At 37.8% G+C, this 67,173-nt stretch overlaps 1 protein-coding gene and 1 pseudogene across 1 annotated transcript; one reads left to right on the forward strand and one right to left on the reverse strand.

Annotated features, from left to right (window-relative positions):
• The first annotated feature begins 686 nt into the window (after window positions 1–686).
• LOC122749210 (phospholipid scramblase 1-like) lies at window positions 687–55,385 on the forward strand. The gene is made up of 8 exons (XM_043995446.1): window positions 687–842; window positions 21,649–21,676; window positions 34,337–34,503; window positions 37,214–37,256; window positions 41,444–41,664; window positions 44,549–44,710; window positions 51,074–51,235; window positions 53,991–55,385. Exons 2-8 carry the CDS (start codon window positions 21,664–21,666, stop codon window positions 54,024–54,026), a joined length of 804 nt encoding a protein of 267 aa, XP_043851381.1. The 5' UTR covers window positions 687–842; window positions 21,649–21,663; the 3' UTR covers window positions 54,027–55,385.
• Window positions 55,386–63,841: 8,456 nt separating this feature from the next.
• LOC122747126 lies at window positions 63,842–64,225 on the reverse strand (annotated as a pseudogene).
• Window positions 64,226–67,173: the final 2,948 nt, after the last annotated feature.

The following is a 67,173-nucleotide window of genomic DNA, read 5'->3' on the forward strand; positions in this document are numbered from 1 at the left end:
GCAGTAAAACTTGGGAAACTGAGTCACTGAGTCTTGTCATTCTTTGGGACGCCTCAGGATCAATCTGATCAATCAAACCCACCCCCACATCATTTCTATTACCTATCTTCTTCAGAATCTAGCTCCAACCCACTTTCCTTCAATAATATTCAACGACTTCAGAAAGCCTGCTGACATCTATCATTTCCTCCTATTTATATAAATCTCTACAATTCACAGGCAAAAATACAAGTTTCCCTCTTCTCTCCATTAGAATGTGTTTCCTGTACAGTTAGGAAAGTTGTGTAAATATGCAAGCACTCTCCCATTCCCCTCTTCATGATGACCATCAATTGATGTCTCAACAGTGAACCTTCTCCTACACTTAGGAAGGAAGGAATTTGAGACCTCTCTTATTCCAGCCCCATGATTTTATGTAACAAAAAAGCAGAAGGAAGAAGCAGAAAAAGAGCGGATCCGGGTTTACTCAAGGACCTTCCCCTAGAGGTGTTGCAAAGGCGGAGTCCCTGGGTTAACAACCTCTGGGGGCCCAATCGAGTTTCTTTCGATTTCCTCTTGTGATGAGCTTTTGATTGCACAATTCTGTGGTCATAGCAGAGGACTAGTCAGGTGCTTAATTCCTCATTCTAGTAAGGGTATTGGGTAAAACACAGTATCTGGATCCACACGGAGACCTGAGTGGAAAACACCATATGGTTTTATATAAAGGACACTCCCCTTTTTGTTATTAATTTGTAGGGAGAGAGACAGAGGAGGGAGAAGCTGGGAGAGAGTCAGCAGGGCGGATTAGAAGCGGAGTGACCCGGAAGCCCCGGTATTCAGGGAGAAGGGAAGAAAAGAGGGTGAGTGGAGTGTGCTGGCTGCTCGGCTTTATACTAGACCCTTGTCGGATGCCAGGGCTCGGTTGGAGGTGGGAAGGGGATGTTGTCCCTGTGGGAGTTTGGGGCGCAGAGGGGAGGGGATGGATTTGGGGAGTGGGGGAAGAGAAGAGGGAGGAGAGCAGCGGAAGAGGTGGTGGGTGGGTTGGGAGTGGGCAACTGTCCGAAGGGTACCAGCCATGAATTCCGGTGGGTTTTGGTGGCAAGGGTGCCAGAGAAGCATGAGAACAATTGTACTTGGGCAGAAAACGAGCAGGATCAAGAAAAAGAAACCGAAAGTTTCCCGTAGCGGGTTGGCAGCAAAGAGCTCGGGGTGAACAGTTGGCTAGCAACTTGTTGCTGCCTCCTCCCGAAATCACTGGGTCCCCGAATTGAATGAATGTCAGAGCGGAGGACATCTCATCCAAGTCATACAGCAGATAGAAACTCCAGCCTGTATCCAAGAAGTGCTGACCAAAGGCTGGACCGTGCGGAGATTAATTAAACCTGGCCTTGGAGAAGAGAGACGCTACCTCCCAACCTCCGGACACAGCCCAACACATTCGCTTATCTCTGAAAGTTGTGAAGTATTTTCTTTTGTTGTTGTAGTTAGGTCGTCTTTTAGTGGGTTTTCCAACTCTTTGTGACCCCATTTGAGATTTTCTTGGCAAAGATACGAGAGTGATCTGCCAGCACCTCGAGCTAATTTGACCGAAAAGGAAACTGAGGCAAGCAGGGTTAAATGACTTGCCTAGGGTCACCCAGCTAGTAAGCGTCTGAAGTCAAATTTGATCTCAGGAATATGAGTTTCCAGGCCAGGCACTGCACAAGTTTTTTTCTTTTTTTACCTCCCCCCCTTACCTAGAGCTAAAATCTGCCACTCCATCTTCCAGTCAATTAACAACAATTTATTAAAACATTCACTTTGTTAAAACACCTAATTTTTTTGTTTTTTGTTTTTTAGTGAGGCAATCGGGGTTAAGTGACTTGCCCAGGGTCACACAGCTAGTAAGTGTTAAGTGTCTGAGGTCGAATTTGAACTCAGGTACTGCTGACTCCAGGGCCGGTGCTCTATCCAATGCGCTACTAGCTGCCCCTAAAACACTGTATTAACAGAGAATCAAAGAAAAGCAAAAACATTCCCTGACCTAAGGAGCCCATAAGCTGCTTGGGGGGTGGGGGGGGGGGAGGCTGGCAGGGGAGAACACCATGTACATAAACATAGAAGATCTAAATGAAAAGGCTTTTGAACCTAGGGAGAGGGGAGGAGGCGGGGTGTGAAGACCTGCAGAATGTGGGACTTCAGCTGAGTCTTGAAGGCAGCCAGTGGAACTAGGAGGAAGAGCTTTTCAGAACTGGGGTTCACCCAGGAGATGGACTGATCTCATTCCTCCACTACTTCTAAATGGAACAAGTCTGATACCTCTTCCACATGAGTTTTTGCTACTTCTAGTTATGTCCAGAAATAGGAAATAAGGAAAAGTCACTTGGGATTAAACAAACAATCCCACTTTCCTATCCAAGGCAGTCAGAATGGACCTATAGATAGGAAGGAAGGAAGGAAGGAAGGAAGGAAGGAAGGAAGGAAGGAAGGAAGGAAGGAAGGAAGGAAGGAAGGAAGGAAGGAAGGAAGGAAGGAAGGAAGGAAGGAAGGAAGGAAGGAAGGAAGGAAGGAAGGAAGGAGGGAAGGAGGGAAGGAGGGAAGGAGGGAAGGAGGGAAGGAGGGAAGGAGGGAGGGAGGGAGGGAGGAAGGAAGGAAGGGAGGGTGGATTGGGTGGGTCACTGGGGAATTGGTTAGTGTGGGGGTCCTTAGGTATTCCTCTTTTAAGAATTACACCCTCTCACACACAAATCCAATTAGAATAAAATAATCTTTTATTTAAGCACTAGAGAAAGGAGACCTCAAGAGGAGTCTCAAGGGGAGATAGCTCAGAGAGGATTCCCTGAGATACCTATCTCCTCGAACAGGACAAAGGCAAAAGCTTTTACAGAGGACAGATGGTGGAGGGACAGATGGGGTGATAATCTGGCTGTGGAAAGTTCCCTTTGGGGTTAGGGGAAACTGGAATGATGGGAGGTGGTCCTGATTTATGGAGATGTCTGTCTCTTTGGTGCCACTCAGACTGCAGCCCCGCCTAATAGGCTTATCTTGCTTCCCAAGGTGTGTCTGTCCTTCAGTTTATCTAGACAGTTTAAACTTTAATCCTATCCCCATAACAAAAGGGAGGGAGGGAGGGAGGGAGGAAAGGGGAAGGAAAACAAATCATTTATTAGAAACTTTTTGTCAGCGTTGTAAGTGTGACATAAGGAATGATATGAAATACTCCCTCAAATGGCATAACATACAATCCTTGCTAGTATAGAGTTAATGTAGTCCAATTGTCCATATGCTTTCATTTATTTTTAATGATTCCTGGAAATCTTGATACACTCTCCTATTCCAAGAATAAACTATCCTGTAGTCTTGGAAATCTTATTTTGTGTCTTTCCATCAGTGATAATATGAGAAAGATTATTCATTCAATGAGACTTGCTCAATCAGAAGTAGCAGCCAAAGTATCCATAGGTAATTGGGTTTTTTTGTTGTTGTTGTTTTGTTTTGTTTTGCTTTGGGTTTTGTTTTGTTTTTAGTAGCGGGAGTTGTCTTAATGCTACTTAGGGTTTATCAGGAATATTGGGAATGAAAAAAAAGAAAATATCCACTGAAAATTAGAAGAGAGGAAAAAAAAGAAAAGTATTTTTTTCCTTCATTGGTTATAAAATGATAAAAATTTCCATATTAAATCAGTTCCCAGATCTGGAAGAGAATTTCTTTGCTTAAAACACCAACCAAAACAAAAGCAAAAATGTATTTCAGGGGAAATTACAAACCAAATTCAACTAACCAAACTGACATCATGTCTCTTTCCATAGACAATTGAGTTCAGGATTATACAATCATCATTCCAGATCTGGGAGAGGACAGCAAATTATCCAACCCCCTCACTTTACAAATGAGGGAACTGAGGCCTAGGGAGACTAAGTAACTGGTTCAGGCTTGAACAGGTCTTAAGTGTCAAAGGTTGGATTTGAACTCATATCCTCTGACTGCAGAGACATTGCTCTTTTCACTGGACCATACTCTTACAGGTTACCCTTTTCTCAGTGAGACAGCCTGGAATGCTATAAAGAGCTGAGGCCTTGAATTCTGTAGGGTCTTATGCTTCTGAATTACTTGTCCAATGCAAAACATCTGGTGGTTATGGTGAAACAATGAGTTTAGAGATCTCCAGGTGGAGGTGACCTTGGAAACTGTTATGGGCCCATAGCACCCCAGAAGTTCTCTGGGGCACATCAAAGAACCTTCTCCTTGAGAAACTAAACCAGAGGACAGACATGCCTAGAGAGATAAGTGGAACCAGATCAGACTGAGCTAGCTCCGGGACCCCCACCCTTCATTCTAGTCTCCCTCAACCCTGGGGAGATGAAATTAGGTGTTGCTGCTGCCTTTGTGTCCTGAGGAGATGGCTTGAGAAATCTGCAGCCACCTCTCACCCAACTCTTCCAGCCACTACCAGTGGGGGAGGGTCCTCCCTTACCAAGGGAACTTTCTACAGTCAGATGGTCACCCCCATCAGTCTATAAAAGTATCTGCCTATCTCCTGCTCGAGGAGATTGGTATTTCAGAGCCACCTCTGTGCCATGCCTTTCTTCCCATGAGAAGTCCAAGGATTTCTTTCATGGTTTCCCTTCCCTTCCCTTCCTCAGCCCCAAATAGAAACTACTACCTTATTCTAATTGCTTTTGTGTGCAAGAGGGTGTCATTCTTTGTTTTTTTTTTTTTTTGGGGGGGGGGTGAGGCAATTGGGGTTAAGTGACTTGCCCAGTGTCGCACAGCTAGTAAGTGTTAAGTGTCTGAGGCTGGATTTGAACTCAGGTCCTCCTGAAATCCAGGGCCAGTGCTTTATCCACTGTGCCACCTAGCTGCCCCGAGGGTGTCATTCTTTAAAGAGAAATTCCTAAGGACCCCAAACCCCTTACCTCATTTACCCCATATCAAAACCATCTAGGTCAAGAGACTAGGACAATGAAGGCCCCTGAGACACAGGTGCTAAATTTCAAAGGTGAACATGGACTCTCCAATTCCAGAGCCAGACTTGAACCCTCATTTCACTTCTTCCTTTGTGTCCTGTTTCCCAGATATGTATAATTTATATGACCCTGAGCAAGACACCTTTATTGTGCCTCAGTTTTTTCATCTGAAAGATAGGGATGATACTACTTATACCTATCTCCCCTACTTGTTTGTTTGTTTTTTTGTTTTTTTGCGGGGCAATGGGGGTTAAGTGACTTGCCCAGGGTCACACAGCTAATAAGTGTCAAGTGTCTGAGGCCAGATTTGAAGTCAGGTATTCCTGAATCCAAGGCTGGTGCTTTATCCACTGCGCCATCTAGCTGCCCCTCTCCCCTACTTGTGATAACCAAAAGAAGTATAAATTGTGAAGCTCTCTCTAATTATCAGCTCTGATTCTCCTTGAGGGCAAAGACTTTCATTTTTGTCTTTGAATACTGAGAATATTGCAGGGGCTTAAGAAAGGTTTATTGATTGATTTATTTTTGGAGGACAGGGGTAATGTTGGGAAGGTAGAATAGAGAGTATTGGGATTGAAGTTCTTAGGACCCAAGTTCAAATCTATAAACATATGCAAATGACCTAACTTTTACATGGCTCTGCCCACTCTCTAGGACATCTCTAGGAAGTTAATATTTTCTTTCTCCCTTGGAGGGACTTTCCATGCCAGATGTTTTCCACCTCTGAAGAAATTTCAGGTGCTTTATTTTCTGCTATTACCAACTAACAATGAAGCCTTTTGTTGTGAAGGTCCAGGAAGTGTTTGCTTTATCTAATATAACATGCAAATAAAGTAAAATGAATTTTAACATATCGTAAGACTAGGGATTTCCCAAAGTTATGTTACCCCTCTGAAAGGTGACAATATTTAGTGTTAGGAAGTGTCTTATTTAAAGACTGAGTACTACATCGACCCAGTTAGGGCAGAGGCAACAATAATTAAGAGCTGAAAGTGAAGGGCTCTTTTTTGCACAAAATAAAAATGAGAGGGACAGTTTGCCTTTTGTCAGTCACTTTGTGATTAGTGCATTTTATTTTTCCCCTTTTCCTTTAAAGTTTGTCGTGTGATGTACATTCAAAGCCAACCTAAGCATGGAGCAGATTCTTCAATAACAGCAATAATAATGACTAGCATGTATGTTTTTTTTTTTTTGGCAGGACAATGGGGGTTAAGTGACTTGCCCAGGGTCACACAACTAGTAAGTATCTGAGGCTGGGTTTGAACTCAGGTCCTCCTGAATCCAAGGCTGGTGCCTTATCCATTGCACCACCTAGCTGCCCCTAGCATGTATGTTTTAAGGTTTACAAAACGCTTGAATAATATTATCTCATTTGTTCCTCACAACAATTGGGGAAAGTAAGTTCTACTTTTATTGTCATTTTACAGATAAAGAGACTGAGGCAAACAGGTAAACTAACTTGCCCAGGGTCAAACAGCACACAAGTGCCCAAGTCTACATTTGAACTTGGGTCTTTCTGACTGCAGGCCCAATCCTGTATCCACTGAGCCACCTTTAATGTACCTTTATAGGTTAAAGGTCTTAAGGAAGACTTTGTAGTTTGATATTATTTATACTTTAACCTATCGCCACCTCACCCAACTTATATAGGCTCAGAATAGTTAATTTATGTGTAAAGCCTTAAAATGCTCACCTTCCTGCTCTGACTCCCTCAAAGGAAAAAGAACAAACAGTGTTCCTTTCTCTGCTGCTGCCTTTGCCAAAAAATGTTCTTTAGTTAACTTCCTTCCTGCCCCACCCCAATGTACTTGTTAATGTATCTGCTGTAGGGGGCAGGGAAGACTGAGAGGCTTCATTTAAAAAAAAAATGAGTGTTTTTTGATATATGTTGTATTTAGCACAGAATTAACAAACGGCACACTGAAAGTATTATTGCCTCTCTATTCAGGGGACCTGTTTTCAGATTAGATCCCCACTTACTAACAGTATACCCTTGCATCATCAATCAAAGATGATTAAGCACTTGCTGTGTGGTGGGCTCTAGGGGATTGAGGAAGCTAGGTGCCACGTTAGATAAATTGTTAAACTCGGAGTCAGGAAGGCTTGAGTTCAAATCCAACCTTGGATACTTAACTCTGTGACTAGCAATTCATTTAACCAATTACCTCATAAATAAACTGGGGATAATAATAACAACTACCTTCCAGGTATATTATGAGGATCAGATGAAATATTTTTAAAGTGCTTAGTATCATGCCTGGCATACAGCAGATGCTTACTAAATGTTAAACTTCTTTGTTTGGTATGATGATTAAACATGTGAGATGAGGAAGAATGACAAGTCACAGAAGACTCTTATGTTTGCAGACAAGGGTCACAATAAAGGTGATGCTTTTCAGAGAAATGGGGAAGCTCAGAAGAGGGTTGAGTTTTGTGGAAGAGAAACATACTATTTTGGACATGTTGGATTTGAGATGCATACAGGTCATATGATTCAAAATATCCAAAAGGGAGTTGGTGATGAAAGACCAAGATTGGATCCATAGATCTGGGAATTAGCAGCAGAGAAATAACTTGGCACAGAAAGTTTACAAGGTCCCAGAGAAGAGAAGGCCCAGGGCAGTGTTTTAAGGTTTTCCCACAGTTAGGGGACAAAATATGGATGAGAATCCAACAAAGAAGACTGAGTAGAGGGTGGTCAGCAGTGATGAAAGCTGCAGTCATTCAATCAGTGTGATAATTGAGAAAAAGAGTCAGCTGACTTGGGAATTGAAAATCATTGGTCAATTGGAGAGTAGTTCAATTGAGTGATGACAGCAAGAGGTTGAAAAGAAACAAATGGAGGCAATGAGTGTAGCCCTCATTTTCTAAGAGTATGGCTATGAACAGGAGCCAAGACAGAGGAAGATAATTGAAGAAAGGATACAGGCAAACAACACTATACCTTTTAAATCATGATGTTCATGTGTGATTAAGTTGATAAATAGAAAAAAAAAGTACACTAGTTTCTCTTTGCATTATTTTGAGACAACCTGTTTATAAGAGTAAATAGATTATAAAACTCTTTACTTTGTGACTAGGAGGACAGTATATATGAAATGAATCATATTTAATGGAAAGGATGTTCTAAAGATTAACCGGTTTTATAGCTGGAAGAGACCTTTGCTCTCCTTCTAGTCAATGATGTCACTTTTAGATGAAGGCATATACTTAGGACGAGGTAAAACAACTTTTTCAGATTTGGGGAAAATTAAAACAATGTTAAAGTCTTCCCTAGCTACTTCAGTTGACCTTAATGTTTGATTTTCAGAGTTTAATTGATTAGGAAAGGCATTCTTGAGTGGCAGCTAGGTGGAGAAGTGGATAGAATGCCAGGTGGGGACTCAGGAAGACCTGAGTTCAAAATAGGCCTTACATACTTACTCTGTAACTCTGGGCAAGTCACTTAACCCTGTTTGCCTCAGTTTCCTCATATGTAAAGTGAGTTGGAGAAGGAAATGGCAAACCACTCCAGTATCTTTGCCAAAAACAAAACAAAACAAAACAAAAGGAGTCATCAAGAGTTAGACACAACTGAGCAACAGAAATGGAATTCTTGACTTTCTTTTCTCTTAACTCACCTCCCATATCCAAATCATTTTCCAAAGCTTTTGGATTTAGACTTATTGATTCGACCTCCACAATAATAGTGATGATAAATCAATAAGTTGATAAGCATTTATTAAGCATCAGGTGTGCCAGGTGTGCCAGGAACTGTGCTAAGTGCTGAAGATACAAAGAAAGGTAAAAGATATTCCCTTTTCTTGACTAGCTCCCAGTCTAAGGAAGGGAGATAATACATAAATTATTATGCACAAGCAGAATATATACAAAATAAACTGGAAATATCAGAGGGAAGGAGCTAATATATTACAGGGGTTAGTGAAAAGCTTGTAGAAAGTAGGATTTTAGCAGGGTTATGAAGCAAGCCAGGGAATCCAGGAGACAGAGATAAGGAGGAAAGAGCATTCAAGAAGTGGGAGACAGTGAAAATGCCTGGAGTCTGAAGATGGAGTATCACATGAGAATAACAACAAAAGACCTAGTGTTACTGGAGCACAGGGTACTTGGGGTAGTGGTGTAAGGTGTAAGAAGACTTAAAAGTAGAAGGGGAACAAGTTAAATCCTCTATCAAATAAAGGATTTTATATTGATCTGGAGATAATTAGAGGGCCATTGGCATTTGTCAAATAAGGGGTCCACATGGTTAGATCTTTGCTTCGGAAAGATCAGTTAGACAGCTGAATAGAGGATAGGCTAGGGTGGGGAAAGGTTTGATATACAGAAACCAACCATCTATAGCAATATGCCAGGCATGCTGCGATATTTGTTGCTGGTATTTTATTTAAAATTTTTGCATCAATATTCATTAGTGAAATCGGTCTATAATTTTTTATCTCTGTTTTGGCTCTTCCTGGTTTGGGTATCAACATCATATTTGTCTCATAAAAAGAATTTGGTAGGATTCCACTTATATTTTCATGGGTTTTTTTTTGGGGGGGGGTTGCAGGGCAATGAAGGTTAAGTGACTTGCTCAGGGTCACACAGGTAGTAAGTGTCAATTGTCTGAGGCCAGATTTGAACTCAGGTCCTCCTGAATCCAGGGCTGGTGCTTTATCCACTTTGCCACTTAGCTGCCCCCCCCCTTATATTTTCAAACAATTTATATAGCATTGGAATTGATTATCCTTTAAATGTTTGGTAGAATTCACTCGTGAATCCATCTGATCCTGAGGATTTTTTCTTAGGAAGTTCATTGATGACTTGTTCAATTTCTTTTTCTAAAATTGGGTTATTTAAATATTTTATTTCTTCTTCTGATAATCTGGGTAATTTATATTTTTGTAGATATTCATCCATTCCATTTAGGTTGTCAAATTTATTGACATATAATTGGGTAAAATAGTTCCTAATAAAGGTCTTAATTTCCTTGTCATTGGTGGTGAGTTCACCCCTTTCATTTTTGATACTAATAATTTGGTTGTCTTTCCTTTTTTTTTTTTGATCAAATTAACAAATGGTGCATCTATTTTATTGGTTTTTCCATAAAACCAGCTTCTAGTTTTATTTATTCAATGTTTTTCTTACTTTCAACTTTACTAATCTCTCCTTTGATTTTCAGGATTCCCAATTTGGTGTTTAGTTGAGAATTTTTAATTTATTCATTTGCTAGGTTTTTTTTAGTTGCATGCCCAAATCATTGATCTGCTTTTTCTCCCCCTTCCCCAATATCCCCTCCCTTGTATCAGTCCCCCCTCCACCTTCTATTATCGCTGTTTTTTTTTTAAACTCTCTAATAGGATAAGATAGATTTCTATATCCAAATGAGTGTGTTTGTTGTTCTTTCTTTGAGCTGACTTTGATGAAAATAAGGTTTAATCTTTGCCCCCGGCCCCATCTTCCCCTCCATTACAATAGTTCTTTCATGCCTCTTTTATGTGTCTATGTGTGTGTCTGTGGTGGGTAGTTGGGGGGACAATTCACCCCATTCAATTTCTCCCCTCCTTTCCCCATGAAATTTCATTTTACCCTTTTATTTATTTTGTTTTCTGGAGTGTAGTTCCATCAATGTTACCTTATAATGACACCCTCTATCTGCATATGCTCCTTGTATTTTTTCTCTTTTCTTTTCTTTTCTTTATTTCTTTTTTTTTTTTGTGGGGCAGTGAGGGTTAAGTGACTTGCCCAGGGTCACACAGCTAGTAAGTGTCAAGTGTCTGAGGCTGAATTTGAATTCAGGTCCTCCTGAATCCAGGGCTGGTGCTTTATCCACTGTGCCACCTAGCTGCCCCCTCTATTTATTCCTTTATTATTATTATTATTATTATTATTATTATTATTATTTTTATTGAGGCATTTGGGGTTAAGTGACTTTCCCATGGTCACACAGCTAGTAAGCGTTAAATGTTTGAGGCCGGATTTGATCTCAGGTCCTCCTGACTCCAAGGCTGGTGCTCTATCCAATGCGCCACCTAGCTGTATTTATTCTTATAATAAAGTTAAGACTTAACAAATATTATTGTCCCTTCTATATCACCTTATGACCACATCCTTTCTCTACATATACTCCTAATTGCTCTGAGAGTTCCTCTTATAATAAAGTTTTTAAGACTTACAAATATTATCTTATATAGATATATAAACAGTTTGACCTTATTGAATTTCTTACAGTTTTTCTTTATTGTTTCTTTTTTACCTTTTTGTGTTTCTCTTGAGTCTTGTATTTGGAGGTCAAATTTTTTATTCAGCTCTGGCCTTTTAATCAGAAATGCTTGAAAATCCTCTATTTCATTAAATGTCCATTTTCCTCCTGAAAAATATATATTCAATTTTGCTGGGTAGGTGGTTCTAGGTTGTAAACCATTGCCTTCCGGTATATTATATTACAAGCCTGCAGTTTTTTAATGTGGAAGCTGCCAAATCCTGTGTAATTCTGACTGTAGCCCCATATTATTTGAATTGTTTCTTTTTGGCTGTGTTTAATATTTTTTTCTTGATCTGTGAGCTTTGAAACTTGGCTGTGATGTACCAGGGAGTTTTCATTTTGGTGTTACTGAATACAAATTTGTATTTCAAGGGCTTGGAAACAGTAGCTGTTATCCTCTTCTACAATAACAGTACTGGAAAAAAAGGCCCTAGAAGTCATTGTGGAGGGAGCAAGAGGTATTTGAAAAATTACACTGGAGTTTGTCAAATTCTTTGCTAAAATTAAGTTAAACTATGTTGTTTACAACATTTTACTATTTGATAGATTTTTTTAATCAACAATTTGATGGTCTAATTTAAAAAAAAGTAATGGTTTTCTTTTGTTAGAAGAATAGAATTCCTCTGATTGACCTTGTCAAAGAAAGTGAGGACCTTTGTTAGTGTGTTCTGTTCTTGATAGTGACATGCTGGGGACAGCTAGGTGGCGCAGTGGATAGAGCACCAGTCCTGGAGTCAGGAGGACATGAGTTCAAATCTGGCCTCAGACACTTGACACTTACTAGTTGTGTGACCTTGGGCAAGTCACTTGACCCCAATTGCCTCACCAAAAAACAAAAACAAAAAAGACAACAAAAAAAAAGACAATGCCATGCCGGCATCTCAACAATAAGTGGCTTTAGGACTTTCCAAACACTTGAAGTCAAGTTCACTGGTATACGGTTTGCAGATTCTACTACCTCTACCTTCTTTTGAAAATAGGAACATTTGACCTTTTCTGTTCTGGTTAGAAACTCTGAGGGTCTTCCCTTTCTGCACTGATTCTTTTTATAAAGGCCACATAGTCCACCTTTTGCCTCCATTCTTACCTAGGCTTTAGTTACTGAATGGTTATTGCCTCAGACATACTGAGACTTGGGGAAGACCTAGCTTAAAAAGGCCAAGGCCTCTCACTGCATTCGGTGTCATTGCCGATCATCCTGACCTATGTCTTGCCACTGGACTCTGAGGAGAGAATGAGGCTGATGACTTTGTACAGCTCTGCCTCACTTAAATCCAATTTGTTTGAAAGTCAAGACATTTCCATCCTGATGTCCTTGGTAGACATCGAGAATGAAGGATGAACAACAACAAGAACAAGGTCTTCAAGGCCTAAAGACTGACAGCTAGATTGTTCAGAGCTCTGGGTCTGGGGAAGACCTCATTCAAATCCAGCCTTAGACACTTTCTATATATAAATCCTAGATAAATTGCTTAACCTCTGCCTGCCTCAGTTTCCTTGTTTGTAAAAGAGGGAGCATAAAACAACCTATCTCATAGTTGTAAGGGCTGAGATAATATCTGTCCAATGCTTAGAATGGTGCCTGGCACAGAGTGGTCGCTTAATAATACCTAGTCCCTACCATTTTACTCTCTCCTTGCTTATCTTCGGTATCACCTCCCCATTAGCCATTTTTTCTCTATCTTTTTTCAGTACAAAGATCATTTTTTTAGGGCAATGAGGGTTAATTGACTTGCCCAGGGTCACACAGCTAGTAAGTGTCAAGTGTCTGAGAGGCTGAATTTGAACTCGGGTTCTCCTCAATCCAGGGCTGGTGCTTTATCCACTGTGTCACCTGGCTGCCCTGGATCATTCTTTTTGATAGAAAAAAACAGTAGTAAAACAACATCCTAGTGGCTTTCATCAGTTACTGTCCCTTCTGCCATAATAAATAGTTCTATTCCTCCTTTGCTGCTTCTTTGATAAAAATTTAAGCAAAGGAAAATCTGTCATCCTGTCCTTAGCTTTCCTTGTTTGCTTTAACTTATCAGCACTTCATAGAATCATGAAATGAGAGCTACAAAGGCACTTTTAGAGGCTATTTAGTTCATCCCTGACCCTTATTTTTCAAACAACACCTCTGACCTTGTACACCATTGCCACCATTATTACAAGAGCATACCTACCTCTGGTCTTCATCCTATTTCTTGCCCTTCCTTGTGTTGTTTTTTTTCTGTTGTTTTTTTTTTTCCAAAATCCATGTTGTTCAATGAGTTCCATGTGCATCCATATCCTAGTCTCTGAACAATTTCTTCCCTTCACTGCCATCAAAATTGCTTTTCCTTCTGCCTTAAGAATCTCATTCTGGAAGGCTTCTCCTTTTGCCTGGTCTTAACTTCCCCTGAAAATTTTTAATCCATGGATATTGCCTCTTTCCTCTAAACCCTTTGGAAATCTTCTTATCCAAAATCCAGAGTACATTTCAATATGTTTTTCCACTCCTGTACCGCAGATTCTAAGATGGAATGATAACATCTATTCAAGGTTCCCCACATTTCTACTTGAGCAATTAATTTATCTTTGGACCAGGATTCAATTCCTGGCTTTGCTACTGCTGACTTGTGTGATTGACTAATTTTACCTCTCTGGGCTTCAACTCATTGATCTTTAAAAATCAATGAATTGGGGTGGGGCGCAGCTAGGTGGTGCAGTGGATAAAGCTGGACCAGCCCTGGATTCAGGAGGACCTGTGTTCAAATCTGACCTCTGACACTTTATACTTACTAGCTGTGTCGATGGGCCAGTCACTTAACCCTCATTGCTCCACAAAAAATAAAAAACAAAAAGTGGATTGGACTAGATACTCTTTTAAGTCCCTTCTAATTATATGTCTTACAAACTCAGGCTTCCTGGCAGCTAGGTGTTGCCTGGAGTCAGGAAAATTAATCTTCTTCATTTCAAATCCAGCCTCAGAATCTTACTATATAGGTGACCCTAGGCAAGTCACTTAACACTTTTTGCCTCAGTTTCCTCATTTGTCAAAATGAACTGGAGAAAGAAGTGGCAAACTGTGAGGGAAAGATTCATCCTCTTCTCAATAATTCTCAGGAACTCAGCAGCGAGGTGACAAAGGCTTTATTTTCTTCTCATGAGAAGGAGGCACCCTAGTGTGCAGCTAGTGGGTGCCCCGAAAGGGGGCTCACAGGCCCTGTTTTATACCCTAGTCCCTAAGGCGAATGGACCTTCTCCTTTTTCATCACTGGTCAGGGTTACAATCTACGCACAAAAACTAGCTAATCAGAACGCAGTATTCCCACCCCTCTTCCTTGTATGGGCATAACTCAGGAGTGGACCTTATACTTCCTTATATGGACAGAACTCTGGAGAGGACCTAATTGAGACCACGGCTCCTTGAACCATGTGACCTTGCTAACCTGAAGGGGAGGAGGGGATCTGAGACCTTTGTCCTACAAACAGGTCTGGGGAGTATGACTGACTGTTATATCCACATTGAGAGGAGACAATTACCCATTTCTCACACAAACCATTCCAATATCTTTGCAAAGAAAACCCCAAATGTGTTCAAGAAGAGTTGAACACAACTGAAACAACTGAATAACAGAAACAATGTGAACCCAGGCTATGGTCCTTAGATCTTGAAGAAGACAGATAAGTGCTGGAGGAGTAATCTACCTTCTTTCCTCCTGTCCTGAAATCTCTTCCCTGCTCTTGAGAAAGCTCTGAGTTGCTGAATTCAATAAGTTGGGCCCAGGAGTATTGACAGTCTAGGAGGATATAGCATGCATGGGAAGAATGTATTATATGCGTGTGTTTTGTTTAATTTTGTTTTCTTTCTTTTAAGTTCCTCCCCTAAGGTAATTAATGTCTTCTCTTTCTGTAGTGATATTTCTAAATATATGATTTCCCTGTCCCCAACTAACATTCAACCTTCCTTGGCAGTCTTTTAACAGAAGCAGTGGATAGATGGCTTGAGGGTGAGGAGCCACAAGAGGATGGCAGAGGGAGTTAAGGTCTTTACAGAGAAGTTGGTACTCTTGTAATATTACTGAAATCCACAAATGTGTTTCACCCTGGGAGTGGGGCGGACTTCTTTATTCTGACACATATTCTTATGAAACAGAAGAGGTTAATTTTGGGGTTGTCCCAGCCTGTAACTTAACACCAAAGACATTGCACAATTGTCAAACCTTTAAAGCAATAGGAGAATGAAATATCAAATTTCAACCTCAAGTTACCTAGCAGCCATTTGCTAAATCTTTGTACCAATACCTAGTAAAAGGATTTGTACTATTCAAACAAGATAGAAGAAAGTCATAGAATCTCATGAGCTGGAAAGGACCTCAGAATTTCCCTTGTCTAAACAATACTTCTTGAGTAACCCCCTAAAAATTGTCATCCAGTTTTCACTTAAAGGCTTCAAGTCAAGAGTAGTTCACTATCTCACCCCCAAGGATACGTGTTCCATTTCTATATAGCTGTAATTCTTCAATTTGCACCCATGTTCCTAGTTTTATCCTATGGGTCCAAGCAGAACTCTCAGCAGCTCTTCACACGTATCTCTCATGGCCCTGCCAAGTTCTCTCATCTCCGAGATAAAAATTATGTTTCTTAAGCAGATCCTTACCATATTGGCCATCTTCCTCTGATATTCTCCAACTCATTGGTGCCCTTCCTAAATGTGAAAAAAACAAAACATAGTTGTTGTTTTTTAAAATTCCCTTTTTCATCTCCTCTTAAAGGATGATGGCAGAATTCTGTCAAAGTAGAGATATTAAAGTATTACCTTTTGATTGCTGTTTAGAGAATAAAGCCTGAGCTCTGACTCAACTTAAACCATCAAAACAGTTGAGTACTTCTGCCTGCATATTATCAGTGGTTATTTATATCAAAAACATTCCACAAAGATTAGAAATATGATGGTGCTCTGTCATTTATAGTCTTTAAAACTATTTTCAGGAAGTACATTCTATGAGCCACTTTATCTTTGTACCCTTATCTTTCAAGTTCAATCTTTTATCTTGACTTCTAGTTATTTTCTCCATTTTAAGAATTTCAGTATTATAAGGGCCTTATTTTCCTCCCAAATTTTCCTTTTCCTTAAGAACATAATTTACTGTCTCTAGTTTATAGGCTTTCTTCTGGCATCCAAAGAATCAACAAGGGGAAAGGTCCTCAGCAAGCCATTCAAATTTCATGTAAAATGGGTTAAACTTTTTAGTACCTCCATTTTCTGGGGGTAAATTCCTACCAACTTCATTGAAAGAGGATATTGATGAATCACAGAATCACAATGTGAGAAGCAGAAAAGGACCTTGGAGATTACTGTCCAGCCTCCCACCTACAATGCAAAAGTAGCACATTTTCATTTTTGAATGACTGGTTAAATGTAGATAATAGGATCACAGATATAGATAGTGAACTGAGAGACCATCTCATTTATAGATGAGCAAACTGAGGCCTAAGGAGATTAAATGATATGCTCAAGATTTCACAAGTAGTTGGTCCCAGAGGTGGGGTTTGACTCAATTAACCAATCCTGTTTGTTAATAGATGATATGTCCATCATATGCATTAGTAAGGTGTTGATGTTGCTCAGTCGTGTCTGACACTGTGTGTTCCCATTTAGAGTTTTCTTGGCAGATACAAAAATAATTTGCTATTTCCTTTTCTTCCCCATTTTACAGATGAGGAAACTGAGGTAAGTAGGGTTAAGTGACTTGCCCAGGGTCACACAGCTGATAAGTGTCAGGCTGGATTTGATTTCAGGAAGATGAGTCTTCCTGATTCCAGGCTGCCACTCCATTTACTGTGCCATCTAACTGCTCTTTTGCTAAATAGACACTGACAGTTATAAAAAGCTAGACATATAATGTATTAGACCTCTAAAAGGCTGTAGAGGTCATTTGAATCATTGGTGAAGTAATGAACCTTATTTTTCTAAGTGGCTTGTGAAACAAATTTTATTCCTTCCCATATGGTCATGCCCCATGTGAAGGTAACCAAAACATGTTCTCATATGAAGACAATATACTCAACTTTGAGTTAGCTATGTCCTGTCTACTCTGTGGATTGACACCAACATAACTGAATTCCAAACTCACTATCCCATCACATCAATCATGCTTTTGATGCCCCCCTTATTATTCCAGACTATGAATTACAAATTTATGCCATATTATAGCAAGTTTTATTCATCTCCTAAATTTCTATCATATTACCCACAGAGGATATTCTCTATATACTTCTCTCCTCTTTCCCTCTTTTTGGTCTTTAAAGTTCTTCCCAATCTGATGCCATCCTAGATTTCTAATTTTCTTATATTTGACCTTTCTCCCTGTATTCAGCCATTTTCCCTTACAATCTTACTATTCAGCACAAATGAAGTTCTGTCTTCCTTCTCCATCATTTTTCAGTGGCTTCCCCCTATGCCTGGAACTCATTGACTTCTTACTCAGATTAAATGCAGTCTCCTTCATGAAATCTTTCCTGAGACCTGCTAATGCATTTTCTCCAAAAACTACTGTGAATTCATTTTCTGCCTCAGATATTTGCTAGCTGTGTGACTCTGAGCAAGTCATTCAATCACTCTTAGCCTGTTTCCTCATCTATAAAATTCAGATGATAGTAACACCTACCTCACAGTGTTGTTATGGGATCAGTGATGTATGGAAAGAGCTTTGCAAACCTGAAAGTGCTATATAAATGCTAGCTAACATATGATGATGACGCATATTCTTACATATGCACCTGTTGTCGTATTGTTAAAAATATAAGCTCCTAGAGGTCAGGAACTGTTTGTTTTTTCAGCCCTTAGCACAGTACCTAGAACAATAAAAGCTTATTGTTCAAAACTTTGCCCTCTTTCCCCTCTCTTTCAGATGAGTTGCCTCAACTTTACTTCAATAGACAACATTTGTGAATTTTCTCAGCTGCTCCTCCCAGGCTTTAAACCTTTCTTGTGTCTTCCCTTGGCCTGACCACTTAGTTAAGACTCACCCCTCTACCTATGCTTTTGATCCTTTCCATTCTTCTCTCTTTAAGGGCCATAGTCTATCATTCACCAACACCCACCTACCCCTCCCTCCATCTTTAATCTCTTTTCCACTGACTCTTTTCCTTCAATAAAACATATTTGGGTTCCCCTTCTCCTAGTAAAAAAAAAGAAAAATTCTAATCTTGCCATCCCTTCTCTTTCCTCCTCTTTCCTACTATACTTCTTTAGCCTCCTTTTACTATTCCTACCTCTTCAAACAACTTATTTCTTAATTCTTTACATTCTGATGTCCATTCTCAGAAATGTACTGAAACTGCTTTCTACATGGGATCCATTGACCTCTTGACAGATTTTAGTGCATGTGCACATGTGTGCACAGACACATGCATGCATGCATGCACACATACAAACTTAATCTTTTTCTTCCATTTTTTTTATTGCTTTTGGAACTCTGGAACACATCTTATTTCTTACTATTCCTTTTCATCCTAATTCACTTTCTAGCTGTTTGACCCCTCCTTTTATCTTCCCAATATCCTGCAACCTGTCAAATGCAGGTGTTCCTGCAGGTGTAGAAGGTTCTTTTCATTACTCCCTTCTCTCCCATAAGGCATGCTTCTCTACCTTAGAAATCTTATTCACTCCCATGAGTAAACAATTGACTTTATGTGTGTTTCCAACCAATTGAGGGAAGTTTTACCTTGCTTGTTGCCAATAGCTTGGATGAGGCTATTAACCTCTTTCTTATCCTGAGGCTTCCTGAAGGCAATAGATAAAAGTAGGATGAGCCCAATCCTTTGGGCTGATATTCCTAAACTAGCTTTTAGACTGTATTTGTAGAGCTGATTGTACTGTTAAGTGAGAGAGAAAGGGATGGAGGTGAGGCAACTTCAGAACAATGTAGCATCTAGAGGGTGAATGAATTCCTGAGTTCTATCCACATTTTTTTTTCTTTTTCATCTCTTTGCCAACTAGGGAGGTGGGAGAATCTTGCTTTGGCTACTGGGTCACCCAATTCCCTATGATAAGTTCATCCCAGCTTGCTGCTGTGGTGGTGGGTGAGCAATTTGAGTAGTAGGACTCACATATTCACTTCTCTTGCCTCAACATTGCCATCTTCTTACAACTGCACCTGCCACTGGTGAATGGACTCCTCCTTATATCACTGGATAAAGGGGCAGCCTCTGAAGTCCATCATACAAGAAAACCAAATGCCAGAGCTGAAGGACAGCCCCTAAACAAATCCTTTTTACATTCTTCCTATGTTAGAACACACATCATATAAGATTTTTTTTTTTGGCGTGACAATGGGGGGTTAAGTGACTTGCCTAGGGTCACACAGCTAATAAGTGTCAAGTGTCTGAGGCTGTATTTGAACTCAGGTACTCCTGAATCCGGGGTCGGTGCTTTATCCACTGTGCCACCTAGCTGCCCCCATATAAGATTTACTGATCCAAAGTAATTCAAGGAAAATGCAGAGGAGATGTAGGTAAACCCAGTGCAATGGAGGTCTATATGGCCCAAGACAATTCCTAGAAGCGAAGAACATCAATAGGCAGGCAGGAAGCAGATGGCAAGAAGAATGTACCTGAGCATAAGACATGGAGCAGAGATGAGTTAAATGGTTTTTGCTATTGTTTATATACTTTTTGTCTTGTTTCCTATATGGCTAGACTCTATGTTGTTCTGCAAAGAACATTCAAAGGCTTAAAGACAGGTTCTTTTTTCTCTTCCCTGTACTCATAGTCAATTAGATGCCCAACAGTAATTGCCCCTAGGCTCATTGTAAATTCTACATTCAAAGTCTTTTTTCTTTTTTTTCTCCAAAATATTTTTAATTTATTTCATTAAATATTTTTCAATTACACATAAAAGCATTTTAAACTTTTCTTTAAATTAATTCTCCCACTCCTTTCCTCCTTTCTTCCTTTCTTGTGAAGATAAGCAATTTGATATAGATCCTACATGTAAAGTCATGCAAAACATATTTCCATATTAACCATGTTGCAAAAAAAGACAGACAAAAAAACACCAAGAATAGTAAAGAAAGTATATAAATTCATCTGCACTCAGATTTAACCAGTTCTTTTTTCTGGAGAGACATAGCATTCTTCATCATAAATCCTTCAGAATTGTCTTGGATTATATTGTATCACTCGGAATATCTAAAACATTCATAGCTGATCATTGTATAATGTTGCTGCTACTGTGTAAAATGTTCTCCTATGTCTTTTCACTTCACTGGGCTTCACTTCATATTAGTCTTCCCAGGCTTTTTGAAACCTTTTTATTTCTGATAGCCCAATAGTATTCTATCACATTCAAATCCCACAGCATGTTCAGCCATTCCCCAGTTGATGGGAATCCCCTTAAGTTCCAATTCTTTGCCACCACAAAAAGAGCAGCTCTAAACATTTTTGTACATATGGATCCTTTTCCCTTTTCTTTGACCTCGTTAGGATACGGACCTAGCAGTGGTATTACTGGTCAAAGGGTATGCAATGTTGTATAACCCTTTGGGCATAGTTATAAATTGCTCTCCAGAATGGTTGGAGCAGTTTGCAACTCCACCAACAGAGTGCATTAGCATCCCGATTTTTTTCACATCCCCTCCCAACATTTGTTATTTTCCTTTTCAGTCATATAAGCCAGTCTGATAGGTGTGAAGTGGTAAGAGACAGATGTGGAGCAAGTCATCCATACTCCATGGGCTTCAAATTCTGCCTCTGCAGAATGAGAGTCTTAGAGGTACCTCACAGCTTGAAATTTATGATGCTAATCCTGGAGTCCTGACCTCTACTTGCTCCCAAACTTCTTAAACATGATAATTTTCAATTCCTTTGATAAGGCCTTCAAACATCTATAATTTCATTGGTGTGGATAATCCTGCAGCTAATGCTGAAAAGTTTCAGTCTACAATGTTAGATTGTGTTCAGGATGGATTGTTGCCTAAATACTCATGAGCATGAAGCAAACCTGAGACTGAGCTTGTGCTAAGTCTGAAGAAACAGAATCAGGGCTCATCAGCCGTGCCTGAAGCCCTTTCAATTTAATATGACTTGTCAGAGGTTGCTGGCATAGACTTTGAGACCCTAGAAACATTTCCGTATCACTGCATGTCTCCAGAATCATATTTGAACAGACATCTATACTGTAAGTTAACAAAGGAACATTTCCTTTACAGAATTGATTTTTATTTGTCAACTTTTTTTTTTTTAGTGAGGCAATTGGGGTTAAGTGACTTGCCCAAGGTCACACAGTTAGTAAGTGTTAAGTGTCTAAGACCGGATTTGAACTCAGGTACTCCTGACTCCAGGGCTGGTGCTCTATCCACTGCGCCACCTAGCTGCCCCTATTTGTCAACTTTCTGTGACAAGCAATGCTTCAAGACATAAGTTTGACTTGTGTACTTACACATACAAACACACACACACAAAATCAGACTTTGAAACCTTACATGGCAATATTTTTTTTTCTTTTAGAACCCGTTAACAGCCATGTACAACCAAGGTAAGTACTTATTTGACATGTAACTATAAGTTTTTTTAAAAATATATTATGTGCTTGCTTGATTTCCAAGACTGTTAGTGATAAATATATGGCTTATTTTTAGGAGATTAGATTATGTATTGTACCTGAGAACCATAGATTCACTGAGGCCTATGGAGCGGAGAGGGAAGGGAACAAGCATTTATATAGTATCTACTTAATTTCAGGCACTGTGCTAAGTGCTTCAAAAATATTAACCCATTTGATCCTCACAACAACCTTATGAGGTAGGTGCTTTTATCCCCAATATATAGTTGAGTAAAAACTGAGGTACATAAGTTAAATGACTTGCCTTGGGATCATATAGTTAATAAGTGTCTGAGACTGAATTTGAATTCAGGTCTTCTTGACTCCAGGCTCAGCATTATATCTAATGTAACACCTCGTTGCCATGGAGACTATGACTTGTACAGGCTCTGTCTTAGTAGATGTAGAGGAATTGTGGTTAATACCAATTCAATCTGAGGCCTGATCAATAGATCATCTAGTCTTGGGTCTTCTAAAAAGTAGCTATGTTACCTTGGCCAAGTCCTTTCCATTCTTTGAGCTTTAGATCTATCCAGGTTAAGTATTGAACTTTCAGGTTTCTTCTGGTTCCCCTTTGCTCTGGTTATTTGTTTAGTATGAACAACCTTTATTTCTCATGATAGGCGGGGATCAGCTCAGATTAGTGGAAAAAGGCTTTTCAGTTATGGAAAAATTCTGCCCAATTTTGGTCTATCTTAATGCTCATTCCACTTTATACAACAGACAGAACCAAAGATGAGGTATGCCCCTCTGTACAATTCTAGCCTTACTGATACACTATGTATACACCTATGCATGGAATCTCAGCTTTGCCTCAAGCCTATCAGCCCCACTAGAAAATAAAATGGTTGCACTTTTGTTTGTTTTATCACTTTTTTGGTTGGAATTAATGAGGTTTTTTTTTTAATTAATGCGTTTTTAAGGTTGTTTGCGTATGATTATGTTGTTTCATTTGGTAAGCTACCTTCCTTAAAAAAAATTCCCAATTAAATTTTCAAGGTTTATTCATTCAGCCAAAAACATCTTTTTTTTTTTTTAAGTGAGGCAATTGGGGTTAAGTGACTTGCCCAGGGTCACACAGCTAGTAAGTGTTAAGTGTCTGAGGCCAGATTTGAACTCAGGTACTCTTGACTCCAGGGCCGGTGCTCTATCCACTGGGCCACCTAGCTGCCCCCCAAAACATCTTTTAAACTATTTAACACCATGATTTAGATAAATAGCAGAGATATTTGTTGTATGTCTGGTTTAGTTGAAAGAATGTATTGTATTGGAGCAGCTAGGTGGCTCAGGGGATAAAGCACCAGCTCTGGATTCTGGAGGACCTGAGTTCAAATCCAGCCTCAGACATTTGACACTAGCTGTGTGACTCAGGGCAAGTACCTTAACTCTCATTGCCCCACAAAAAGACTATAATAAAAGTAGTTTTAAGGATATAGGCCCTCCCTGCTCCCTCCTCAAAGGAATTGTGTGTGTTTGAAATTTGTTATAAATACAAATTATCCAAAGAGCTTTTTTTTTTTTTAGGCAGAATTCACTTTTCTAGAAAGGCAGTGTGATATAGTGGGTGGAGTGTTAGATTTGGAGTCAGGAAAGCCAGTGGTCCAATCCCACTTCTGACATTTACTAGCAGTGTGATAATAGACAAGATATATAGCATCTCTGAGCCTCAGACACCCATATAAAACGAGGTTATAGATGTGACAGATTCCAACCCACCATTTCCCACATATGTTGATTTTTACCTTTTGAGGGCTTACTCAGTCAAGAATTATGAACCCCCAGAAAATTATGCACCTCAAATGTTTTATATTAATGAGCAACTTTGAATCTAATTGAGCTAAACTTTTAAAGTAACAGTGTCAAATGTTATATGTTGCATATTTAATTTCCCAGCTATTTGTCTTCAAGTCAAATAACAGATCAACCTCTTGGTGTCTTACAGGTGGAAAATATAATCCTCAGTACACAACAGGAACATATCAAAGTAAACAATCTCATGTGTATCTTTGTCAAAAGTCATTGGGCTTTCCCTATCTATAATAATAGTGCCCAGACAGAAGATTGGATTAGAATTGTTAGAATATAAACTCCTCGAGGGCAGAGGTGGTTTTTCTTTGGTTTTTCCATCTCTGTCCTCAGTGCTATGCATGTGGTAGGTGCTAAATATATGTTGGTAATTTAAAAAAAAATTTTGGGGGGTGTAAAAACTTCTTCTCTTTTTTTGTGGGGGTGGGAGAGAAATGGGGATTAAGTGACTTGCCCAGGATCACACAGGAAGTGTCAAGAGTCTGAGTCTGGATTTGAACTCAGGTCCTCCTGAATCCAGGGCCAGTGCTTTATCCACTGTGCCACCTAGCTGTCCCCTAAATGTTGGTTAAATTGAATTGAAGCCTTGGGAGTGGGAGGAGCATGATAGCAATCTTTAAGATGGAAGAAGGATTCAGCTAGTTCTAGGCAGAACTAGAAAAAATGGGTAGAAATTAGAGAAGATGAGGGCTTAGTATAAGAAAAAATTTGCAAGTAATGAAAGTGGACCCTCTTGGGAGGGAGATGATAGATGAGGATGTTCAGGAGATTTCTGTTCAGGTATGGTTTGGTTTCTGGCCTCTTAGCCTATTAAGTTTTCAAATGATGAAAAGCTGAGAGAGGGAGGTAATGTACTATATGACTGAGTCAAGCATCCAAAAAATAGAGAGGAATAGTAGGCTGAATCTAAAGTGATGAAATTGAAATTCATACTTAGGTTCAGAAAATTAACTTGAGATGTACACAGTGGGGTCATCACGGTCAGACAGTAGTTTGTCTGGAAAAAAAAAGTGGGGTGATAGAGTTATGTAAGTAGACTACAAGCCCAAACTTAAGTAATCAGCATATTGACAACCAAAAAAAGGTTGTAACTTTTGAATACTTTAATCTAGGGAACAATGAGGAAGTTGTCCCCTCTTCTGCCAGCATCAGATCAGAATGAGAGTAGTGTGTTCTATTCATGTACTATATTTTAGGAAGGATATTGAGAAACTGAAGACCCTTCATAAGAGGGCAAACAATAGGGGAGTGCTGAAGGAAGTGAGGATAATTTACCTAGAGAAAAGAAGAATCAAAGTAGATATAAAAGCTGGCTTTCTTTTTTTTTTTGGTAAACTCTTATTGGAAATAATATTGAGCATCAGTACAGCCACTTGAACTTTATAACCATTTACACTTAAGTCAATTAATTTTAATAAATAAAATATCTTTTTAAATGTCTTTTATTATCCACTCTCCCCATCTCATCAAGTAGAAACACTTTTTATAATAAAAAGGTAATCATTACATCAAGTCAGTCATTCAGTAAACATTTACTAGGTCCCTACTATGTGCAAGGCACCATGCTAAGTGCTGGGGATGCAAAAGAAGACCAAAGACAATCCCTGTCCTAAAGGAGCTTCCAATCTAATGGAATCAACACATTGGGTATGATTGCAGACATGGCTTGTTCTGTTCCTCAGGTCCATTATCTCTGCCATGGGGTGGAAGGCATATTTCATTTTTGTTCTTTTAATGTCATAATTGGTCACTGATTTGGTCAGAGTTCTGAGGTTTTTCAGAGTTGTTTCTGTTCACATGATTTTTGTGATCATTGTGATCAGCTCATGCAAGTCTTTTTATTTTGATCTGAATCTGTCATCATCCTTGTTTATTATGGGACAATAAAATTTCATTATATTCCTAGACCACAATTTATTCAACTGTTCTTTAATTGATTCTTTGCCTCAACAGTTCTTTGGAATAGTAGTGCTATGTCCAAGGGTATGTACAGTTGTGTATGTTGTGGTTGGTAAACCTTTGAACATATTAGTTTCAAAAATCTCTTTGCTAATGTCTTATTTTTAAAAAATTAAATCCATATTTTTTAAGGATATTGGTCTGTAGTTTTCTTTTTCTGAGTATCTCTCCCCAGTTTAAAAATAGTTAGAAATTTTCTCTATTTTCCAAATAATGTACAAATGTAATGAAATTCATTTATAAATACATTTGAGACTAAGGTTTGTATTGGAATGGGAGTTCATTCATGATTTGTTCAAATTTTTATTCTGAAATTGAGTTATTTAATACTTTATTTCATGTTTCTTAATCTATGTATTTTTACATTTTTAAGTAATTCACATATTTCTTTTAAATTATGGGTTTTGGAAGAATATAAATGTACAAATAATTGCAAACAATTCCCATTATTTCATTTTTATTTGTTACAATTTCTCCTTTTTAATTTTGATATTGGTAATTTGTTCTTTTCTCATATATTTAATCAATTTACCTTAATTCTCTTTATTAGTCTTTTCAAAGTAGTTTTTTTGTTGTTGTTGTTTTCAATTTTATCCTTTCTTTTTAGAATTTTTATTTTGTATTTATCTGGGACCTTTAATTTTGTTGCTTTTCTGTAGTTTTGTTTGGTTTTTTAGTTCTATGTCTAATTCTTTGATATTTTGCTTCTCTCGTTTGTTGATGAATGTATATAATGATATAAATTTACCTCTAAGAACTACTTGGACTTAGCCTCAGAAGATTTAATAAGTTGTCTCATGATTATTCTGTTCTTTAATAAAAATCAATTTTTTCTGTGTGATATTCCATTATCTATAGTGCATTTAATCATAAGGTATAAATTCTCTGCCTGTATCTTTTTACCATATTTAATTTTATTCTTATTTTATCTAAGATCATGACTACCACTCCTGTTTGTTTGTTTTTTAATTAAATTCACCTGAGAAATAATAAATTCTACTCAGGTAGAAATAAAAGCTTTCTTTTTTTTTTTGTAAGTTCTTATTGAAAATAATATTGAGCATCAATATAGCCACTTGAACTTAATAACTATTAATCCTAACTCTACATAAATATTAGTTTCAAGTGTGATTTTTCTGAACAAAATATTATTGGATTCTTTTTTTGAATCCATCTTGCCACCTTCCCATTGTATTGGTGAGTTTATCCCATTAACATTCATGGGTAACATTTTATTTATTATGTTATTTCCTATTAGGCTATTTTTACTTTGTGACCCTATCATATTCCTTTTATTAGGAAAAATAAAATACTAAAATGAGCAAGTAGGTTATGTAGAAGTTAGAGCATACAGACTGGTGTCAGAAAGTCCTGAGTTTAAAGCTAGCTTCAGACACTTATTAGCTATATCACCCTGGGCAAATCATTTAACCCTGTTTGGCTTGGCTTTCTCATCTGTAAAATGATCTGGAGAAAGAAATGGCAAACCATTTCACTATTTTTTCCAAGAAAATCCCACCTGGGTCATGAAGAGTCAATCAGGAATAAAATGCCTGAACAACAACAAGGAGCGGACTGATCTTAACTTTATTCATCCAAACTTGACCTAAATTGAAGAGTCTTATCTTTAACTTCTAACTGTTTGTTCCTCTCTCTCTCTTTTTTTTAGTGAGGCAATTGGGATTAAGTGACTTGCCCAGGGTCACACAGCTAGTAAGTGTTAAGTGTCTGAGGCTGAATTTGAACTCAGGTACTCCTGACTCCAGGGCCGGTGCTCTATCCACTGCACCATCTAGCTGCCCCTATTCCTCATTTTTTAATCTGTTCTCCACAGCTGAAGCCTGCTTTCCTTCTGACTATTACCTCTTCTCTAGTTCCTTCTTAAACATCATTCTCACCTTTCCTAGTCCCAACCTATTTCCCTACTGATTCAAATGTATTTGTATACTACCCTTAGCATGTGTGCTCAATTTTCATTAAGATGAGAATGAGATTCATGAGAAACTCACTTCTCAGGTCCCTACCTCCATATTTAAATATTTTTCTTCTGACACATAAATTAGGAGAAATGGTAACTCCTCTTTTCTTTTATTTATGTATTTCTTTTCTCCTCCCTTTTCTTTACTCCTTTACTCCCTTAAATCAAAGAAAACAGCTTAAAACTCCACCCAAGCTTAAAGTATGTCTTTCTTTGTTCTCTTATTATCCATTGTAGACAATGAGGTTTTAAAGAGAGAAACATTTCTTTTTCCTCTATTACAAATAAGAATTTGACCATTTGGCTCCTTCAAACTTTTCAAATTTGTTACTTTTCTAGGTGTATTGTATCCTGTGTTTATATTTCAAAGATTCCACCGAATTCTGGTTTACTCAACAGGGATGTCTGAAAGACCTCCATTCTACTAAATCTGGTTTTTTTTTTCCCCTTTAGGATTATACTTCATTTCAGAGGTTATAGCCTTTTATTTTCAGTTTTGATATATCATACATGCAGAGTTGTTTTATTTTTCCTTTAATGAGAAAACTCTGTATTTAGATTTTGACATTGCTGGAAATGTTCAATTTTGTGTTGCTTAAAGGTGATTTTATTTTTACTTTGCCACTGTATCTAAGAAAACTGGGCATTTTTAAGAAGTGATTTCTTGATATGTGGTATTGAATGGTTTGTTGTTATTGGTTGGTTTGTTAAGTTTGGGGAAATCAAATTATTTTTAAATCATTTGCCCATTATGTATTTTTCAGGTCAGTTTTTTTTTTCTGATAGTAGATATTTCATTTATGCTTATATTATTTCATTGTTTTTACTTTGTTCTGATAATTCTTATTGCCTTGTTAAGTCACTGAGTTCTATTGGTTGCATTTTGTTTTTCAGATCTTAACCATTTAGGTAAAGTTGCTAACTTTTTAGTCTAACTTTTTTATGCTTGCTCTAAGTGACCTTATTTAATTTGTTCTTCCTTGTTTTAGGTATTCCTTTATTTCTTCCATTTATCCTTTGAATCTTTGTAACCACTTTATTCTTTTCCCCCTAAAGTTCTAGTTATGATTATGACTGAATTAATTTCTTTTAAGCATTGACTGATTTGATCTCTTTACTGTCTAAGGTACACTCAAAAGTTTTCTCCAGTACCACAATTCAGAAATGTCAATTCTGTGGCACTCAGTTTTCCTTATACTCCAATTTTCATAATCATACAGGTCTATTGGGAAAACCAAAGCTTTGACTATATAGACCTTTGTCAACAAGGTGATATCTTAGCTTTTTAGTATTCTGTCCAGATTTTCCATTGCTTTCCTTTCAAGGAGCAAACTTCTTTTAATTTCATGGCATCAGTCACTGTCTTCAGCATTCTTTGAACCTAAAAATATAAGATCTGACACTGCTTCCATTTCTTCTCCCTCTATGTGCCAGGAAGAGGTAGCACCAGTCACCAAGACCTTAGTTTGTTTGTTTTAATGTTAAGCTTCAAGTCACCTTATATACTCTCCTCTTTCACCCTCATTGAGAGGCTTCACTTTCTGCCATCAGGGTGGTATTGTCTACATCTCTGAGATTATTGATATTTCTCCTGACAATCTTAATTCCAGATTTTAATTCACTCAACCTGGTGTTTAGCATGATATACTATGCATGGAATTTAAATAAATGACAGGATAATATACAGCTTTTTTGTATTCCTTTTCCAATTGTAGCTATTGGAAGATGGAATGTGCTGCCCAGAAGGCACACTTTGTAAGCTTTCAAGCAAAAACTGAACAACCACTTATTGAGTATATTATAATGATTTATGTCCTGGATATGTGTTGTATGAGATGACCTCTGAGATTTTATGATTATGTCCCTTCTAATGTTAGATGATTTGAAAAAAAAAAACACAGTTGATACTGTTGCAAAAGTGAGTAAAAGGAAATTGCCAGCTGATGATGCATTATAATTATGGTACCTATTGTAGATGTATTAATGTTTTTACAGCCTACATGGTTTGTATAGATTTTTGTGGGAATTGTTACTTTTTTTAACATGGAAGTGAAAATTGTTTTGGAGGAGGAGAGGTAAAAATAATAGTAAACTTGCATTTAGGACATGCTTTTTATTTTGAAATTATAGAGACAATCTAGGCTTATACTCATAAGAAAGTAGTATTTTGGGTGAAAAGTAAAAAAAAAAATTTAGCCACTCTCTAGTGTGTAGAGTTTGGAGTAAGCATGTCACTGTTACCATTTTTCTCTCTCCTCAAGAATTGATTTATTTAGGGGCAGCTAGGTGGCACAGTGGATAAAGTACCAGCCCTGGATTCAGGAGGACCTGAGTTCAAATGCGGCCTCAGACTCTTGACACTTACTAGCTGTGTGACCCTAGACAAGTCACTTAAGCCCAACTGCCTCACCAAAACAAAAAAAGAGAGAGAGAGAATTGATTTTATTGTATTGTCATGTAGGGAACAGGAAACAATTGTGGAAACATATGATGAAAAAAAATTGCCCTGCTCTTTCACAAGGGAGAAGGAGCCATAGGCTCATGAGGTTTCCTTCAATTGCTGCCATAATTCTAGTGATGGCAATTAAGTGATTAGCTTGTGAACTTTACAAAGGAAAGCAATGATTTATTAGAGACCTACATTGGATAATTGAAAGTTAGACTGTGAGCTTTAAAATCTAGAACTGGTTTGGGGATTTGTCCTTCTTTGTACCCACAGTACTTAAGTACTTAATGAATGCTCATGGACTGAACTTATAGAGAGAATCATGCCCAATAGACATGGTTTTCTTTTGTTGCCAGGGTTACTAATTAAGGGGAATGCTGAAGAAATTGTATGTGCTATTCCATTCTAATAAATAAACAAGTGGGAATAGAGGGAGGCTGGTAAGGTTTGGTGGGTTTGAATTGCTTAAGTGATTTTGCCCAAAGAAGGATGATCAGTGGGTTACTGTCAGGATAGAAGTTGGTCTCTTATAGTATCCTCTGAGGTATTGTTCTTGGTTAATTCAACTTTTTTTTTTTTAATCAGTGGTTTGAATAAAGATATTTATGTTAGGCTTATTAAAGTCATAGATGATGCAAAACTGAAAGCACTGTATGACAGAAGTAGAATATGAAACAGTTTTGATGGAAGCAATCTAATAAGATAATATTTGATTAAAAAAAATAAAGTGCCCAGGTACAAGATGGGGGAAAATGTGGAAAATACGTGAAGGGTTCAATACACCGAAAGCTCAATATGAATTAATGATGGGATGTGGCCATCCAAAACCAACACAAAAACAAGCAAACAACCCCCTAATTAGCTTTGAGGCTGTGTTATAAGATGGAGAGTATTCAGAAAGGGAAGTCTGTGATATCAGGTACAGTTTCCTGTTGTACAAAGGAGAAGTGATACTACCAAATAGTAAAGCAGATCCAGAAGAGAGGCAATTAGTAGTAGATTGAAAGGACTCAAAACCATTTGAAGAAGTTGGGATTGTTTAGTCTGGAGATAAGAAGACATGATTTTCAGTTTTTAGATATTTGAAAGGCAAGAATTTTCCCATATCACAGAATGTTACGGCAGGAAAAGATAATTTTTAAAAATCTAACCTCTTTTTGGAAATGAGGAAACTGAGGCAGAATGATTAAAGTAACTTGTCCATGGTTCTGATCTAGGTAGTTAGTAGCAGACCTAGGAGCAGAATGCAGGTCTCCAAACTCCTAGTCCAATAGTATTGTTATTTTTTAAAATGCCTCATTAACCTAACCTGCTTAGATCCAAAAGGAAGGACTAGGACCAATGAATGGAAGTTATAGGTAGAAAGTTTCAACTCAATATAGAATCTAGGATTATAGAACTCAAGTAAAAGAGGACACCTCAGAGGCCATTTAACCTAAGCCTGTTGTAGGTCAGACTTTACTCTAGCCAGTCAAATTGTTCAGGTTCAGGATTGGAATGAAATGAGACACTAGTAGGCCATCTAAATTAGAAAGAAAGCAGAAATCAGAAAAAACCAATTAGTGTCTCTGATAAAGGCTTCTTTTCTCAAATATATATAGAACTTAGTCAATTTTAATTGATAAATGGTCAAAGGATAAGAACAGGCAGTTTGCAGACAAAGAAATCAAAGCTAGTCATGAAAAAATGCTTCAAATTACTATTGATTAGAGAAATTCAAATTAAAACAACTTTGATATGCCACTTCACACCTATCAGATTGACTAATATGATAAAAAGGACAATTATACTTGTTGGAGGGGTTATTGGAAAAGTGGGATACTACTGCCCTGTTGGTAGAGTTGTGAACTGATCCATCCATTCTGGAGAGCAATTTGGAACTATGCCCAAACTGCTATAAAACTGTGCATACCCTTTGATACACCAATACCATTGTTATCTCTGCATTCAAAAGAATTTTAAAAAAAAGAAAAGGACCTATTTATACAAATACATTTATAGCAGCTCTTTTTGTGGTGATTCAGATTTATTGGAATATTATTGTGCTATATGAAATGACAAGCAGGATGATTTCAGAAAAACCTGGAAAGACAAGTGAAGTAAGCAGGAAAAAAGTAAAGTAAACAGAACCAGGATAACATTATGCAACATTGTACATGGTAACAGCAACATTGTCCAATGTAGAACAGTGAATGACTTGGGTACTTTCAGCAATACAATGATCCGAGACAATCAGAAGATTCATGATGAAAAATGCTATTCACCTCCAGAGAAAGAACTGTCTGAATATTGACTGAAGCATAATGTTTTCCTTCCTTCCTTCCTTCCTTCCTTCCTTCCTTCCTTCCTTCCTTCCTTCCTTCCTTCCTTCCTTCCTTCCTTCCTTCCTTCCTTCCTTCCTTCCTTCCTTCCTTCCTCTCTCCCTCCCTCCTTCCCTTCCATTCTTTCTTCCTCTCTCTTTCTCTCATTTCTCCTTCCTTTGATTTTTCTTTATTTTATTCAACTCTTAAAGAAAGTGACTAATATGGAAATGTTTTACATGATTGCACATGTATAGCCTACATCAGATTGCTTACTGTCTTGGGGAGGGGGGTAGGAGAGGAAAGGAGGAATAGAATTAGGAATTTGATACATAAAAAAAACCCACCCAATGAATGTTAAAGATTATTTTACATGTAATTGGGGGGGGGAGAGAACATATTTAAAAATATAAAGTTTAAAAAATACATAGAAGAGGGGGCAGCTCGGTGGTGCAATGGATAAAGCACTAGCCCTGAATTCAGGAGGACCTGAGTTCAAATGTGACCTCAGACACTTGACACTAACTGTCCAACCCTGGGAAAGTCACTTAACCCTCATTGCCCCACCCCAAAATAGTACATAGAAAAGAACAGAAAAAATTTGGAAGGGAATACATAAGCAGGAAAGCATTAGCACTACTGAGTTAAACAGTATACAAAGTGCTTCAAAATTTTTAATGTAGTTTCGTTTTAATTGCTTAAAACTATACTAAGACTTTAGGGACATCTTGTATTCTTTATAAAAACCAAACTTCATATAATAGATTCATGATATCACATAATCAGTAGTAGGGGAACTATAGAAGTGGCATACAATGGCTGCTTCCCTGGTTGCTGCCCTCTTTGTACCCTATGGTGTTTTGAGACAGCTGTCACCTTTCTCTTCCTTGAGAGTCCTCAAAGTCCCATTGTTCACCATGTGTGAAAAAAATATTCACACCCTTCTTTTTATCATATTTGCCAATTTATAATGACAATGTTTAGCATTCTTTTTTATTATTTTTTTTGGTGGGGCAATAAAGGTTAAGTGACTTGCCCAGGGTCACACAGCTAGTTAGTGTCAAGTGTCTGAGGCTTGATTTGAATTCAAGTCCTCCTGACTCCAGGGCCGGTGCTTTATCCACTGTGCTAACTAGCTGACCTCTTAGCATTCATTTTTACAGAATTTTAAGTTCCAAATTTTTCTCCTTCCCTCCTTCTCTCTTCCTAAAATGTAAGCAATTTGACATAGCTAATATATGTACAATTATATAAAACATTTCCATATTAGTCATAGTTGTAAAAGAAATAAAACAGACTAAAGGGGAAAAATTATGGGAAAATGTGAAAATAGTATGTTTTGATCTGCATTAAGAGTCCATCCATTCTTTCCCTGGATGTGGAGAACATTTTCCATCATGAGTCTTTTGGAATTGCCTTAGATCACTGTATTGCTGAAAACAGCTAAGTCAATCATAGTTGATCATCACACAATATTGCTGTGACTGTGGACAATGTTCTCCTGGTTCTGCTCATTTTACTTTATCCATACCCTTTTTGTCTGAGTGCTGATCTCATAGCTTCTTTTCCCAAACTAGGAAAAGCTACAAATCCTAGGTAGATTTTGGTTGGCCAACCTTTTGCCAAGCACTTCCATTTACTTTTTTTTCTTGGGTGGGGGAGGGTGAGGCAATTGGGGTTAAGTGACTTGCCCAGGGTCACATAGCTAGTAAGTGTTAAGTGTCTAAGGCCGGATTTGAACTCAGGTCCTCCTGAGTCCAGGGCTGATGCTCTATCCACTGTGTCACCTAGCTGCCCCTGTTACATTTACTTTTGCTGAAACATTTGTGCCCCTTCTTTCATTTTTATTACAAGTGGTGGCTCACTAGGGGAAGAGAAAGTGATACATTTGTCCAGCAAAGTGACATAAGAGAAAATGCTATCCATAAATTTGAAAATTAAAATCAATACATTTGGAAAAAAAATTCAGATTGTGTTCACTCTTACATAATTGAATTATTTCAGTGAGTGATTTTCTAAGTCATCAGCATTGTTTCAAAAATGTTAACATATTATAATAAATTTGTGCATAAAATTACAAACCTCTTCATTATTTCCTATTTAAGGCCCTCCACCACAGACTGGCTATCCAGGCCCTGGGCCTATTGGCTTTCCTACCTATCAACAACCCACTGGATTTCCTAATCAACCTCATCCTGGTGTGTCTCAATGGGCACAACAGATTCCAGCATTACCAACAAATTGTCCACCTGGACTAGAATACCTAACTCAGGTACTGACATTTCCTTTTCCTATTTCCAATTTGGCTATTGAGATAAATCCATGATTTCATATATCTGTAAGCATTCCTACAAGTAACATGGATCCCAATATATTGATTACTTCTGACTGTGTGAAATTCTCATCAATGTTTCTCTTCATCCTTCATAGAAGGTAAGGCTTATTTCATTCTTTGGCTTTGTAATCCCAGTATCTAGCATAGTATTCTGGAACAGTTAGTATTTATTAAATGCCTCTGGCATTATTTGAAAACATCTAGGTGGCTCAGTTGATAGAGTGCTAGTCCTGGAATTAGCTGCGTGATCCTGGGCAAGTCATTTAACCTCTGTTTGGTTTAATCCACTGGAGAATGAAATTAAAAAAAAAAACAACAACACTGGCATCTTTGCCCATGAAAACTCCCTAGGTTTTTCCATGATTACTCCATGGGATCACAAAGAGTCAGACCTGACTGAACAACAATAGAAGGATTAATTGATTAGACAACCCAAAGTTGCAATCCTTTCTAGTTCCTTTTAATAAATAGGGTTAAGTATTAGCATAACCATTGATATTTCTGTTTGTTATCCCTTGCTCTTGGATAAGTTATATAGTAAGAGTGAGGGAGGTGCATGTAAAGTAAAATACCATATAAAGTGAATCAATGAATGTTAGCTTTTGAGTTTTATTTGCTTCATTCATTAGTTTCAGTCATGTCTTACTCTTCATGACCCTATTTGGGGTTCTCTTGACAAAGATACTGGAGTGATTTGCCATTTCCTTCTCCAGCTTGCCTTATAGGTGAGGAAATAGGCAAACAGGATTAAATGAGTTTGCTTTAAGTCAGCTTATGAAAAAGGCTTTATATGCTTTATGTGAGATTTTCTGTAATTATAAATTAGAATTCTACCCCCTTTAATTCTAGTAAATACTTGTTAAATTGGCTCTGTCAAACACTTACCATGAGCAAAGCCCCATGATAGGAGCTAGGGATACAAAGTTGAAAAACAGATACATAATTTTCTCTCAAGGAGCTTACAATCTAGTGTGTGTTAGAGTGGAATTGGAGGAATATGATATAAGCAAGAGTTGGGTTTAAATCCCATCACCTATGTAATCCCAGGCAAGTAACCTAGCCCCTTTGGACTCCAAGTGAAAAAAAGAGTTGGGGAGTAGAAGATTTCTAGGAGTCGTTCCAGTTCTAAATGCAAAAACATGAACAAAACCTTCCCTCCTATAGAGGAACTTGCATTATACTTAGATGACCAGGTATAGAGAGGTTGGATCAGGTGGTCTCTCAAGTTAATGGGGTCATTTTCCTCCCCAAATGGGCATGAAGAATTACCAGAGCATTACAATCCTCACATTTACTTAGTATAAAAGATGATGCAAAAATGTATGAGTTTCATTTTTTGAGATGTAAATTTTACCTCTTACTTTCTAAGATGGGATGTTACACTTTCAGATCTCTGTTAATGGCTTTCCACTGAAAGTAATTTTCTGTGTTAAGGGTTCACCACAGTAACGGTGCGTGAAAGTAAGACATGTTATGTACTTCCTTGGGGATTTTGGTTTTAGGGGTTTTTTTTTCTCACAATTTAGTAGGAGCTTGAAAATGCTAGCTTTTGATTAATTTCACAATCAGTCAATAAACATTTAGTAAATGCCTACTATGTGCCAGGCAATATCATAAGCGCCAAAGATACAAAGAAAGACAAAAGACAGTCTCCATTCTATTCCTTGCCCTCAAGGAGCATATATTCTTTTTTATGTTTGTTTTTTTGTGAGGCAGTTGGGGTTAAGTGACTTGCCCAGGGTCACACAGCTAGTAAGTGTCACGTGTCTGAGGCAGGATTTGAACTCAGGTCCTCCTGACTCCAGGGCTGGTGTTCTATCCACTGTGCCACCTAGCTGCTCCCAATAGTCTCCACTCTAAAGGAGCTCCCAGGCTAATTGGGGAGACAAAATGGAAACAAATATGTACAAAGTAGCTATATTTAGAATAATTTGGAAACACTCAACAGAGGGAATTTTGGAAGCAAGTACTAGTGACACAGATGTCATCAGATATATCTCTGACACTGTTCAGTCATGTCTAACTCTTCATGACCCCATTTGGGGTTTTCTTGGCAAAGATACTGGAGTGGTTTGTCATTTCCTTTTTCAGATCATTTTACAAATGAGGAAACTGAGGCAAATAGAGGTCATGTCACTTGCCCAGGGTCACACAACTAGTCAGTGGCTGAGGTCAGATTTGAACTCAGCTCTTCCTGACTCTCAGCCTGGTGTTATGTCCACTGTATCACCTAACTGCCCTATAAATCTTTTTTTTTTTGCCCTATAAATCTTAAAAATAATGTAGTCTTTTTGTGACAAATATGTGTACCTTAAGTAATTTTGTGTTAGAGATTTTAAGGTTTATTTGACAGGGTAAATATGGAATCAATAGGCATGCATAGTAGATAGAGAATTGACCTTAAGACTTGTAAGATAAAGGTTCAAGTTCCAGTTCTGATGCATACTTTCTGTGCAACCCTCAGCAAATTATTTAACTTGTATTTGTTCTAGGCAAGTCTCTTAATACTATCGGTTGCAGAGAAGTTACTGATATGTAAAAGAGAGAATGTCCTCATCTGGGAGTTCCTTACATCAGTGAAATTGCATGCTCCTTGTCTTCCCCTAATACAGAATTATTAACTAGATTATTTTTTTCACTCATGTAGATAGACCAATTACTGATCAAACAGCAAGTTGAACTTCTGGAAGGTATGTATTTACTGTATCCTTAAAAAAACAGTTTACCTTATTGCATTTTAATCAACTCCTGCCTATAAAGTGTATTCTTGCTTCAGCTGGGCAAATAAATCTTGGTGAAGGAACACTAACTTTGAATATCATTCTCTTTTGCTGTGTTTTTTAATAATTGGATCATTAATTGTGGGCGTGCCCCAAGACTCTGTTGGCCAATAGCATTTATTAAAAACTACTATGTGTCAATTGCTGTTTTAAGTATTGGGTGTTCAAAGAAAAACAAAAGACAGTCCTTTCCCTTAAGGAGGATCTGACATTTCTTCTCTCTTGGAATACTCTCTTGGTGACTTCATTAACTACTATGGATTTAATTATCATCTCTCTCCAAATTAGTCTTGGATCTACATACCCAGCTTTACTTAGTCACATTCCTCAACTCAAATCCTACATGTCAAATTGCCTTGTGCACATTTTGAGCTAATTTTCCCATAGAAATCTTAAACTCAATGTGACAAAAAGCAGAACTTGTTTACCAAAAACTCAACTGTCTTATGAACTTCCCTATTATGGTGAAAGACAGGATTGTCCTTCCAGACCCGCAGGTTTGAGCTCTTGATGTGATTGTCTACATGACATTCACTATATTCTCACTCCTATATTCATTCAATCACCAAGCCTTACTGATTCTACCGCCACCATATCTCTCACCTCTTTTCTTTTTTCTCCACTTATGCAGCTAGCACTCTGGTAAAGATCTTCATCATTTCTTGTCTGGACCATGGCAAGAAATTCCTAATTAGTTCCCATGTTTTAAATTTTGCTCTATTATATTCCATCTCCAACCAATTACAAAAGAAAATTTTTCTAAAGCTCAGGTCTAACCTTCACAAGATAGCCCCAACCTATACTTCTAGCCTCATTACTCCTTCCTTCCCTTTACCCACAATGCATTTCAATCAAACTGACCTTTTTTGTTTTTCATACACCACACTCTGGTTCCCAATTCCCATGTAAAAAAATATGCCTTTATACTTGTTGTAAATGCCTAGAATGCTTTGCCTCTATTCCCACTCCCACACCCATATCTACCTCTTGAATGCTCTAGTTTCCTTCAATACTCAGCTACAATACCTCCTTTGGTATTCAGCCTTCCCTTTTGTCCCAGCTGTTGATACTTTCAGCCATACCTACAAATCACTTTATATCTATTTTTTATATACCTATTCATATACATGCTGTCTCTGCCAGCAGACTGTCAGTTCCTCAAGCGCAGGAATGTTGCATCTTTATATTTGTATTCTTAGTGCCTACCAGGATGCCTGGCACATAATTGATACTTAGCAAATGATTATTTATTGATCAATTGATTGATGGAAGTGTTTAAATTTACAATAAGCTGAGAATTGGATAGTAAACCATTCAGTTAAAATAGAGAAATATCGCGGCAGCTAGGTGGTACAGGGGGCAGCTAGATGGTGCAGTGGATAAAGCACTGGCCTTGGATTCAGGAGGACCTAAGTTCAAATCCAGCCTCAGACACTTGTCACTTACTAGCTGTGTGACTCTGGGCAAGTCACTGAACTCTCATTGCCCCACAAAAAAATAAATAATTTTTTTTTTAAATAGAGAAATATCAAGTTATATCAAGTCAACAAGCATTTATTAAGTACCTACTATGTGCCACATACCTACAACTGATTACCATATATCATTTAAAGTATTAGATTTAAATTTAATTTAAGGTGTATAGACTTAAATTTATTTTTTTTTCTGGGAAATTATGTTTTACTTAAGGTAGCAAAAAGAACATTAGATTAGCAGTTAACTTGATGGATGCTCCTCTACCACTCTCCCCTCCTCTCTCCATTCTCAAGTTTCTTTATCCCTTTGCTAATGTAAAAATGCAAAGTTCTCTCTCATTTGGTTATGGCATCTGCTCAGGCTATCATCCTCTCATTCTCTTGTGCTCTTTATTGCCCCATTTCTAGGGTCATTTTGTTGCCTCTTCTTCCTCCCTACATACTTCTTAATCTCTTAAAATAGCACCCAGCTTTCAAAGGTAGCTACTTCTTCTAAGGTCTCTTCATTGATAGAGCTGATAACCATTTCTCAGTTTTCACACTATTTGAGTGCTCTTTGGTTTTTGACATGGTCAACCATGCACCTCTTTCTGCAAACCTCTCCTCCCTAGTTGTTTTTACCTTTTCAGTTTCCTTTGACCCATCATCTGTACTCTAACTGTAGGTGTTCAGGAAGCTTTTCTAACTTTTCACATTTTCTTGTTGAACTTATAATTTGCCATGATTTCAATTATCTCCCTGCAGATGACTCCTAAATTCCAATAGTCTACACCAATCTTTCTCCTGAACTCCTGTTTCTTGTTGCCAGCTGCATGTTGGGTTTCTCTTGCATTCCTTATATCAAATGTTGCATTAGGATCTCAAATTCAATAGGTCTAAAATGGAACTTAGCTCCTACCAAGCCATTTTTCAGACTTCTGTTTGGAGGTCACCATCATAATTCCCAACACCCAAGTTCACACCTTTGAAATAATCCTTTATCAGAATAAAAGATCCACCCTCACAATTAGATCAGTTGCTGAGTCCTATGGATTGGTTTACATGACATCTATTGCATCCATCCACTCATCACTCAATTGACCACTACCTAATTCAGGCTCTCATCTCCTCTTACCACTATGATTAATGGTAAGATCATGTTTTATTACTATGAGGACACTGTTAAAATAACTTCCATATTGTTTTCTTTACTTTCAGTTTCTCTTCTTTCCAAATTTTTTTTTTACCCCCATAGCTCATAAACTAATTTACCTAAATGATAAGTCTGACCATGTTGCTCTAATGCTCAAAAACCATCAGTGATTCTTCAATGTCTCCAAGACTGTGTTGTCCTGAATCAAGACTCCATGTTTCTTTTCAAGAAGTAGTACAGGGGGCAGCTAGGTGGTGGAGTGGATAAAGCACTGGCCTTGGAATCAGGAGGACCTGAGTTCAAATTCAGCCTTAGACGCTTGACACTTGCTAGTTGTGTGACCCTGGGCAAGTCACTTAACCCCACTGCCCCCCCCCCAAACAGTACAGAGGTAACTGTACAGATTCAAAATCAGAAAACCTTGGATTCAGAGTCCCATCTTTGACACATAAAATCCGTGTGACCTTGAGCAAGTCACTTAAATTCTCAGTATCCCCAGACAACTCTGTAAGACTCTTTCAAAGCCAGTGCTTATCGACACTGGCATAGATAGTGTTCTTATTACAGTTTATTATATCAATGGAATAATAGGTTCAATATGAAGGGGGAAAATCCTTTTAATGCATTGGAAATGACAAAAAAATATCATTTTTCAGGAATCCAATCCAAAACAAGAACAACTGAACTTCCTCTGATCTTAAACAGAAATTTATGAAACTATTGTGATGTTTAAAATCTATATTGTGTGATCGCCTTAAATTTAAAAGCTTTGATACCAGTCTTTGGGCATTTAACATTTATTAAAGCATACAGATATTTACAAGGAGTTCAGAAAGTTAAGAAAAAGAAGTCCTACTTAGCCTAGAGTTCCAGCCTGGTTGGGTTCTTCCTCAAGTCCTCTTCCACGAGCCTGCTTTAATCAGGAACTCCCCAGCAAGCTGATTGTGGAAGCTTTTTATAGGTCTGGAACAGAGGCGGTCCTTACACGCTGCTTCAAGGTGATTGGTTGCTGTCCTCCAAATCCATTGGCTTTGAAGGTGTTCTCAAGTTGAGTTCACAGTCTAGTTTCTGAGAACAATACCTTCTTAAGGGCTAGCCAGGTGTGATTACAATCCAGTTAACTTGAAGTAGGCTTAATCAGCAGTGAATCACTCTCACTTGATTCAATCAGTCTTGATTAATCTCCAGGTGGGTCTTTGAGTATCTGCTAAATCCCATTATTTCATCACACTATATAAGAAAGAAATATTGAATTTTAGATTTGAAAGGAGGTAGAGAGATTATATGGTACAACCTATCAAACTATAGGGTACAACCTTGTTTTACAGAAAACGGAGTCACAAAGAGGATATACAATTTTTCTAGGTGGCACAGCAGGGTATAATTGATGATTTGAAAGTATTTTGCATATTTGTGCCAAAAATGTTTACCTAACAGTAGTCTCATTAGTGGTAATTACTGTGTCTTCCTTTTTTTTTTTTCATTTTTAGCACTCATAGGTTTTGAAACCAACAACAAATATGAAATTGCCAATAGCTTTGGGCAAAGAGTTTACTTTGCAGTGGAGGAAAATGATTGCTGTACTAGGAACTGTTTTGGAAACTTAAGACCCTTTATTCTAAAGATTCTGGATAATTCAGGCCGGGAAGTGATAACCTTTGACAGACCTTTGAGATGTGGCTCCTGTTGTTGCCCCTGCTGCCTCCAGAAGGTTAGTGAGCATCTTTTTGTTGTACAAGCCACTTTTTCATGATGCTGTCTCAGAATTAGTGGACAGTGTTCTCTCCCATTAGAAACCATGCCATACCTAAATTGTTTAAATACTATATTGAAACTGGGGTGGGGGAGGGAGGTAGGCATGGCACATGATCACTGTTTGCAATGGAAGACTATTTTGTGGAAGAAGAATTGAACTTGTATTTGACCCCATAGGGTAGAACCAAGAAATACATGGGAATTGTATGTCCACAATTATTTGTATGTTGTTTCCCCCATTAGAACCTGAGCTCTCTGAATATAAGAACCAGGTTTTTACCTTTGTTTGTATTCCCTGGTGCTTAGTACAGTTCTTGGCACATAGTAAATTCTTAATACATCCCTGTTGACTTGAAGTTTCAAAGAAGCAGACTTTGGATTGATGTAATTAAAACAAGACAAAACAAAACAACTTGCTGACCACTAGATGTTGAAAAGCCAAATAGGCAGCCTTGTAATTTAACAGCTTCCCTTTTATTCAAGATCTTTAAGCAAAGTCTGTATGACCACTGAAGTGGAGAGGTTTTAGTATAAGGAACCTTCTAGTCAAGGATGGAATAGGACTAGATGTCTAAGGCTTCTTCCAGCTAAGACTGTTGAGAGAAGGCTATTGAAATTAGGTGGTAGAATCATAGAGAGGCTGCAGTGTATTTCACTGCAACATTTCCCTCAGGATTAAACTGACAAGACCAACTCTCTACAAAAAAAAAAAAATCAATCTACGTGCCTAATTTCCATTTAATTGCTTTACAACAAGCTACTTGGGGGGATCATATGAGCCAATATCGGATAATACTTTCATTATCCATTAATTCTTTAGCAGACATTTTATAGCCAGCTGCTAAATAGACAATTGAGATATAGGGAAGGTACTTGAGGAAGGGTATGCCCAAAAGAGAAGAAAGACACTAGTAAGGTTATTGTCCATTTCTAATTTTTGCCTGGGGTCTGTCATAATTTATAATTTTATAATTTAATTATAATTTATAATTTCCCTAATTTTGAGATTAGGGTTAATCTCATATTAGAAGACAATTTGCAAGCAATCTAGTCTAACCCATCCCTAAAAAAAGACTTCACTCCATCACATCACCAATAAATCAGGTCATCCACTCTTTACATGGAGACCTCCTGAATGGGGAGACGTACTATCTTTGAGCCATTCCATTGCACTTTTGGAAAATTCTAGTTTTAAGAAGTCATCCCTCACTTAGACCTCATTGCCCCATTTAAAAAAAAAGAAGTCATCCCTTATATCAGTCCTAAATTTATATTTTTGTAACATAAATCCATTGCTCCTAGTTCTTCCCTCTGGGGCCAATCAGAATAAATTTTCTTCTTCTTCTATCTTAAAATGTTTCAGATACTTGAAGTCAGCTTTCATGTCCCCCCCGAAGTTTTCTCTTATCCAGGTTGAATATGCCAAATTCATTCAATCAGTTCTTCAATGTAATGGTCTTGATGCCACTCATCAGACTAATGCCCCCCTGAAATATTTCTAACTTATAAAGGTCTTCACCAAAATGTGGTACATAGAATCCAACAACAATCCAAATGTAGTCTGCCCAGCTCATATTACAATAAGAGTATATCATCCATAATTCTATATACCCAAAGTCTTGTTAGTTGTTTTTAGGCTAGCACTGTCATATCAAAATGGTGACTCATTTTTAACTTGTAAGACACTAAAACTTTCACATATTTTTCAACTAAATTACTATATAGTGATACTACCCTCATTTTTGTGCTTGTAGTGGTGACTTAGACACCCCAATTGTAGAACTCTGCATTTATCCCCATTATAAGCCATCTTATTAAATTTGGCCCAGTGTACTATTCTGTCGAGATTTTGATTCTATCATCCACGAAATTAGTGACGTTTCCTCCCCTTTACCAAAGCTTTGTGTCATCTGCAAATTTGGTAAGCATCCATCTATGCCTTTACTGAAGCCATTGATTTTTAAACAATTTTTACAACAGGGTCAAAACAAATCCTTGAGACTTGGTATCAAAAGTTTCTTTTTGGAGCTGACATTGCGATATTAACAGTCATTCCACTAGTTTCCAAATCCACTTAATTGTTCTATCATCTGGCCCATATCTTATCCCAAAGATGACAAGAAAAACTCTCAAAAGCTTTATTGATATCTAAACTGGTTACATTGTGAGCTTCCCATTTCCACCAACTAAGAAACATTGTTGGAAAGGAATAGGTCAAAAGGTATTGTTGAGACTGCAATCCACCAAAGGAATGAGAGGACAGGAGAAAACAGAGTGAGAGCTGAGTGAACACATGGATAAGAGCAGCTAGCAGCCTCCATGAAGAGAAGATGATTACTGAACTTTGTGCTGTAGAGTTGGATGTGCTTTTTATAGCCCATCTTTTTCTTCCTTAGTCTTACTTTTTCTGACAGAGATATATAATTACCAAGCTACCTATTTTTTTTTTTTTTGTAGTAAGTCTATCAAAAGTCATTGGTTGCTAACTCTTAGTGTGGCAATTAACAAAGAACTAAAAACAGGTGACTTTTCTTTCTTTTTTTTTAAACAGCATTCTACAATTGTATAACTAATCCATTAACTGATTTGCCTAGCCTTCCTATTCTGTTTCTTGATCAGTTGATTAACAATAGTTACATGTAAAAATAGAAATATCAGAGCAGAATCTAAGTCTGAAAAAGTTTGAGAGGTATTTGAGAAATTTATCCTACCACTCTATGAGCACACAAGCTGTTTTTAGATTTTCAAGACTTTCCTCCCTCTTTTAAATATCTTAGTCTAAAAATTGAGGTATTTAATGCTATTTTACAATGGCTTTTCAATCTTTTTTCCTTTTGCAGTTGGAAATACAATCTCCTCCTGGTGTACCAATAGGTTACATTGTCCAAGATTGGCACCCTTTTCTGCCAAAGTTTACAGTTCTAAATGAGCACCATAAGGAGGTGCTGAAAATCATCGGTCCATGTATTACTTGCAGTTGTTTCACAGACGTTGACTTTGAGGTTAGTTAAATTGAGAAAAAAACAAAAAAAAATCAAGTTTAAACTGTCTCTCATTTTGAGAAATTATTTTAGCAGTTGGCACACTTAAAAAAATAATAAGTTGTATTTTTAATTTGATGTCTTCCTTCCAAGTGGTGGGTAGATATTACTGGAGTGTTATTTTTGCAGGTACTTACTAAATGTTTTTTTGATGATGAATTAATTATTGACTGGGGCATGCAAGCTAGTCATTCCTTATTCCTTTAACCTAGTGACTTAGTCTCATATTTTTTGTTTAATATTTTATCTTCCCCAAATGCACATAAAACAATTTTTATAATTCATTTTTAAAACTTTGAGTTCCAAATTCTCTCCCTTACTTCCTGCCTACCCTCCTTCATTGAGAAGGCAAGCATCGTTTTTTTTTTTGTTTGTTTTTTTTTGTGAGGCAATTGAGGTTAAGTGGCTTGCCCAGGGTTACACAGCTAGTATGTGTCAAGTGTCTGAGGTCGGATTTGAACTCAGGCCCTCCTGAATCCAGGGCTGGTGCTTTATCCACTTTGCCACCTAGCTGTTCCCTGAAGGCAAACAATTTAATGTAGGTCACATATGTGTAGTCATGCAAAACATTTCTGTATTTAGTCATGTTGTCAAAGAAAACAAAGACAAACTTCAAGAAAATAAAGAATTAAAAAAATATATATATCCTTCAGTCTGTATTCAGACACCATCAGTTCATTCTCTGGGGATATATAGCATTTTTCATTATAAGCCCTTGAGAGAAGTCTTGGATCATTGCAATCCTGAGGATAGTTAAGTCATTCACAACTGATCATTCCACAACTTTTCAGTTATTTTGTGCACATACATTTCACTTTGCATCAGTTTACCTAAGTCTTTCCAGCTTTTTCTGAAAGCATTTTGCTCATCATTTCTTATAACATAATAGTATACCATCACAATCACATACCAAAATTTTTTAACCATTCCCCAATTAATAAGTATCCCTTCAGTTTCTAATTCTTTGCCACCAGAAAAGACCTGTTATAAATATTTTTTACATATAGGTCCTTTTCTTTTTTGCTTTTTACCTCTTTTTGGATAAAGACCTAGGAGTGATATTGCTGGGTCAAAGAGTATGCATGGTTTAATAGCCCTTTGAGCATAGTTACAAATTGCTCCACAGAATGGTTAAATCAGTCCACAACTCCACCAACAGTGTACTAATGTCTCATTTTTCCCACATCTCCTCCAACATTTTTCATTTTCCTTATTCTCTTTTATTAGACAATCTAATAGGTATGATGTACTACCTCAGAATTGCTTTAATTTGCATTTCTCCAATCAATAGTGAGTTAGAGCATTTTTTCATACAGCTATAGTTAGATTTGACTACTTCATCTGAAAACTGTTTATATCTTTTAATCATTTATCAATTGAGGAATTGCTCTTATTTTTATAAATTTGATTTAGTTCTTTGTATGTTTGAAAAATGAGTCCTTTATCAGACCACCTTTCTTCAAAATTGTTTTTCACAGTTACTATTTCTAATTGTATTTCCCTCCATTCTATTTCCCCTCATTTATTCTATTTTCTCTTCTTTCACCCTGTCCCTCCTCAAAATTTTTGCTTCTGACTACAACCTCCTACAATTTGTATCCCTTCTATCACCCCTTCTTATCCCCTTCCTCTCCTACTTTCTTGTAAAGTAAGAGATTTCCATACCCAATTGAGTATGTTTGTTATTTCATCTTTGACCCAGTGCTGATGAGAGTAAGGTTCACTCAATCCCTCTCACCTCCCCCATCCTCTCCTCTACTATAAATGCTTTTTCTTGTATCTTTTATATGAGATAATCAACCCCATTCTACCTCCCCCTTTCCCATTTTACAAGTATATTCCTCTCACCCCTTAATTTTATTTTTTAGATATCACCCCTTCATATTCAACTCACATTTATGCCCTATGTCTATAATTACTCCTTCTACCTGCCCTAATATGAAAGTTCTTATGAGTTGCAATTATCATCTTCCCATGTAGAAATGTAAATACTTTAACCTTAATAAGTCCCTTATGATTTTCCTTTCTTTTTACCCTATTATGCTTCTCTTGAGTCTTGTATTTGAAAGTCAAATTTGTTATTCAGCTCAGGTCTTTTCATCAATGATGCTTGAAATTCCTCTATTTCACTGAATGTCCATTTTCTCCCAGAAGGATTATATTCAGTTTTGCTGGTTATGTTATTCTTGATTGTAATCCTAACTCTTTTGCCCTCTGAAATATCACATTGCAAATCTTTTGATCCTTTAATGAGGAAGCTGCTAAATCTTGTGTTATCCTGACTGTGGCTCCAAAGTATTTGAATTGTTTCTTTCTGCTCCTTGCCATATTTTCTTCTGGACCTGGGAGCTCTGGAATTTGGCAATAATATTCCCGGGAGTTTTCATTTTGGGATCTCTTTAAGGAGGTTACCAGTGTATTCTTTTAATTTCTATCTTACCCTCTGGTTCTAGAATATCAGGGGAGTTTTCTTTGCTAATTTCTTGAAATATGATGTCTAGCCTCTCTATCTCTCTCTTTTTTTTTAATCCTGGTCCTCTTTTTTTCATTCTTTTGGCTTTGTTTTTTTGTTTGTTTGTTTGTTTCTTGATTTATCATAGTCATTAACTTCCTTTTCCTCATTTCTAATTTTCAAGGAATCATTTTCTTTTGTGAGTTTTTTTTTAACCTCCTTTTCTATTTGGCCAATTCTTTTGTTTTATTTTGGTGAGGCAATTGAAGTATATTTTTATAGTTAAGTGTTGTGTCTGAGGCCAGATTTGAACTCATATCCTCCTGAATCCAGGACCAGTGCTTTATCCACTATACCACCTAGCTCCTCTCCCCCCCGCCCCCCCGGCCCAATTTGGCCAATTCTACTTTTTAAGGAGTTTTTTTTTCTTTTCCCTTCAGTGATTTTTTGTGCCTATTTTTTACCCATTAGGTTAATCATGTTTTTCAAGGCATTCTTCTCCTCATTGGCTTTTTTGTATGTTTTTTGTCATTTGGCCCACTCTGGTTTGTAAGATTTCTTCAGTATTTTTTGTTTCTCCTTTATACCAAGCTGTTGACTTACTTTTCATGTTATTCATCATCTCATTTCTCTTCCCATTTTTTTCTTTTACCTCTCTTGATTTTCAAAATCTTCTTTGAGCTTTTACATGGCCTGAGACTGATTCATTTTTTGGAGGCTTTGTGGATGTAGGAGCTTTGACTTTTTTATTTTTTTCTGAGTGTGTGTTTTGAGTTTTCTGTTTGCTATAGTAACTTTCTGTGGTGGCAATTGTTTTCTGTTGTTTGCTCATTTTCCAACCTATTTATTGACTTTTAACTTTTTGTCAAAGTGGGGCTTTGATTCCAGGGTGGAGGGCACACTGATTCAAGTTTAATGGGCTCTGTGCACCCATTTTCAGAGCTACTTTCAGGAGCCTGTAAGTTCTCAGTTCTTCCAAGGTAGTATGACCCAAGGAGAGTTGTGTTTAATACTTTCCTGGTCTTTACTCTGGTCTGAGAGTTACCAAAAATACTCTTTTCTGCCATGGAACTGTGAAGAGGGTCCCTTTTCCACTGTGGTCACAAGCTTTGGTATGCTAGTGCTGCTTCTCATTCTAGGACTGCCACCTAGGACTGGGACTCTGATCAGTGTATGCACAGAGCAACAGAGTTTCTGCTTAACAAAGAGATCCCTTTGATATCTTTCTGACCAGTTGTTTCACCCCTTTACCATCTGTGCACAGAGATCTCCAGAAGCAGCTACAACTGTTCTTGATTCAATGGCTCCCAAGGCCTGTTCGCTGGTTTGCTGGGACCTGGCTTGTGCTGGTGTGGCCTGCCCTGGACTATGCTCCAGTCTCAACCCAGTGTGACAGACCTTTCCTGCTGACCTTCTTAGTTGTATTTGGCTGTAAAATTATTTCACACTGTCCTTTTGTAGGTACTTCTGCTCCATAAATTATTTTATGGCATTATTTAAATATGTTCAAAAGAGAGCTCAGGTTAGTTGCTGCCTTTTCTCTGCCATCTTGGCTCCTACTCTGAGTATTATTTTTTAATTATATGATTTTAGGGGCATCTAGGTGATGCAGTGGATAGAGCACTGGCCCTAGAGTCAGGGGGACCTCAGTTCAAATTGAGCCTCAGACACTTACTAGCCGTGACCCTGGGCAAGTCACTTACCCCCAATTGCTTCAAAAAATTTTATTTTTAAAGCATGTACTTGGTGATATATCACAGAAGCATTAAATGTTTGAGGTAGGTACTTTAGATCTAAGATTCTTAGAAATATATTAGAGATGGGGAAAGCAAGATCTAGGAAAGTAAAAGAACTTGTCCAGAGTTCCATAGCTAATAAGAGGCAGAGCAGATACTGAAACCAGTCTTTGGTTCCATATTCAACCATCTCTCTATTTATCCTTATGTCCTCTCAACTAGTACTGATGCTAAGCTTTATCTCTTAGAAATATATTGTTGAGCTAGAAAAAAAGATTTTAAATTAATATGTGATTATATATGTTAATATCTTATTTGGGTTTTTATTAGAATCAAGGGATAGGCCTTGCATTATAATCTATGTTAAACCGCAGAGAAGGGGGAGGGGGAAGTAGCTAACCCATATGACTGAATCAAAGTAAATAAACCAAGTAAATGATTTATGATGTTCATAAATGAGGGATTCTCAATGTTGGAGGAAATGTGGCCTATTAGTATCATGCCATCATAGAACTAACATCAGAAAGACCCTCTAGTACAATGCCTTAATTTTGCAAATGGGCAAACTGAGGCTCCAAGGGCTTAAGGGACTTTCCAAGGTTATACAGGAGGCAATAGGTGGTAGAGGTTGGATTTGAATGGAGGTCCTCTAATTCCAAATGCATCAATCAGTCCATTTTACTATGCTGCCTCTTGTGTGATTAATTATGAGGTTCAGCAACAGAAAATGGTGCACTAGCAATTGCTAAAACTAAGTTCTGAATAGAATTATCCTGAGACAACCCTAACCATATTGGCTTCAGTTTTGTCAACAACATGTAGCAGGGACTGACAATGTATTTTCTAGTCCCTGTCATTTGTCTCTATGTTTTTGCTACCTCTTTTAATCTATAGTCCTCAAGGGCAAAAGTAATCTCTTCTCATTTTCAATTCTTAGTTTTGCCTCTCCCTAAGGATGCCAGTTCAAGATTTTCAATGTTCTTCACATAAGGGGAAGTTAAACATTAAAGATAATGGCTGGCTTTAAAAGGGTTTTCCCTTTTCTCACCTTGGACTCTGATTTCACTGAATATTTTCACATGATTCCTTTTCTTCCTACTGTTTCCTCCCTATACCTTTTATGATGCTTTACATTTTTGAATCTAAGAGAAATAGCAAAGGAGGTCTTTCTCCTTTACACCTCAGAATTTGATGAAATTCCCACCCATATCTTTTAAAGCAATGATAGTACCATTCTAATATATGTGTACTATACAGCTCAGTTACAAATAATTCAAATTTCTATAGGGGATGCTATATCTCCTATTGTGATTCTGTTAGGCACAAGCCAATGTGACTTTTCTGTGCTAAAGCCACAGGGAACATAGCAGTTGCAGGGCACCTACAGCTAACATATTAACCTATAAGTATGAGGTAGATAACAAGGCTGAGAATCATGCTGAAACCTACAGTCACCTGAGGAAAGAATTTGATTGGTGTTTTTTTGTTTTGTTTTTTTTAAATAAATTTATGTTTTACTCTTTAGGGAAATTCTAAAAGAAACTCCATCAAGACATATCTGACCTGCTCTGCAATTCATTAGTCTAAGAGAATTGCTTCCCCATAGAAACAGCTACCATTTTAGCTACATATACTAAAGTATATAATACATTTGAAGAACTTCAAAGAACAATAGGAATAAAAGATCTATCTCAAAAATTTGTGATAGAAAGAAAAGGTAGACTGGTCACATGATAAGAATAAGGGATATTGGTATGGACTGCCATAGTATTCCACTAGTATCCTTGTGTTGTTAGGAGAAAGTAAGGAAGGTCTCTAGTGTGTTTGGGTCTGGGAGTCACAAAGGATAGGCAGGCATGGGTTTGTAGTAATGAAGGGAACTTTCAAATTCAATGAAATGATCTACTTGAATATGTGTGACAGGGATTCAGGAAAATTTCACTTTAGGTAGAAATATTATTTTTTCAGATAAACATTTTCTAATTCTGTGTATAAATTGCTTTCTCTCTACTGGCAGGTACTATATCTTTTACAAATAATAGCATCTATATGAAACCCTTTAATATAATAAGAATTTTTTTTCATTCTATGTTGAAGAATATGTTTGAGATTATAGTTTATGTCCTCTCTCATTAGATAAAATCTCTTAATGAAGAGACTACAGTTGGAAAAATTACAAAACACTGGACAGGACTTTTTAAAGAAATGTTAACGGATGCTGATAATTTTGCAGTTCAGTTCCCATTAGACCTTGATGTGAAAATGAAGGCTGTGATGTTGGGTGCTTGCTTTCTCATTGTAAGTACACGATTAATAATTTTGTTTGCTTTATCCTAGTCTCATTAACTGGAAATAATCATGCACATGGTAAATGTGGAAATACACTTTGCATGCCTTCATATGTGTAATGGGTATTATATTTCTTGCCCTCTCAGTGGATGGGGGAAGGAGCAGACTGAAGGAGAGGATTTGGGGCTGAAAATAAAATAAAACTAGATTAATAAAAAATAATAATATCAATTGTGCTTTTAAAAAAGTGCCCTCCTTTTAAAAATGAACGTGTTCTATGCAAAAAGTAGTCCTTCATTCCTCCTACACACTTGATTTTATTCTGGGTAGCCTTTAGATTTCAAGACCTAGAATAGCACAAAGGTGTTCATTATGATTCAGTGACCAAAGCCTGCCTGGTCTGACCTAGTCTAAAAAGAACCTTGCTAGTTTATTTTTTATTCCTTACAACTCTAGGCACTCAGGATCTAGACCTTTGAAAATACGCATGAAACAACATTGGTTCAAGCGAAATAAAGTGGGGATCCTTGGGCATCATTCAGGATCATTAGCCTGTGTCTTCAGACTCTTCCCCCAATATAAAATATAACTGAATTCTTAGAGATGGGACTTCATGTCATTGCTTACAAATTTGTGCATGGTTATATCTTCATATGAAGGTCATTTTTTTCACCTCCCTCTAATTGGTTTGCCATAGTCACTTATTTATTGGATTCAACAATTTAACAAACACAATAAGCCACTTACTTTCTGCAAAGCATCATATTGTCTCTGCTCTTAAAAAGCTTAAAATCTACTTGAAGAAGTGGGACATTTACAGATTACTGGAATATGACATAATCAGGGAAAGACTTCCATGATGGAGGTATAGAATTTGAACTGAATCTTGAAAGAAAAGAAGAAATTCAACAGGGACCAATGAAGAAGTAGTATATTCTAGAAAGGGGGACAGTCAGTAGATATGTGTAGGAGTGAGTGATGGCCAGTTGAAAATGGGAAACAGTAATACAATTTTGCTAATGTTTTGAGTTGGAAAGAGCTTTAGAGGCCATTAGATTCATTTATTTTACAGAAGAGGTAACTGAGGAATAAAGAAGTTAAGTGAGAGTGATAAAAATTAGGACCCAGGGTTCTGACTCCCAACTAATTCCTGTAATCAAATAATTTCAGAAAATGACTTTAGAGGTCATCTGTTCCAAACTATCTCAGTTTATATATGAGGAAAAAAAATCTAGATGACTTGCTTAAGGTGACACAAGTATTATGAATCTTATAAGGAATTCAAATTTGGATCTTTTTTCATCCCAAATCTAGTGTTATTTTATTTATTTGGTTAAAAAAGGAAAAGTTATTTTCACAAAACTCTTTTTGTACATTTTTAAAAATTTTAAAAATAATAACAAAAATTTTTCTTAAAAGTTTTGAGTTTCAAAGTCTATCCTTACTTTCCTCACTCCCCACCCCCACTCCCTGAGGTGGTAAAGAATCAGATAAAGGTTATACATGTACAGTTACATAAAGCATTGCCTTATTAGTTATTTTGTACAAGAAAACTTGAAAAAAAGAAAAAAATGAAAGTGAAAAATAGAATGCTTCAGTTTGTATTCAATCAATAACAATTTTTTCTTTGGAGGTGGATAGTATGCTTTATCATTAGTCCTTTGGGATTTTCTTGGATCATTGTATTGTTGACAATAGTTAAGTTAGTCATAGTTCTTCATCAAACAATATTGTTGTCACAGTGCACAACGTTCTCCTGGTTCTGCTCACTCCACTATACATCAGTTCATGCAAGTCTTTCTAGGCTTTTCTGAAATCATCCTGCTTGTCCTTTCTTATAGTACTTATTAGTATTCCATCACAATCATATAACACAGTTTATTTAGTGATTTCCCAATTGATGGGCAATCCTTTCACAAAAATCTTAATGAACTGTTTGTCTTTGAAATATATACATATACAAATATACACACGTGTATGCACATAGACATGCATATATATATATATACATATACATACATACACACACATATATTTAGAAATTGTGCAGTCCTTTCAATAATTGCAGGGGTTTATGCATGTGTGTATGTCCCTGCAATTACTGAAAGGACTGTGCAATTCTAAATTAAGTCAAAAGCAGAACAAAAATTCATTCTCATGGTACTAGAACTATGTCCAGTCCAGGCAAAGAAATTCTGCCAATTACTATATATGTAAACCCAACACAACTTATTCTGTACCTCTATCTCTTATTCAAAGTAGTCCATCATAATATTTGGAATATTATAAAATATTTTATATAAAAATAACAAGTCTGTGTTATTATCCGGCAGATAATACATATGAAAATATTTAAAAATAAATACTGGGGATATGGAAAGAAGTAAAAGTCTGTCACTTTTCCTCAAGGAGCTGTTATAAGCGTATAACATCAAATATTATTAAAATGTCATAGATCTAGATGTGTGTACACTCTCCCTTTATGTGACCATTTGTACAAAAGGTGATAATAATGAAGTTGACACAAATAAAACAATGGTCAGGGTTTTAGTAAAACCTTTGATTTTTACCATTTTACTAGAATTTTTTGTTGATTATAAATGTACTTCACAGGTTCCTATAAACATGAATACTAAATGTTATGACTGTATTCAATTAAGTTAAAGAAATTAATATGTATTGTTTTATGCCTTGTTCCTAAAATCTTAACTTCGCTCAATTAAATTCTAAATCTAATTGCATATATCTGGGATTTTCATTCTAGGACTTCATGTTTTTTGAAAGAACTGGGGACAACTAGGTGGCGCAGTGGATAAAGCACCAGTCCTGGATTCAGAAGGGCCTAAGTTCAAATATGGCTTCAGATACTTGACACTTTTTAGTTGTGTGGCCCTGGGCAAGTCACTTACCTCTCATTGCCTTGTCCAAAAAGAAAGAAAGAAAGAACTGACCACTCATTCTGCAAGAGAAGGAATGTGGCACTAATTGGGTGGATTTCTCCCTGGTTTCATCTAAATAAATTTTATTGGGATATCTGAATTGGAAATATAGTGGGACTTTTAAAATCTAGCTTAAAAAAGGTGTATTGATAATTGTGGGATCAGAACAATAATAACAATGCAACTTTATGCTATTTTAAAAAAATTATGGAATATGTGCTTCCTCAATTTCCTCATCTATAAAGTAAGGGAATTGGGTTAAATTACCATTAAGGTCGTTCCAGCTATAGATTTATGATCCCTTGATCACATCAATGACTTAACAAAAGTCTAATATGTCAAATCTGTTTTGATTGTAGAATGCTTGTTTTGAGCAGAGTATGCAAGTAATCTTTGACATTTAGATAAAAGTGGCTACTATATAAAATGACTCTGGCTACATTGTATTTTTTCTATAGAAAATATTTTTAATTTTTCTCAGTTTAACTTATAGCTGGCTATTACACATAGATGTAAGTCCTTTTTCAACCTGTAATGTGGTTTGAAAATATACCTACATAATCAGCCTCAGACACTTAACACTTACTAGCTGTGTGACCCTGGGCAAGTCACTTAACTCCAATTGCCTCACACCAATAAAGAAAAAGAAAGAAAATATACCTATATAAAATAAGAAAGTGATATTTACTGACAGATACAGAAAAAAAAATATTTAATCATCTGATGCCTGATATAACTGTATCTAATGAAAGAAACTTAGCTGTTGTGACTGTAGTACTCTTTTCCAAAAGAAAAGCTTAATAAATCACTTTATTTTTGTGTATTTTATTAGAGAAAGATGATTATTTTTCTTGTTTATATAACTAATTCTGGGGAGCTCCTTGAGGAAAAGTGACAGACTTTTACCTCTTTCCATATCCCCAGCACTTAACACATATCTTAGCACATAGTAAGTACTTAATAAATGTTTGTTGACTAAAAAAACAACAAACAACCTCTGCAACTAGCTGGTGGGGAAGAAAGGGTGTGGTTTAATCTGCTAGTTTTTCTCAACTGAGGTAATTTTTTAGGTGTTCATTTCCTTGTTCCTCCTGAAATTGTCATGCCATTCACAAGTATTTATTTGCATGTTCATTTACTTCTATCTCTTTGTTCAATTCCAGTTCATTTCCTCTTGTGTGAATTAAAGTGTAAAGATTTTCTTATATTAAATAAACTCAATGAATGCCATTTCTTTATAGTATATGTATCTCTCTGTGTATTTGATTTATAAAAACTTTTCTTTTTTTTTTAACTCATCCCATCATAGATTTTTATGCTACTAATTAAAGAAACTTCATAGACTCAAAAACTTAATGTGATTTTGTTCTAAACGTGTTCCATTTATTTGCACACCTGGCACTCCATGTCTTTTTAGTCATTTCTATGTAACAAAGAAACTAGAGAGTATTTTTTCTGTAGCTAAGCAGTGAAGGCAGGTACAGTGCCAAGAAAACTCTTGTGTTTGTCCTTCCTTTTGTTCCTCATTTTTACACTTAATCTCTATATAAATGTTACCTCCCACTGTCCTGCCTTACCCAACCCAGCCTCCTTAGCCTTTCCTTAGTTGGGCTGAGAGTAGTTAGAGGAAGAGCTGCTGACAAGAGAACAAGCCATTGGAAAAGGAGACAGGTAAGTCAGGTTGAGGGTGAGAATGATGACTACCTTGGACCCCTTGGGTGGGCAATAGTTGCGAAAGAGAAACAAGAGGTGGTTCCTGAGAAGGAACTGGGAAAGGAAATAAAAGCACTCTCTTTTGTGCTGATTTGAACCTCTCTGAAGTGGCATTTACCAAAGAGATGCGATAAATGTGTACAACCCAATGTGCTTGTGTATATTGGCTGTGGGACACTGATCAATTTACTTAACCTCTCTACTCCCTTAGCAGTCCTCTAAGATGAAAGTTTCAGAGATGGTGCCATTTGGCTTTAATGAAGAAAATTTCTCACCAGCAACTATCTTTATCAGTAAAAACACTGGTCTATTTAATAAGATATATATGTGTAAGTATCATCAACATTGAGTGTTGACCTACTGTGATGGACTATATTCTTCTCACCAATGCAATGGTACAGAAGAGTTCCAGGGAACTCATGATAGAAGAGGATCTCCAAATCCAAGAAAAAAAAAAGAAAGAAAGAACTGTGGAGTATAGATGCTGATTGAACAATATCATTTCTTTTGTTTTGGGTGCTATTGTTTTTTTTTTCTATTTTGAGGTTTTGCATCACTGCTCTGATTTTTTCTCTTGTAACAGGATTAATGCAGAAATAGGATTAATGTTATTATGTGTATATATATGTGTGTGTATATATCTATATCTATATCTATATGTATAGAGATATATAGACATAACCTATATCAGATTACTTGCTGTCTAGGGGAGGGGGGAGGGAGGGAGAAAAATCTGAAATTGTAAAGCTTGTATAAACAAAAGTTGAGAACTATCTTTACATGTAACAGAAAAAATAAAATACCTTATACATTAAAAAAAAAGATATATATGTGTATTATACCTACATTGTGCTATGAAAGACTGAATGCAAAGATGTCAGTAGAACCCAATTTATTTTACTGATGGCATGTTTAATTTTGACACAGCTTCTGAGAACTTTATTTACTGGCTAGTTTGGAAAAGCTTATATTTTATGTGTACCTGAATTTCATCAGGTAAAGCCATGTAGGGTTTCTGCCCTTGTTATATATTAATTCACTATATATATAAATACCCTAACCCTAACCCTAACCCTAACCCTAATGGCCTTTTCTGTAAACAGAGAGGCATACCTGGTGGTAGAATTTATGGGGAAGAAATGGCTTACCTTCCAGAGACACCCAGATGCCATTGATCTGTTTCACCTTAAATTTCTTTTTCCACTTTTCTAGGTTGGTCATAGGTTAGGTTGGTAGGAATATCCTCAGAAGGTGAAAGGTTAAATACATGTTCAGGAGCTTCTAATGCAGCAAGCTTGGCTGCAGAATCGGCTCGTGCATTTCCCTTTGAAACAGGATCACTATTCCCTGTGTGGGCAGGGCAATGTACAACGGCTAGGGAAGAAGGCAGTTTTAGGGCATCTAAGAGGTCCTTGATAAGGTCCCCATTGGCAATAGCCTTGCCCGAGGATGTTAGAAAGCCTCGTTGACGCCAAATCATACCAATAAAGTGGCATATGCCAAAGCCATATTTCGAGTCAGTAAAAATGGTGGCACTCTTATCTTTAGCTATATTACAGGCCTGTGTAAGAGCCACAAGTTCAGCAGCCTGTGCACTAAAATGGGAAGGCAGAGAAGCTGCCCAGAGAGTGTCATAATCAGAAACTACAGCAGCTCCAGTAAAACGGGTTCCCTCTCTCATAAATGAGGAACCATCTGTATAGAGGACAAGATCAGGATTTTCTAAAGGTGTATCAAAAAGATCGTCACAGGCTTTTTCAGCCATATCAACTAAAGAAGCACAGTCATGCAACGGTTCCCCCGAGAATGGTAAGTTAGGGAGTAGTGTTGCTGGATTAAGAACTGTGCAGCGTTTTAAAGTGATATTCTCATTACCTAACAGGGTTATTTCATACTTAGCCAGCCTTTGATCTGAAAAGGCTTGTGTCCTGTGACGTAGTAAGAGAGCCTCCACTTCGTGAGGGCATTGCACAGTTAGAGGGTTACCTAGGACCAAATCAGAGGCTTTTTCTACCAAAAGCGCTGTGGCCGCCACTGCTCTAAGGCAAGGTGGCACTCCAGCCACTACAGGGTCCAGCTGAATTGAATAGTAGGCTATAGGACGCTGGTTAGGCCCCAGTGACTGAGTCAGGACTCCAGAAGCCACCCCCCTTTGTTCATGCACAAAGAGAGTGAAAGGCTTACTATAATCTGGCAGTCCTAGGGCAGGTGCTGATAACAAGGCCCGTTTTAATTCTTTTATGGCTGAGAGATGCTGGGGATCCAACTGTAAAATGTCTGGAACAGAACTTTTTTTAAGAGCTATGAGGGGTTTAGTAATTTCACCAAAAGAGGGTATCCATTGTCTACAGTACCCAGCTGCTCCCAGAATGGCTTTCAACTGCCTCTTAGTAGTGGGGGCAGAGAGTTGTTGAATGGCCTGGACTCGCTTAGAAGAGACAGAGCGAGTTCTAGCAGCCAAAATAAATCCTAAATATTCTACCTGGGGCAAACACCATTGTACCTTTGTCTTGGAAACCTTGTGTCCTCTCTTGTGCAGCTCCAGCAGTAAGTGACGGCTATCTTCCTGACAAATTTCAGCATTAGGAGAGGCCAAAAGTAAGTCATCAACATATTGTACTAGTATGGAGCCCTTAAAGGTAATAGAGGCCAGATCCTGCTGTAAAATTTGGGAAAATAATGTGGGACTGTCTACAAATTCTTGTGGGAGTCTAGTCCAGGTCCACTGTCTATTTTTCCAGGTAAAAGCAAATAAATATTGGAAGTCCTCATGTACTGGTATGGAGAAAAAGGCAGAGCAAAGGTCTACCACTGTGAAACATGTAGATTCATAGGGAATCGATGAAATTATCGTAGCCGGGTTTGGAACTATGGAATGTCTAGGAATAACATAATTATTAATCGCTCTAAGATCTTGCACAAAACGATAAACAGGTTTACCATCTGGCCCAGGCTTGGGTTTTTTAACTGGCAAAATGGGAGTATTGCATGGAGAGTGATGACATGGAATAATAATGCTCTGGCTTTTCAAAGCCTCAATTATAGGGGTGATCCCTTCTATTGCTTCCCTAGACAATGGATACTGTGGAATGGAGGGGGATGGTCCCCCCTTAACTTTAAAGGTAACAGGCATGGCAGACTTAAGGAGCCCCACCTCATTAGGGGATGAGGCCCATAAAGACTCAGGAATGTCAGAGGGGATTTTGGATACCTCCCCTGCTGTTCCTTGAGCTTCTGTAAGTAAAATTGGTAATAAATGAACAGTATCCTCTGGAAATTGTAAGGAGACAGCCCCATCTGGAGCACAAGATATGGTTGCTCTAAGCTTGCAAAGGAGATCACGACCTAATAAATTTACAGGGGCATCAGGCATGAGTAAAAATGAATGTTCTACTGTTAAGGGCCCCATAGATACCATGCGAGGATTCAATTTTGCCACTCTCTGGCTCTTTCCTGAGACTGCCACTACATTCAAAAATCCTACAGGTCTACACCCAGCATCTGGTTTGCTTACTAATACTGATTTAGAGGCTCCTGTGTCTAGCAGACAATCATAATAAGTCTCCCCCACTTTTAAGGTGACATGTGGTTCATTACTCTGGGGAGGTGAATGGACTGGCACAAGTGCATTCAAAAAATCCGGATCTGGGAATATATGGCTTTCATTATCTATGTTCCATTCCTCCCCAAGACACCATCATTCCTGTGTCCTCTTCTGAGGGGGATCTTGGTTACCATTATTCTGGTACTGCCTTTCTGTATTCCTCCAAAAAGATCTATTTCTATTTTGATTTCGCCTGTAATTAGAATTAGAATTTCTTCTCCAAGTCCTACATTCTCTCAATTCATGCCCCTCCTTACGACAGTAACAACACACCTTAGTGTCCTTGCTCCGGTGTCCACATGGCTGACTAGGAATCGCTGGTGCCAGAATGCTCTGTTTAGGGTGATCTGGGTCTTCCTCACGTGAGTCAAAGACATAATTTGCAAGTTCCTTAATTCTATCTACTGTGAGATTTCTCCAGTCTGGACATTGTTTCAGAAAGTATCTGCGTATTTCTGCCAGTGAATTATAAACAAATGTGTTGAGAACGATACAGGAATCTCTTAAATCTACTGGATCCAATCTGGTGTACTGTCTAGCGGCCTCACAAAGTCTATCATAAAATCTGTTTGGTCTTTCATTAGCCTCCTGAGGTAGGCTTAAAAATTTCTGCCAGTTTTCCGGTTTTCTAGAGCAAGATTCCATTCCCTTCAGAAGTATTTCTCTAGCATCTTTTAATCTTTGGAAATCCCTATCATCATTATAATTCCACTCTGGATCCTTTAGAGGCCATTCCACATCGGCCTTACCTTTCGCAACAAGGGCATTTCCTGCTGAGATAATATCTGTAATCTCAGTTGGGGACAGTAAAGTTTCCAAAAGGCAAGTAACATCAGCCCAACTGGGTTGATATGCATTAAATATAGTTCTTAACTGTGAAATTACAGTGTTTGGATTTTTCTCAAAACTAGGGATGATTGATTTCCATGCGCTCAAGTCACTTGGTCTAAAGGGGCTATATTTTCTGACTTGAATTGGCACTCCCTTTTTACTATGTTCTATAGCTTCCTGCAGAGGGAGTAGTTTCTGCTGATCTGATTCTGAACTTGGATCATCTCTAGTAGAAACAGCCATTTTGAGGTCTCTCTCCATATGTGAGAGTTTCCCCCATATCATAACAATGATAATAACAAAAACAATGATAATAACAAAAACAAAACAAAAACAAAAAAAAATAAAATCCTTAGTCGTATGAACTATGGATGTGGTATTAAAAGGTATTTCAATTGCAGGCATAAAATTTCTACTTATATTAAACGTATTTTCCCAAAGATTCTCACGTATACTATTATACAAAAAACTTTTTGCTGCCTGAATGAGGAAAAAACCAATAATGTTATGAAGGACCATTGAGTAAACTATTCCTCTAAGTCGGGATGTTATGCTGTCCCAATACATTCCGATGAGAAAAATCAAAGGGATAGTAGAATATTCGAGCATCTTGCCCTTCAAACTGGGCTGGCTTTTCTGTTTAAAGCAAGACTTTTAGAGACTTAAAGTCTTTAAGGGAGATTAGACAAAGGGAAAGTCCGTGGGGGGGGGGGTATTTGGAAAATCCACCGAATTAGCCGGCTTATGGCCAAACTAGGGAGGGTGGGAGGGTCCTTAAGGTCCCTTCAGGGTCGCCAAACTGTGAGATTTAAAATTGGATATTAGATCATAAATCTCCCCTACTTAACCCTTCCCTTAATTTATCTCCCAGACTAGTAAATGGAAGAAGCTTCTGGTTTTCTAGATAGAGCCTTTATTGTATATAAGGTGTTGTTGATTAGAAGGATAGGAAAATAGAAATACAGTACAAATCGTCTTAAATCTAGGCTTAGTCTATATTCCTTATAAAAACTCACCAAACCGAAAAAAAACCACCTTTGGAGTGCAGGAGACCGTCTGTGCCGCGCCGCCAGGAGTCCCGCCAAGCAGGCAAAAAGGCTACTCCCGTTCTCTCCACCCCGGAAGTCAAAAAACCCGGCAGGCAGTCTGACATGCGCAGCAGGCGGACTGTACCCGGCAGGCAGTCTGACATGTGCAGCAGGCGGACTGTTCATCTCCTCCCCAAAAGGGTGGTCCTTGAAAAACTGGCGTCTTTCAGTTATCCTAACCGACTGTTAAAAACTTTCATATTTTACCACAGCCCTATGGATTTAACCAAACCAAACCAGTGACTAAAGTGTATTAGATTTGCCCTACTAGGGTGGCTAGGTGGCACAGTGGATAGAGCACCAGCCCTGGAGTCAGGAGTACCTGAGTTCAAATCTGGCCTCAGACACTTAACACTTACTAGCTGTGTGACCCTGGGCAAGTCACTTAACCCCACTTGCCTCACTTAAAAAAAATTGCCCTACCCTTTTAAATAAACTTTAAAGCAAAGGATTTAGAGAATTTTTTAGTAGAATGGATTTGCTTCTCAAACTATAGGCTTAATGCATTAATACTTTTCATGGGTATAATGGGGATAGGGGATAGGGGTAGGGGTAGGGTATAGGGGTTTGGGGTCCTTAGGAATTCCTCTTTAAAAATTATACCCTCAGGGGGCAGCTAGATGGCGCAGTGGATAGAGCACCGGCCCTGGAGTCAGGAGTACCTGAGTTCAAATCTGGCCTCAGACACTTAACACTTACTAGCTGTGTGACCCTAGGCAAGTCACTTAACCCCAATTGCCTCACTAAAAAAAAAAAAAATTATACCCTCTTGCACACAGAAGCAATTAGAATGAGATGTGGTAGTTTATTTAGAGGAAGGGGAAGGGAAGGGAAGAGAAACCATGAAAGAAATCCTTGGACTTCTCATGGGGAGAAAGGCATAGAGTGTGGCTCTGAGAAACAAATCTTCTTGAGCAGGAGACTGGCAGGCATTTTTATAGAGGACTGATAGGGGTGACCATCTGACTGTGGAAAGTTCCTTTAGTGAGGGAGGACCATCCCCCACTGGTGGTGGCTGGAGGAATTGGGTGACAGGTGGCTGCAGATCTCCCAAGCCATCTCCTCAGGACACAAAGGAAGCAGCCACACCTAATCTTATTGCCCCAGGGTTGAGGGAGACTCTAGCTCAGTAGGATCTGGTTCCACTTATCTCTGTGCCTGTCCTCTGGTTTAGTTTCTCAAGGAGGTTCTTTGATGTGCCCCCAGAGAACTTCTGGGGTGCCCTGGGCCCATAATATACTGTTGTAGACCAAAGAACCATGAACCTTTAATTAAAAAAAAAGGGGGGGGGTAGCTAGGTGGCACAATGTATAGAGCACCGGCCCTGGATTCAGGATGACCTGAATTCAAATCCGGGCTCAGACACTTAACATTTACTAGCTGTGTGACCCTGAGCAAGTCACTTAACCCCAATTGCCTCACCAAAAAAAAAAAAAAAAGACTTTTGATAACTAACTTCTATTTAACCCCTATTTTAACACCTACATTTTACAGATGAGAAAACTGATGCCTAGAGAAGTGATATCACTATTTATGTCTGCATGTTTATATACAAAGAAATTTGGCTATGAAACTATTTCACCTCAGGGAGGGGAATCCCTAGGTATGTTGGTCAGATACAATCTGGTGTATGTACATAAATACACACACATATACTCACGCAAATGTGTGTATATGTATCTGCATGTATATATCTAAATATCTCCTTGCTCTTTTTGCCATTTGTTCCCATAGTGTTAATCATTAAATAAGAGATTGGATTGGATTGCTTTGGATTGAATTAGATAGGATTAAGATGACCAGTGAGAGTTAGATTGGCATAGTTAATAAAGAACCAGCCAAGAAGTTATGAAATCTTGGGTTCAAGGGTAGTTTCTGACAAACAGTGGTTTTATGACAAGGGAAAATCAACTAACTCTCATTTCCCCAGGCAACTCTATAAATTGTAGTGAAAGATTAACTGTCAGTTTGCATTAGTGAAAAATACTTCCATCCCAGGATTTTTTTTTAAATCATAAAAGTATTTTATTATTTTCCAGTTCCATGTAGAGATAGCCTTCAACATTTGTTTTTATATGATTTCTAGTTCCAAAGTTTTCTCCCTCCCTCTCTTCCCTCTCTGCTCCTCCAAGACAGCAAGCAATCTGTAAACATATATATGTTATGTACATATGTATAATCATATACATAGAATCATATTAAACATATTTCTGCATTAGTCATGTTGTGAAAGAATCATAACAAGAGGGTAAAACCTCAAAAAAGAAAAAAAAAACAAAAGTCTGTCACAGTTGATCATCACACAATATTGTTGATACGGTGTATAATATCCTCCCATCCCAGGAATTTTTTTTTTAATGGGAGAGCCAGGGAAATGGTTAATCTTTTATTGGAGGGAAGAAAACATTACACCGTATCTCAGGTAAACCAATTCAGGGGCTCAGGGGCTCAACTGGTGGGTCAGCTTGTAATGGGTTTCACAGTTAGGTCAACGCTGTGTCTCGCCTTTGTGAAGCCAGAACCAGATGATTGCACTGTTGTCCTCTTCACAGATACAGCCCACTATTCACTTGTCAGTGATGGAAGGGATCAGGTTTGGCTCCTCCTTAGTCCCTGGAGCTGCCTTTGGTGCTAACAGATTGTAGGGATCCAAATAATTCCTTGCAGCCATCATAATCTCTCTCTCCAAACCAGTAGCCTGCTCTTCATCAGAAGGGATGCCTCCTCCGCTCGCCATGGAGCTAGCGGCAGCCCGAGCCGGGCCACAGGCCCTCAAGGCCTGGACTGCCTGTGCCCCAGCGCCCTGCAGTAACCTTGAAGCCATCACAAGTGAGACAGCTACGAGCTATCCCAGGAATTTTTAAAAGCTGTGAAATCATAGGTGTGGGGAAAAGAAATAAATAAATAAAGGTGAGCAGTGCTGCTAAAGATAACAGAGGTATGATAATTCACTTGAGGACATAGAATTCTAATATGTTGTGAGATATATTCTAATACACACAATAGAATTAGTACTAAACTAATTCCAATGCTATGAGACCAGAATGTTTCCTGAGATACCTAGGAGTTCTCCTTACTGAAGGAGGAGCATATTGACTAGACTATTTGGTTAACTTGGAATTGAGCCAGGCCATTTCATGAGTGGCTTAGACCTTTGAACTCTAGAAGTATGCTAGTCTGTATGGAAACAGTGCTGGTGGTATTCAAAGATGCCATTCTAATTGGCTGTCTACTTGATAAGATACTGTGCATTTGACCTAGCCAGAGTAGCATCACATTCATGGGATCATTAGTTTATAAAAGCAAATATTCATAAAATAAACATTGGATTGATGGTATAGATTTTAATTGGTCATGTTGGGGCTTCTTTTTATTATGGAAAGTTAAAAATTAAGTGATTTGTTACAAGGACTTTCTAAGAAGTGTTTTTTTTAAATTTATATGGAAAAAAATTAATGTCACAAGACAATTTCTAGAGCAGCAGAACCCACAAAAGGACAGGGTGAAATAATTTTCCAGCCAAAGACAACTTAGAAGGTTAGAAGGAAAGGTCTGTTGCACCAGGGTAAGTGTGGAGTATAGTCCAGCACGGGATGCACCAGCACAGACCTAGCCACAGCAAACCAGGAACAGGCCTCAGAAGCCTCTGAAGCAGCAGCAGCAGCAATTGCTTCTGGAACTCTTAGCCCATAGATGGTAAGAGGGTCAAACAATTGGCCAGAAGGAGATTACAAGGGTCTTTTTTACTAGCACTGAGGCAGGACTCTTTTGTTTTGCCCATACTTGGATCCAGGTCACAATCTTGGGTGGTGGTCCTAGGCCAGGGAGGAGCATAAGCATACCAGAGCTTGCAACCACAGTGGAGTGGGGCACTTTTCATAGGTCTAGGGCAGAAAAGCAAGTTTCTGGTTATTTGCCAAACAGAACACAGGCCAGGGGAGTAGTAAACATAACTTTCCTAAAATCATAGCATCTTGGAAGAAATAAAAACTTACAGGTCCCTAGAAGTATCTCTGAAAACAGCTGCACAGACCCCCTGAAGCTTGGGACAGTGCACCCTCTACCCTGGAAGCAGTGCTCCACTTTAACAAAGAGTTTAAAGTCAAGAAATAGCCTGGGAAAATGAGCAAACAGAAAAAAATGCTGACCATAGAAAGTTTTTATGGTGATAAGGATGATCAAAATACACCCTCAGAAGAAGATAACAAATCCAAAGCTCCTACATTCAAAGCTTCCAAGAAAAATATGAATTGGTCTCACATCATAGAACACTCATAAAAGACTTTGAAAATAAAGTAAGAGAGGTAATGGAAAGAGAAATGAGAGTGATGCAAGAAAATCATGAACAGAACATCAACAGTTTGATAAAGGAGACACACACACACAAAAAGTACTGAAGAAAATAACATCTTGAAAAACAGAGTAGGCCAAATGGAAAAAGAGGCACAAAAAGCCAATGAGGAAAAGAATGCCTTGAAAAGCCAAATTGGCCAAATGGAAAAGAAGGTACAAAAGCTCTCTGAAGAAAATAATTTTTAAAAATTAGGCTTGAGCCAATGGAAGCTAAAGACTTTATGAGAAATCAAGAAACAATGAAGCAAAACCAAAAGAATGAAAACATAGAAGGTAATGTGAAATATGTCATTGGAAAAACAACTGACTACAGTCAGGATAGCAAAAGATTTAGCAGTTTCTACATTAAAGATTTGTAAGTCTTTATAATATTTTGGAGGGCAAAGGAACTGGGATTACAACCAAGAGTCACCTACACAGCAAAACTGAGTATAATCCTTGGGAATTCAATAAAAGAAAGGACTTTCAGGCATTCTTTTTTTTTTTTAATTTTTTGTTGGGCAATGTGGGTTAAGTGACTTGCCCAAGGTCACACAGCTAGTAAGTGTCAAGTGTCTGAGGTCAGATTTGAACTCAGGTACTCCTGAATCCAGGGCCGGTGCTTTATCCACTGTGCCACCTAGTCGCCCCCCAGGCATTCTTGATGAAAAGACCTGAGATGAATACAAAATTTGACTTTTACATACAAAACCCTAGAGAAGCATAAAAAGTTAAACAGGAAATAGAAATCAAAAGGAATATTAAAAGGTTAAACTGTTTACATCCATACATGGGAAGATGATACTTGTAACTCTGAACTTTCTCATTATTAAGGCAACTGGATGGAGTATATTTAGACAAAGGGCACAGGTGTGAGTTGAATATGAAGGGATGATATCTTTAAAAAAACAAAATTAAGGGGTGAGAGAGGAAGGCATTGGGAGAAAAAGAAAGGGAGAGGTGGATGGGGTAAAGTATTTCACATAAAAAGAAGCAAGAAAAAGCTTAGAGAGTAGAGGGTATAAAGTTGCTACCTAGCTATACTGTCTAAAATATCTAATGAGTGGTTGCCAATAAATTATAAGCTTTAGCAAGAGTTTAGACTTTTAAGCATTTATTAAGGAAAATAAGAATTTGTTGAAGAGAAAGAGGCCTAGATGCCTACATCTATCTATCCCAGGGAGCCAGCATTTCTGCTCCACTCTCCATGAGAGTCCTAATGAAAGAGAGAGAACCATCCCTTCTTCATCCCACAAGCCTCCTGTGAAAACTGGAAACATCCTGTCCCCACAGCTGATTGGCTGATAGCTTTGATAGACAGTACCCATGAGCAAACGTCACTTCCTGACGCCAAGGAACTGACCTTCCAAACCACATGGCTTGCCCTCAGACGCCTTCTCCTCATGGCAGAGCTTTCCTACAGTAACTCTCCAGCAGGTG

The sequence above is a fragment of the Dromiciops gliroides genome, chromosome 3, assembly GCF_019393635.1.
Source record: "Dromiciops gliroides isolate mDroGli1 chromosome 3, mDroGli1.pri, whole genome shotgun sequence".
Lineage (NCBI taxonomy): Eukaryota > Metazoa > Chordata > Mammalia > Microbiotheria > Microbiotheriidae > Dromiciops > Dromiciops gliroides.

Coding starts and splice junctions, on each gene's coding strand:
- LOC122749210 (XM_043995446.1), top strand. Junction 44,711..51,073: donor TCACAGACGTTGACTTTGAG/GTTAGTTAAATT, acceptor CTCTCTCATTAG/ATAAAATCTCTTAATGAAGA. Junction 51,236..53,990: donor TGGGTGCTTGCTTTCTCATT/GTAAGTACACGA, acceptor TTTTCATTCTAG/GACTTCATGTTTTTTGAAAG.